The sequence below is a fragment of the Musa acuminata genome, chromosome BXJ1-6, assembly GCF_036884655.1.
Source record: "Musa acuminata AAA Group cultivar baxijiao chromosome BXJ1-6, Cavendish_Baxijiao_AAA, whole genome shotgun sequence".
Lineage (NCBI taxonomy): Eukaryota > Viridiplantae > Streptophyta > Magnoliopsida > Zingiberales > Musaceae > Musa > Musa acuminata.
In genome coordinates this window covers 37583864-37644811 of record NC_088332.1, presented here as the reverse complement: position 1 = coordinate 37644811, position 60948 = coordinate 37583864, and the positions used below count along the sequence as shown (strand labels likewise).

Here is a 60948-nt window from a genome sequence, read left to right as displayed (position 1 = left end):
TTGCTAATACAAAAACATAAACTTAACATACATTTTAAAATCATCACTCATTAACATAAAATACTTGAATACCAAATCTTTCATTATGCTTATATAGCTTACAAAATATCAGTTTCGTATACGCATCAAATTATGGCATGTTAATAGTACTTTTCAAAGTATCATATATAAATATACTTTCATAATAAAATTATATGTATAACTAGTATAACTAAAATGTATATTTCAGAACAAAAATTATAGTAATATCAATGGCTACAAGTACATTATATCCTTGTAAGAAGACATAGAACCATATTTAATCCACATGACGTAGATAACATATATCTCCCTATGTCAAGGCTTAAAAGAAATTAGTTTTTAAAATATATTTCAATATATAATTGCCATTGATTATAATTAGACAATTGACTAAAAATAATATATCTATGACTTTATTACCAAATTAAGTGCTTTAATAATTTTTTGTATATCATTTCAAAATCGATACAATCATATATTATTTAAAACTAATAATAAATAAATAAATAATCTTGATCTTTTCAAATATAATGTTGAATAAATATTTTCATATAAATCAAATAATATAAATTAATAAATCCTCAAAAAAAAATTTAAAATATTTTTTTTTCAAATCATCAATATATAAATTTTTTACAATGTTTTTAAATAATAAAACAACTTCTAAATTATGTAAATCATATGAATTTATAAATATCAAATACATATATTGATATTTTTAAAAGCAGGTCAGACCGAATCATTGGAGATTTATCCTAACTGTGTATCAAAAACAAATATATAATTATGATGCCTTCTTTCTTTTTTATTTTTTCAACATCATCATTTTTCATTATTTTATTCGCTTCACGATATGGACCTTCAATTAATTAAGAACATCAAGATTTTTGAATCTATAATCTAAAACATAAATAAATTAATAAGAATATAAGAAAATTCAAAGTTGTTATACCTCGTATAATTTGATTTGAATCTAACTAATGTCAAACCGAATTCTTTAATTTTTTATTATTTTATTACCTCATCACTCACAGTTGCAGTAGCATCAACGATCTACTCTTGCCTTACTCATGAATGTCAAACCGAATTCTTTAATTTTTTATTATTTTATTATCTCATCACTCACAGTCGTAGTAGCATTAACGATCTGCTTTTGCCTTACTCATGAAGCCTTTCACTAAATTATTTATTTTACATCGTTCCAAGATTGATATCGAGCACTATTTTACGGGGATATGATAGCATATAAGATTTCCTTAACTATATGAGTAAATCTATCACTCTGATAAGATTTTCTCATCAAAAAATTCTCCCTCTCAATCTATATAAATAGGGGGAGAATAGCTTCAATATAAAATAGTTTCTTCAGTAATTTTTCTGTTTTCTATTCTTTTCAACATTTCCTCTCCCTCGTCTTCCCACGCTTGTTTTGCTTTGAGAGAGGTAGCTGAGTGGCGATGAGAAGCGAAGGGTGAAAACCCTTAATTTTTTTAATACTTTTTTTTATATTTTAGTCCCTGTAATTCTTTATATTTGCAATTAAGTTCTCAAATCAAATTAAAACCCTATGGAGGAAGGGTTGAGTTCAATCCTCATAATCAAAGATTTATTTAAACTTATCCTTTGCATGCAAGCCATCACGCAAAAGATTTATTTACTACACTTGCTCACACCACATACACAATTCCCAATGCCACAAGATAAGCCACAGCGCATTTCGGTGAGTGATGCGAAGCTGCCATCCACCTCAGCTTCCTCGCCGGCCGGACTTTATTCACGATCGCAGGGCACTCTTCTCCGGCAACCTAGATGGACACGCTATTGGGGATCCCCTTCCCGGTGATCCCAACCTCACTGCTCGGGAAGAGCAAGGTGAAGGGCATCTTGGCCGGGCCATTGCGGTTCTTCAGACTCGGGTCCGCGTTCTTCTTGTTGATGTCATCCTCGATCGACTTCAACGCCTTCCCGAATCGTTGGAACGCTTCCAGCGCCTTCCGGTCCGTTGTCCACTCCGACGTGTCACGCTGGCCCAAGTACACCTCGTCTGACGCGTGGGTCGACAGGATCTCCAGCAGCGAGACGCCGATGATGGTCTGGTACTGACTGCTTATCGTCCTCAGGAACACCTTGTCCGGGTTCTTCTCCAGCAGGTCGTGCTCCGGCGTGCCTGGTTCCGGCACGAGGCGCCTGCTGATGGTGGGGCGGTTGGGAACGTAGCCTCCGTAGGGGTACTGCCCGAAGTTGATGACGGCGTGGAAGGCCGAGGCCAACCAGATGATGGTGGTGCATGACTGTGTCAGCTCGAAAACGGTCTCCATCTTGGGCCACCATGGCTCATCCTTCTTGTCGCCGTGACCCACGTCGCGAATCTCCTTCCACCAGGCCTGGAGCTCGGAGTCAGCCCTCAGAGCATCGTCGCTCGGGTAATAAATTGCACAGTACTCGGTGACCCACGTCTCGATCGCCTTCCATATCTGTAGGCCGTCCTCCGCATACGGGTAGTCTTTGATCAGCAGGGAAAGCTCACCGTTTTGATCCCTTACTGCTACTCCTCTGTGCAGAGACGGAGCTTCCGGTTAGCCATGAGGTAGAAGTTCAATGTCAAGCAAGGGAAGAACATTACTGCTCAGGTTTTCTACCTCTTGACCAGATCATCGGGGAGAGCTTGGTCGACGAAGTTCCAGTGGTTCTTGTAAACCCAGGAGGAGTACTCCAAGGAGAACTTGCCTTGTACAGATGTCTTCTCGAGGATGCCATCGGCATTGATGAGCGACTGGCGAGCCAAGGCGTTTATGTTCATGGTGTCGCGATAGTGAGGCGTGAGAAGCTTGTTGATCGGGTGAACCACGCTGAGGTGTCGATTCGTCGCGATGATGAACGGCTCCAAGATTGCGTGCGTGCCAAGCCTGCCCTCGTGCATGAGTCAAGAGGAAGATGATCAGAACGGGAACGGTACGGAACAGAGCGTGGTCGGGATTAATTCGATATACGTGCGCACCAGTGGCTGACGAGCTGGTGGACGCCGACGTCCACGACGCCGACGTAGGCCTTCGCCAATTGCCAGAGAGATCCATCCACGCCATTCTCGGCCGCCGAGTACACTTTGCTTACAGCACCGTATTGCTCGCCGTCCGGGTGAGGTAAGCTGAGCTCGATCGCCAGTGGCTTCAGGGTGGAGTCCGCCTTAAGGAACAACAGAGTCCTCGTGGAGTATGCCTTATGTGCGGTAGAGTTTATCCGTGCAATGTAGGGCATGAACACGTCATGGTGGTCCAAGATGAAGAGCCTGTTGCTGCTCAGTGCCTGCGGAATTGAGTAGCCGATAAGCAAAATTAGATCCCCCTTTTCATGGTCACTCTATTAATCGTTGAAGTAATTAGCAGTACCTCATCAACGGTGAGCCCATCGAGGTTGGCCTCGATATGTGCTGCTGTGATGGTGCTGTTTTGGTTGCCGTACCTGTTAGGATCAAGCTCGCTAACAGGAGGGAACACCTTAAGAAGCTTGATCAGCACCGGGTGCACGCCGGCAACCATTTCGCGAGCGAACTCTTCGTCGGTGCGCCACGCAGACTTATCGACTGCAACACGAATCAAGACGACGGTGAGAAATGTGCTCGTTCCTCCTCTGCTGCAGTGACGAGAACACTTACACTTGATGATCTGCGGCTTCGGGAGCTTCAGCAGACGCTGCCCGCCTTGGACGCGGAGCACCTCCTTGACCATCTCGAACGGGATGCTCTGTCTGAGTTCATCAAAGAGGGGGACGTAGGGCACTGGGATGCCTTCCTCGTAGAGCCTCATGATGTCCTCGAACGAGTCGAACTCGAATGGTGTAATGTTGACGATGGCGTCCAGAACGGGGAGCAGTCCGTTGACGATGGCCTTGATCCCGTAAGTGAGGAAGTCGCCCATCTTAACATGTCCGAATCGCTCATCTCGGGGCACGTAAACGTTGAGGGTGTCCAACGTCCCCAGTCTGCTCTCCGTGTTGGGATCTATCACAAACAAGGAGATGGGTAAAGGAAGATAACTGAGTGAAGCCACTTGGATCTCTCATTGGAACAGATCGTAACGCTACCTTTCCTCGTCATCGGACGGTTGGTCTTGCCGCGCCGAGGGTAAGGATACACCGCCGACCCTCCAAGGATTGGCCGAACCAAGTTGGCGTTGTCGGGGGTGCCGAGATCATTGTACACTGCGTAACCATAGACGCGGTCCCATTCTTGCAGCTCCGAGGTCACGTCATCTCCCCTCAAATGTCGGAGCTCGTCCTCTCTGTACGGATTCAGCGGCGCCGGCGTGGCTCCCGGGAGGTACGTCTGCAAGAGTTTGACCTTCATCCAATGCAAAGATGGAGTACGAATGACAAGTGCTTGATTAGTACTCACGGTGTTGGCGAAGAAGATGCGGTCGTATCTGTACTTGTTGGCAGGGTAGACCCAGGAGTTGCAGACGAAGTGGATCCGGCCCTTGCCGGGAAAGTTGTCCAGCGTCAGCGTCTTGAGGAAGAACTGGGTGGCGTGCTTGTTCTTGACGATGACGGCTCCGGGGATCCCCTTGTTCTCCTCCCACTGGAACGTCACGCTGAATCTACTCTCGCCGGCGGCAAGGGAGGGCAGGCGGCCAAGGTACTGCAAGGAGGCCGGCGACCCGACGACCCCCCGGTTCCCATTGTCTGCCATAATTCACGAGATGGTAAAGGGAACTAACAACGCAGCAACCACGTAGGTGTAATCAACAGAGCGAACAACTCACTGGGGTCGCCGACGGTGGCGCTCACGAGCTGGAAGGTGACGTTCTGACCGAGGATGTCGAACAATCCGTCGATGACGTTGCCGGCCAAGTCGTTGAAGTCGAGGACATTCTTCGGCATCAGCACCACCGTTCCCTTCACCTGCACACCCTTCGACCCCCCGAGGATGCCGCCCACCACGTCGCCCACACCGCCCACCACACCTCCCACACCGCCCACCACACCTCCCACCACGCCGCCGACGATGTTTCCGAACATCTTCGGTTCTCTTTTTCCTGTAACACAGTGGATAGCGACGACTAATAGCTAAGAGAGTGAACGTTGCAGTGAGATGGATTGCAGCGGAGGTGGTATTTATTGATGCAGAGCATCCGCCTGTGTCGAACAAGCACGGGTTTCTCGTGTCCACAAATGCTTCCCCAAATAATTTTACGTGGTTGGGTCCACTGAATTAAATAGGTGATTTGTCGGGACCCACTCCCTAATCACTGTTTCAATGTGCGGACAACACAAATAATTGAGCATCCATGCGTTTCACATGGCCGCCAATCGCGGTCCAATGTGAACTCTGATTTATGTGTCATCTGCGCGAGACTTAGTTTTATATCTTTTCCACACAAAATAAATATAACAATGATACAAACAAATACTTAGACTTAGTTTTATAAATGACTAATTGCAGCGATTTTAGTAAGTGTTATGTTAACTTAGACTTTTAACTACATTTCTAAATTAGTAGAAAAATTACTTATCATCGGGATGATTTTTTTGTCTTAATACATTGTGCATTACATTTTTTGTCTGGACTGTCTTAATGCACATATGTTGCATTGAAACCATGCTCTTTTAAGACATAAAAATAATTACATGCTTTAATGGTACAAAATTGTTTGCATATTTAAATTACTTAAATTCTTAGGCTCACATCCGGTCATCATTGATCAGATAATTTAATTCACTATAAAAATATTAAAAAAAATCCTAAAAAATCAAAAAATTTATTTTTCCTTTTATTTCAGTAAAAAAGAAGTTAGCTTACAAGAACAGTATCAACAAAGTCTCAAGGTCTTCAAGAGATCAAAGAATGTATAGTTGCTATGGTTTTATGCTATGTAGATAATTATGCAGCCATCTTGACAAACACAACAATATAGAGCTATAGCCATAGTTGATCAATCAAGTAATCAATATACATGATGAAATTATCTTATACTTAGCCATTCATAAGAAATACATTGAGAGTCTCTATTGAGAAATTCAATCTGGTCAGATGCTTCAAAAGCTCAGAAAAATCATTTTCACAATTTATAAACAAGAAAGATATTGTTTCAGAAAATGGATGTCATGTTTTTGGGTAATCATAATTTCTGTAATTGTACAGAAAAAACACCAATACTGTTTTCTTATGAACACAAATTTCTAGAAAATACTATTCCAGAAAGATGAGTTAGTACAATGTCTTATGAACCATGTGAAGTATATTCCCATACCAAACATGCAGATAGGTAGGACAATCTTATATTATAATTATTTGTCTAAGAACAACTCGCACTGCAAGCTTCTACAATATTGAATGATTCACCCAATCAAAACCAACAATAAACTAATTGCATGTTATATCTCCGACATAGGAGAGAAAAAAATAAAGCTATTCAGATGTGAAACACGGCTGGATATCTTGTCATGCATAGTGAGATGCAAATGCAATTAAAATGGTGTATTCTTGTAATGCATGTAAACTAAGTGAATTATTGGATTGAATCCCCAAGTGGGTCCTTTTTTTTATTTTATAATTCGGTTTGTACATTGTAGTCCTTATCTAATGACATCGATATATGCGCATGTCACATGGAAACACGTTGGAAGTGCATCCTTATCCAAAAGACATCGAGATATGCCCATGCCATATGGAAACACGTAGGAAGTGCATGCTTATCCAAAAGACATCGAGAAATGCCCATGTCACATGAAAACATGTAGCAAGTGCCAGTGAGGTGCAATAGAAGTTGGTACTTATTTTCAATGCAATATAAAGAGGAATATTTGGCTTTTTATTTAACAGCCATTTTTGTACTACAAAGGTATTTTTAAAAAAATTACCTTCTTCTCACTTTGACATATTAATCTTTTCAATTTCATTCTCTCATATGGCTGCCATGTTTTTTTCAGTTTCATAAATACACTCTCCATATTTGAATTTTAGGTTTTATTTTATTGAAAAAATATTTGATTTATATGTTTAATTCTTTTAAAATTGAATTTACCCTATGAAACGTGTATTTCTCTATCTTTTTTAGTTATCTTTGACTTCTAGTTAAAACTATAATATTTTTGCAACATATGACGTGTAGCAAGAGCACCTAAATTTTTTTATATTCTGTTTTTTAATTGATATTAGTTACATTATAATTTAATTTAGTGGGATAAGTGACTTATTAGTTTCATTATACTCGAATTATTGGCTCAACATATTTAGACTAGAGTCAACAATAATATACCTATCTAACTCTTATAAACAAATCTAAGTTTTACCTCAGTATGGACTAAATTGAGGGTGTTATACTCTTCTTCGTTTATAAGCTTAATATCCTAATCAAAACTTGATATAACTTATAACCAAATATTAGTATGGTGTATATGAAATGATATATCCTAATTGTAGGTCGACTCTAATATTAATTATCATTATCTAACGATGAGATAATTAGTTTATTAATTTTATTAAGTTTAAAATATCGACTCAAAATATTTAAATTTAAGTTAATAATAAGAAACATATCAATCTTCTAATAAGTTAATCTAAATCTTAACTCATTTTGTAGGTGAATCTAAATCAAAGACATTATAAATTATTTCTAATTATTATTGTTAATGGTTAATAAGAGTTTTTTTTGGGTGCATGGATATCAGTAGCGGGATATTAGAGGCTGCAACGGTAAATATGGCTCCAAAATCTATTTCTCAGATTTGACATTCTGTATTCTTTATATTGCCTTCAGTTTCAAGTTGGTTTTATATCCAAGTGAGTAGTATTCTTTACATGACATCAAGGTTCATTAATGTCTTCTTTCATAAAGTTAGGAGTTTGAGTGTTGGAAGCTGCCTCGTACGTATTAATTACTAAGACAGGTCATCGAAGCCCACCCACTCTTTCTTCCTTCGAGGAAGAAGATGCCTCCAATAATGAACACCATGTGGTACTACAACTATAGAAAAAAAAATAATACATACATGCATCCCGAGTTGGCATCTTAATACCTTAATTACGTATAAAATTTAATGCATGATCTTTATATAAAGCATTTCAGGGGTAAAGATATCCAAGGGGTCAGAAGATAAGAAAAGAGTAAAGAGATACAGAGGAACTACAGAAATACAAAAAAATATTATATATATATATATATATATATATATAAATTTTTTTACAAGATGCTTTATTTTATAATAATTTGACATCTTGAGGATTAGTATTCTCTTTAGTTTTCGGTTGGTATAGATATCCAAGTGAGTAGTATTTTTTACATGACTACTTTCCCGGACAACGAGATGTTAGATTATGTGGTCCTATTTAATTAGGTAAGATATATTATAGATATTATTTGATTCTGATTATGGTTATTGGCCAATAGAAAAGAAGTCCATATTAAAGTAGGATTCTTTAGGAGATAACCTAGACCCTCTGCTCTCGCCTATAAATAGACAGGACCCCTCTGCTCTCGCCTATAAATAGACAGGACCCCTCTGAGTTAATTGAGAGATTAAGGTTTTTCTCTCAATTTGAGTCAAGTGAGAGATTAAGTTTTTTCTCTCAATCTCCTTCTCCCTTAATCCCCTAATCCATCAATCTAGGTGGTCCTGTGAAAAGATAAGAAGAGAGGAGAAGGATCTAGTTTTTTTGCAGATCCTTGCAGATTGATATTTCAGATCTGACGATGGAGTACTTGTAGATCAGATAAGGTTTATTTCTTCTGAACAACAAGAAAGGTATGCATCATAATATTGTTAGATCCAATTTATTTGATTTCAATCTTGGTATAAAAGTTTTTTCCGTATTATAGATAGCATGATTACAGATTTTATGCTAACAATTGGTATCAGAGCCAGGTTCTTGAGATCAAATATATTAGATCTATTATTGTTATTTACGATGCTTGAATGATTCGTCGGATATTATTAATCTGCTTTCTTTCTATATGATTTGCTCTATTATTGATTATGAGCAATGTATAATTTTATGTTTGATCGATCAATTTACTGTTTACTATCATCGATGTTATTGAGAGTTGATCGTTGTCGACAAAGGGTCGTGTACCACCTCGCAGCCGCGCATCACGATCGTGCGCAGGCAGAGGTTCGCTTGCGAACGGTGGCGGTATCATGGACATCCCGCACCGCATGTGAACGCGGTGATTGCGGAAGGGCGGTGGCCGCAGATGGTGGCAATCGCTGCCAAGCGCGGCAGCCGCGCCAAGCGCCAAGGCGGCGGCCAAGCGCGAGCAGGAACCGCGGCAGCCGCGCGCAGGTAGTGGCAGCGGTCGCGCGTGGGCACAGGCGGCACAGGCAGCACCGCGGCATGGCAACCGCGCACCGGCGGCGGCCGCGCGTGGGTAGGCCGTGCACAGGCGGCGGCCACGCGCGGGCAGGAACCGCCGCAGCGGCCGCTCGTGGGCAGAGGCAGCCTCCCGCGGCGGCAGCGGCCGCGCGCTGGCAACAGCCGCGGCCAGCCGTGCGCGCCGTCCGCAGGCAGGAAAGGCCGCAGCGGCCGCGCGCGAGCAGCGGCAGCGTCGCAACGGCCGCGCGCAAGCGGCGGCAGCGCCGCACGTCGCAACGGCCGCGCCGCACGTCGCGCCGCACGTCGCAACGGGCGTAGGCAGATTAGGGTTTTGGCATAATTACGGTTTTGACCTCGAGGTTAGGTTTCTTTTGCTAATTATATTATCATGATTATCATATGAGTTTTCTTTTGCTAATTAAAGTTCAATAATTATTATGGTTATTCTATTATTGAATTGTTTAGCATTAAAGTTCAATAATTATTATGGTTATTCTATTATTGAACTGCTTAGCATTAATGTTCAATAATTATTATGGTTATTCTATTATTGAACTGCTTATCATTAATGTTCAATAATTATTATGGTTATTCTATTATTGAACTGCTTAGCATTAATGTTCAATAATTATTATGGTTATTTTATTATTGAAACTGCTTAGCATTAATATTCAATAATTATTATGGTTGTTATTCTATTATTGAACTGCTTAGCATAAATTAAAGAAATTTGATGAATATTATTTGTAATTCATTTCCTTAAGTTTTATCTGACTTGTAGCTGCCAAAGTGGCATTGGATGATAAACTTTTGTGATATAAATTACAATAAAGGCCTTATCATTTATAAGACATTTTGGATTGTATTTTATATTTTTGTATTGGTCCTATAGCCACCAAAGTGACCTGGACTGATAATTTATAAAATACATTATGTATTTAGTCTTAAATGATATTAAATAAAATAATATTCATAATGACAGCATGAATCAGGATAAAGAAATTTAGTGAATATTATTTGTAATTTATCTTTCTAAGTTTTATCTGACCGGTAGCTACCAAAGTAGCCTGGGATGATAGGCTTATGGGATATAAATTACAATAAAGTTCATGTCATTCATGGGATATTTTAGACTGTATTTTATATTTTTGTATTGGTCCTGTAGCCACCAAAGTGACCTGGACTAATAATCTATAAAATATATTATGGAATTCATCCTAAATGATATTAAATAAAATAATATTCACGATGGCACATATAATTATGAGATTTAGATAATCCCAAAGGAGAATCTATTTTAAATAATTATGTGATGGGGAAGGATGATACTATTTTGGATATTCTTGCAGTTTAGGGTTGTATACCCAAAGGTAACAACACTATTCCACAAGAATGGTATCAATTCTCCATAAGTGATTTTGAGTGAACACTAGATATGTCAATATTTTACCCAAATGTGAAATATAGATGATATCAATAGTTCATCACATTTTGGAAACTCAAAGCATTAATGTTATATTATTACTGTGGCACTTCCTTTATTGTGTTTCTGTAAATGTCCCTATACTTTCTGAAATAAATGGTTTGAGCATATACAAGTTGTATTGAGTGAGTGAGATCTTGATCAGATTAATTGAACATAACATAATTATTGAAAGTTCTGTGAAATAAATAATTGAGGTGACTGATCAAGAAAGGCATGAAATACTCAATTTTATGATACTTAGACTTCAGTACAGTCTACAACTAGCGCATGAGAATATCTAAGGATAAATTTAAATTATCTGATAAGTCATTAGTTGACACCTTACTATAATAGTATTTGAGGAATTTAAGATTATATCCTCAAAATAAATGATAAAAGCTGTAAGCTCAAGACTCATAATATTTTGAGTACTACTCAAGGAGTAGGTAACACTAAAATAAGGATAAAGCGTAATTCCATCTGAGTTTATAATTATTATATAAACTCATAAAAGAATATCTTCACAATAAAGTGTTACTTTTGTAGCAAATAAAATTATGTGAAGAAGAAATATACTATAAGATTTGATTTGAAATGAAAAAAAAAGGTATAATTATAACCTTTGTATGGTTCAAATCAAATATTACGGATATTATTGATGGATTAATTTGATGCTTCATCATATGTTACCAATAATAGATATTGGGATAAAACCAAAAGAGAATGAGTTATTTATCAATGTAGGGAATCATCTTAAGTGAAAGCGATATTAGTTTGTATTTATCGCTTATATCTAAAGATGATTCAATTTGATAAATCTTGAGAATCCATGTTGTGTTCTTATAATTCTGGGAATTTAAGTTCTTTACCTAGAATTGTTATAATATTATTTCTCTTTTGGTGGTTGTAAACTTATTGTGATTCAATAAAATTAACCTTTGAATTCTGTATAATAGTCTATGCAGAATTAATATGAATCATAAGTTTACAATGATCATATAATTAAATATTGAAGTGAAATTTAGTTTTATAAACTCCTTGAGGTTATGTTTATCACTATATGCTTTTGTCTCATTAAAGAGAGACATTTTATCACCATATAAATAATCAGTTGAGATATGATTATATATATCTAATTCATGTAAAGTCTATGACCATTTACACTCTTGAAGTGTATATAAATGAAGTTGATAGACAATTAGATAGAAAGGTCAATATCATCATATCTGAAAAGGGTGATAAATTTTATGGTATTTATGATGAACCCAATTATAATTCTTTTGCTAGATTCTTGAAAAAATAAGGTATATGATTTACCAGATGTGTTATAGCATAATATGATTGTTGAAAGATATCATCGTACCTTATAGATATGGTTAGGAGAAATAATAAGTTATTCTTTTGTACCCAAATCAATGTGAGATTAAGCTTCAATGACAACTATGTATATCTTGAACGGTGTTCCTAGTAAGTAAATTACATGACTTCTTTTAAGTTATGAAATGATATGAAACATGACTTAAGATATTTACATATTTGAGATTGTCCTATGGAGATAAGGATCTTCAACTCACATAAAAGAAAATTAGATTTAATAATTATTTCTGAATATTTTATTATCTATTCAGAAAAATTTGAAAGGGGTACATATTTTATTGCTCTAATCATAGTATGAAGACAATTAAATCTGGTAACATAAGATTCCTATAAAATAGCAAATCAGTGGGAGTGAAAATTTCGAAATTTAATTTTGATATAAAGGAGATGCAAGTTAATACTCCTTTATTATTCGAGAGATTGTTGTTACTCAAATCATTAACTGATTTGATAAAAGTGAACAACAAAATAACATTACTAAACTCCCACATTATATTGATATCATTATTAATGGTCTTGTAGAACAACCATAATTGATAACTTTGAGAATATCTTAAAGGGGAAGGAATCATGTCATTTATGGTTATTATGTTGCATATCTACAAGAATTATATTATGATATAGGAATCAGAATGGATCCCTTATTGTTGTCATGGGTCATGAAAAGTAATAATTCTGAAAAGTAATATGATGCAATAAAATAAGAGTTAAAATCAATAACCAGAATGGTGTCTGATAAATTTATCGAATTGTCCAATAATTGTAAAAGAGTCTATTATATAAATGTGGCTTAAAGGATAATGTCGATATAATGGTCAAACTTGTGGTTAAAAATTTTACTCGTAAGGAATGTATCGACCATAACGAGATTTTTAATGAACTCGTTAAGAATCATCATGACATTAATGATTCATTATGAGCTTAAGTTATATCATAATGATATGAAAATATTTTTTAAAAGATCTAGCTTTATATGGGTTACTCTACATGATTTACTCTAAAAAAAAATGAAAGAAATATAAAGTTTGGTATGTAAATTCAGGAATCCATTTATGACCTTAAACAAGCTCCAAAATAATGATATATAAAGGTTCTTAATATCATTATTTTTAGATTTAAGGTAAATACTGTTAATTAGTATTTATATCAGTGGGAGCAAGTTTATTATATTGGTCTTATATATGGATAATATTTTGCCTTACCAATAGTGATCTTGATTTATTATACTAAATCAAGAATTTGTCACTAAGTGTTTTAATATGGTTGATATGAATGAGACATCTTATATTATTAACATTGAGTAATTCAATGATAGACCTCAATGATTATGAAGATTGTCTTAGAAAGGATATATCAACCGAGTCTTGAAATGATTTTAATATACAGCTTTGTTCAGTAAATCATAAAAGCAAAATTTTAGTCAATAGTAAATGCTTGAAAATGACTTGAAAAGAATCAGATAAATAAGATATTCTTTGTATATACGCAGTTGGAAGTCTATGCTTAAGTCTCTGTTAGAAAAGATATTAGTTTTTACAGTTAAAATATTGGGTATATATTGGAGTTACCCAGAAGTAAAAACATTAAAGGACTACAGAGAAAGTAATAAGATATCCGGAAGGGACAAAGGATTATATGCTCACATGTATGCAATTATATCAGCTTGAAATAATGGTATTTTTTTCAGATGATGATTATATAAATTACCTCGATAATAGGAAGTCCACCTTATGGTTAATATCTATGTAATTAGAGAGGTAATTTATTATTAATAATAAAAGCTGATTTTATGGCATGCTTTGAGGCCACTAATCAAATTTGTGACTGTAAAATTTTTATCTCAGGGCTTGGTGTAGTCAGACTCAATTACCAAGTCGTTGAAGATATTTTATGACATTGCAGTAGTTTTCTTCTCTAAGAATGACAAGTACTATTGCATATATATGTATTATGGTATAAAGTACTTGATGGTTAGAGAAGATGAGTCCAGAAACATCTAATGTCAATTAATTACTTGAGTTCCACTGTATTGATTGCTGATCCATTCACTTAGGACTTACAGTCTAAAGTATTTTGAAAGAACATGTTCTTATGATTGAGTTTGTGAGCAACCCATAAAGGATATGGTGATGCATGTTTGAGTGGACACTATAATTGACATTTTTACTTACGTACTTAAAGTTATTTGTTTCTGCTATCCTGTTCACAATTATGTATGTACATATTATTGTTGAATGTGATGACAGGATTGTCTTGACAAGACAAATTATAGGGGTCATTTTGGACTGTATTAGGAAAGGCTAACAGTATTGTGGTACATAGAAGGAAGTGTGACACTGATGGCATACAACCGCTATGACTCATATTGTTAGTCAAACTTAATGTAGTATTATTATTATTATTGGACTTATTGGCCTATTTTCTAAAATTCACGCGCGTGTATAAGTTTTTCAAAAATTTCAGAATCCAATTGAGTCAAATTGTTTTTAAATAAATTTTGTTTATTTATTTTTAATTTTTAAGTCTTTTTGTATCTTACCAATTATTGGGCCAAGTGGGAGACTGTTAGATTATGTGGCCCTATTTAATTAGGTAAGATATATTATAGATATTATTGGATTCTGATTATGGTTATTGGCCAATAGAAAAGAAGTCCATATTAAAGTATGATTCTTTAGAAGATAACCTTGATGGAAGGAACTCTCCTAATAACTTATCCTAGACCCTCTGCTCTCGCCTATAAATAGACAGGACCTCTAGAGGCTAAAGATATCATTAGATATCATCTGTGCGCATATGATAGATAGGACCTCTAGGGGTCAAGTGCGCACCTGAGTAGTATCTGAGTCAATTGAGAGATTAAGGTTTTTCTCTCAATTTGAGTCAAGTGAGAGATTAAGTTTTTTCTCTCAATCTCCTTCTCCCTTAATCCCCTAATCCATCAATCTAGGTGGTCCTGTGAAAAGATAGGAAGAGAGGAGAAGGATCTAGTTCTTTTTGCAGATCCTTGCAGATTGATATTTCAGATCTGACGATGGAGTACTTGTAGATCAGATAAGGTTTATTTCTTCTGAACAACAAGAAGGGTATGCATCGTAATATTGTTAGATCCAATTTATTTGATTTCAATCTTGGTATAAAAGTTTTTTCCGCATTATAGATAGCATGATTACAGATTTTATGCTAACACGAGATTGAATCTACACATGCATCAATGTCTTCTTTCATAAAGTTTAAAGTCGTAGTGTTCGAGGCGTCATCGAGTGTATTAATTACAGAGAGAAAGATCAACGAAGCCCACCCGATCTTCTTCGTTCGAGGAAGAAGATGACCATGTGCTACAACTATAGAAAAATAATAAATACATTTCAAAGTTCAACAAGCACACGTACATCCCGAGTTGGTATCTTAATTACGCATAAAAATTTTCCTATGATCCTTCATAAAAGATATCAGGAGGAAAAAAAAGATAAAGGGTAAAGAGATATTTAAGTGAAACAGTAAGAAGAGGAGAAAAGAGTAATTTGATTTATTAATACCTATATGTCTTGCTATATATAGCCTTTATATTTAGACTTTTAATCCATAGAATGCTCAATATGCTCTTATTTATTGTAGGGTGAGATTGTCCCCTTAACATTTGATATAAATATAACCTATTGTACCAAACAAGTGGCTAGATTTATAACATAAATCAATAGTTTTGATATTATTTTCTTTTTATGATAAATTTATGAAGAGAATATTTTTTATTTTATAACAATAATATCTTTATATTTGTTCATATATGTGTTGATTTGTTTTTATGCTGCTTATTGTATTTTTATTGATATGTTTCATACTTTTACAAACACACTTTATGCTATTTACTTGTGCTACTTACTTTGTTGTATTTTATTACATTATGTTAAATAATTTTTATGCATTGATATCATTATATATGTTAACGTTTTATTATTATTGTATATATTTAACATTTTGTAACATTTACTTATAATATTTTAATTTTATAGTATTGATATATAATTAATATGCATATTAACTATTTTATTATGTATATATATTCTATATTATTTCATTATTAATGTCTATTATGTATTCTATTTATTTATCATATTAGCTAATATATAATTTCATGGAGAGGACGAATCGATTACAACCTTAATTGTAATTTCGCTCGATATTTGTGACTGTCTAAAAAGATCATTTGCCTATTATTTCAACTCTCCATGATACAAGTGAGCCAAGAATACTTGGCATTTGTGTCTAGCAGTAAAGGTGTTAAACTCAACTTCTAGTATGTTTCTTGATGATTTGTCTGGTTGTCTCTTGGATGATAAAGCCACCCTATTGGAGCTTAAAGAACTAAATAAGTAACTGCAAGACCTATTGGACAAGAGTTTCATCCGACCTAGTATCTCTTTGTAAGATGCTCCAATATTATTTGTAAAGTAGGATGAGTCTATTAGATTGTGCATCAACTATAGGCAATCTAACTAAGCTATCATCAAGAATAAATATTCCTTGAGTTGGTGATCTTTTTTATCAATTACAAGTACCCAGGTGTATTCTATTATTGATCTTAGATCAGGTTATCAATTGAAGATTAGAGAGGCATATGTTCAAAATATTACTTTTCAGATGCAATACTACCATTATGAGTTTTTGGTTATATCATTCCACTTGACCAATTGAGCGATCGCATTTATAGACTTAATGAATTGAGTTCCACTGATATCTAGATAAATTTATAATTATATTTATCGATAATATATTGATATGTTTTAAAAGTATGGAAGAACATGAGGAGCATCTAAGAACTGTTTTAGGCATTTTTTGAAGGGAGAAATTATATGATAAGTTCAATAAATATATATTTTGGCTTAAAGAAATTATTTTCGTTTGTCATGAAATTTCTAGTGGATTACCAAAAGGTGAAAGTTGTGGTAAATTAAAAGCAACTTTCCAATATTTAGATAAAAAGTATTCTTAGAGTAGTAGGTTATTATCCAAGATAACTACTCCTTAAACTTGTTCACTTGGGACCACAAGTGCGAGTAGAGATAAGAGTTGAAATATAGGCTCACTAGTACACCGGTGATTCCTTCTAGTGGAGATAGATTCATTGTATTTAGTAACACTTATATTATATTTAAGAACTTAGTTGTGTGCTAATACAACATAGTAGGATGGTTATGTATGGCTTCAAACAAATAAAAACATATGAAAGGAACTACTTTGCTGATGATTTGGAACTCGAAATTTATTATAATTATTTTTACTCTAAAGATATGGAGACTTTTGAAATTTTCACTGATCGTAAAGGTCTCAAGTATCTATTCACAATGAAGGAGCTCAACATGAGATAGTGAAGATGAATAGACTTCCTAAGGATTATGATTATATAATCAATCATCATTTAGGAAAGTCTAATTTTGTTATTGATGCCTTAAGCTAGAAGTCTATAGGATTCTTTCTTAGTAGGATATGAAAACAATTGTGGACATGGGATTATTTGTGGGGTAGACAACTTATGATTTCCTTGGTGGTAAAATTTTCACTGATAGAGAAAATCAAGGAGTGTCATAAGGAAGATATTTATTTACAAACCTTAGCTAGAGACTTAGTATAAGGATTGAAATCAGAGTTTGTTCAAGTATAAAATGGCTTGATCATATTTTAGATAACTTTGTGTTCTTGAAAATCTTCCAGTGAAGCAGTAGTTGCTAGATGAGGCATATAAGTCAAGGTTTGCCATCTACCCAAGCGACAGTAATATATATCATAACTTGCACCAAGGATTTTGGCAGCGAGATATGAAGAGAGATATTGTTGATTATATATCCAAGTGTTTAGTGTTTCAATAAGTAAGAGCTCAACATCATAGACTTGTTGAAAAATTATGAAACCTTCCCATACTAGAGTGGAAATTAGATCATATGACTATGGACTTTGTTTTAAAACTAACTAGATTCGAATGAGGATGAGAAACTATTTGGGTGATTATTGTTTATGTGACAAAATTGGCACACTTTCTCTCAATTAAAAAGAATCATTCCTTAGACAAGTTGGCAAAAGTATATATCAAAGAGATTGTCCAACGACATGAGGTATCAGCTAGTAATATTTCAGACCAAGACCCTAGATTTATGTCAAAATTCTAGGATGGTTTACAGAAAGCTTTGGGTGTACAATTCAAATTTAGCATAATTTTTTATCTCAAAATTGATGGATGGTCTGAAAGGACCATTCAGACATTGGTATATATTCAAATTTAGCATAACTTTTTACCTGAAAATTGATGGATGGTATGAAAGGACCATTCGGACATTAGAGGATTTTCTAAGAGCTTATTTGATGGAATATAATGGTCGTTGGGATGAACATTTGCTCTTGATAGAGTTTTCTTATTGTCACATCCTAGATTTTTTTTATAAGATTACAATATCCTTTCATAAGTGAATCAAGAGATAAGTAACTAACCATCATTTTATTAATATACATAAATTATAAATATTTATTATAATTTATTTATTCATCAAATATAAATTGAAAGTAGCCATAGGCTTTATTAAGAAACATAGTGCTGTCCACTCAAAAATAAAGTTCAATTGGATCTATCTAATAGTAGATGAATGTCTACTCTTTGTTAGAATCCAGTTTAGTACTACTAAGAAGCTACTTTAAAAATAAAAATAAAATAAAAAAAATTCAATAATATTGAGTAAGAGCCCTTATACGTCAATTGTAAATTAAATACACGTATAAAAGTCAATCATCCCACTAACGTAAATCAAATATCCGAATGAGTACTCCTCTAACAACAAATGGAGACAAACCCATATATCACTCTTAATAGCAGATAAAGTAGTGTCTCTCACCCACTAAAGTGAGGACATATTCCTCCCAACAATAGATAAAGGAACTGTCTAACCGACACATCTCATGACTCACTAATCTTCGAATAGAATCACCCTACCTACCGAAATAAAATTATAATATACTAGTCATATTTATATCGAGATAAAATAATATATTAAAACATCTTAATTTATCTTTCAAACATAATTAATATTGAATAATATCAATTAGCTCGACTTAAAACTTAATTCAATTGATCAAATTAAATTTGATTTAACTAGATCCTAGCTGAACTGATCTCTAATCTTCATTTAACCAATCTAGAATCATTGTAGACTAGTATAATTTAGATCAGATTGAGTTCAATTCAAGTTAAAAAGACTTGAATAAGTTAAACTGGTTTGGAATCATCATAAATTGATCGAAACTGATCAGATCTAATTCTGTTCAATCAATATTTGTGCCTAAATTAAACAAAGACAATAAGCTAGACTATAAAATATTGGACTAAGTTGGGCCAACCCATGTACTGGTCATGTGCACTACACATGACTATTTATGCATCATCCTAGGCTGGGTCAACCCATAGCCCATGGATTAATCATGTGCACTATATATGATTGCCCATGTTGGGCTTGGTTGAGCTAGTCTACAAGTTGGGGCCTGACTTACGAGTTGAGTCTAGCATTTTGACTGAACTTAGCTTAATGGCTAGGCCTTGTCAACAGGCTGGGCCTAGCTTGATGGCTGATTTCAACCTAAATTTTAACTGATTCCCTCAACTCTAAAATATTATATCAAGAAATTATAATCAAAATATTTATTCATTAGCATTGAATCATTAAAACATAATAAACAATAGTCGATAAAATTGTATAAGGAGAAAATAACATTTCTAATCAAGTATTATATAAATCAAATATTATGCATCCAAGATAAAAAATTTATATGACATGAATAATTACAATATGTTTTAATCCCAAAATAAAATTCTAAACTTTTAAAGGGATAAATAAAAATTTTAGAAACTTAATATAATATAAATAATTATAATATATTTTAATCTAATAATAAAATTTTAGACATTAAAGGAATAAAAGAATATTTTAGAACTACATATAATATGAATAATTATAATATATTTTAATCAAAAAAATACAATTTTAAATATTTAAAGGAATCAAAGAAAAAATTTTATTTTTTAAGAAATGTAAGGGAATTTATCTATGTTGAATTACTTTTATAGATTCCCTCATTTCACCAATTCGTACTAAAAAACGATCTTATAGGATTCCCAAGAAATTCTTCGATTTCTTCCGGAAGCAGATAATTATTCATCTGCTATGAAACTTTTTGACCCTCGAATTTGGAGTACTAGAGATAAGCAGACTCGAACCACTGAAATCCACCACAGGGTAAACTACCACATGCTTACATATCCATCATTTGAGTCTCCAACAATTATTCCAACAATTACATATCGAAATCCTTAAAAGAAGTATATGGACTCATATGAACCTTTGTAGCCATTTTGACAATTATATTGGGAATTAAGGAGCTCTAGGAACTCTAAATAGTTGCTTGAATAGCGAGTTACATTATAGAGTTTTGAAAATATTAGGATCGAGTCGGCACTAAGACATAATTCTACCTTTTCAGTTGGATTATCCTTAGGAATTTGATCCCCAAATTATGCTTTAAGACTATTCATATTGTAACTTATGATTGTGACAACTCATCGTTATAACTTACATTCTATGATAATTCAAATTGTAAATTCATACGAAACAAATTTTGAATTATTATTTCATATTTCAATTGTCTTACATGTCAAGGATTCGAATCTAATATGAGTCCAATGTTTGAGCTCGTTATAAATTTAGTTTTAAGATTATAGGATTTCTGATAGGTGATCCTACAAAAGCTATGTTAAAAGGTGTCGTCGACAAAAACCCCATCGACACTTAGGTTAGTAAAAATTTGGGGGATTCAAAAGTAGAGACATTAATTAATGTTCTTAGATAGATTAAAGGATGTACCTATAGGCCTTAGTGAGCCTAGATAATCATCAAATTGAAGTGGAAAATTAATATGTGAGATCATTATATGGAATTATCAATCAATACATGGCTACAAAGACACACGTCAAACCATCAAATGTTGTGGTTATAAATGATGATTCATGTTGATGTTAGTAGTTCTTGAATGATATGTTATGATGAACTAACATCCTAGTTGGGTTGAGTTGGTGATGGGTTCACAATATTATGTGTCATTAGGTTGCCCATATATTGCTCTCTCTTATCAAGAAGTTAAGATATAATCATGTTTAGTATTTCTTGGATTAGTTCATATTAATTTATAATTAGAATTATCCCATATGGAAGTGATCAGCCTGTTTGGAGCAAGTATTTGCTTGATATGATTTCTACTAAGTTCATTTTTATTTATGATTTTGTATGTACACACATACTCTCACAGACAAGTGGATTAGTTTAAAAAACTACAGGTATTTTGTGTTTATTTGTTTTTGTAACATGCACGAGAATGTTCAATTTGGAGCTAAATCTAAGAAGATTAAGGTACCCTTATAATGGCTCAAGTAAATGAAATTTAAGAATTTATTTGTTTAGTATCTCTTATTATAAATGTAATTATTTTTATGATATCGTTATTATTGATAGGTCAGATTTTGATCAAAGATCTTTCATACAGGAATATTAAGAGAATATTTATATATGTGTAAGAGATTGAAAAAGGACAGAATAGTTCATGGATCGTATATACTAGTTTATTATATAATTTGATAAATTTAAAATTTTTAATTGAATTAATATCCAATGTAATATATTTGAGTTTATTCATTAACATTTATTAAATTTGTTAATAATATTTTGAATAGTTATTGAGTCCATCGGTGAAAGAGAGAAGAGAGTGAAAGAAAAAAAATGGTAAAAAATATTAAAATAAAATGAAAAAAAAACAGAAGTTCTATCTTAAGCTATATAGTATGCCATCCTTGTATTATCATATATGTATGTATATTTTTTTCTTCAGAGACAAAAAAGCTCAAGTAATAACGACAGCATCAATGGATTAAAAATATTGTACAACTTGTAAGAAGCTGAGGCTTCATCAGCCATGCATGCCCATCCATTCTAGCCTTGTACTAATTAAGCGTGGCATTGATGATGATGATGAATGGAAGAGCATAAGTAGAGAGAGACTGTCGATCGCAGACGAGGTTTTTACAGCAAAACATATATATAGGCTCGCTTGCTTTGTTACATAATGTGCGTGAAGAAAGGATACGTCCCTCACAGCACACGCGACTCACCGATGGATGCCAAAGGTATACGTGAGCTGCTTTATTTACTCCCTTACTGCAGCATTAATTAACGACATGGACCCATTCTAAATGGATATGCTGTTGGGGATTCCCTTCGCGGTGATCCCAGTCTCGCCGCTGGGGAAGAGCAAGTAGTACGGCACCTTGGCGGGGCCATTTCGGTTCTTCAAGGACGAGTCGCCGTTCCTGCTCACGATCTCCTTCTCGATCGACCTCAGCGCCGCCCCGAAGCGCTGGAACGCCGCGAGCGCTTTCTCGTCGGTGGTCCACTCCGGCGTGTCTCGCTGGCCGAGGTATACCTCGTCCGACGCGTGGGTCGACAGGATCTCTATCAGCGACACCCCCAGAATGGTCTGCATCTGGTTGGTGATGGTCCGCAGGAAGACCTTGTCCGGGTTCTTCTCCAGTTCTTGGTACTCCGGCGTGCCCGGCTCCGGCATCAAGCGACGGCTTATGGTGGGCCGGTTCGGGAGGTACCCGGCGTAGGGGTACTGTCCGAAGTTGACGGCGGCGTGGAGCGCCGAGGCGATCCAGATGATGATGGTGCACGAATCGGTCAACTCCAATACCGTCTGCATCGTGGGCCACCACGGCTCGTCCTTCTTATCGCCGTGCCCCACCTCGCGGACCTCCTTCCACCAGGCCTGCAGCTCGGTGTCGGCCTTCACGGCCTCGTCGCTCGGGTAGTAGATCGAGCAGTACTCGGTCACCCATGTCTGGATCGCGTTCCATATTGCTAGCCCATCCACCGCGTAGGGGTAGTCCTTGATCAGTAGTCGAAGCCCGTCGCCCTCCTGCACCGCAACTCCTCTGAGCAGAAATAGAGCTTTGAATCAGTCCAGGCATACTCTCGTGACGATGCCTAATTAGATCTTCCGAGGATTTTGTTACCTCTTTATCAGCTCGGTAGGGAGAGCTTGCTCGACGAAGTTCCAGTTTCTGTAGATGACGGCAGACATCTCCATGGCGTACTTCCCTGGGAAGACGGTCGTCTCCAGGATCCCGCCAGCATTGATGAGCGTCTGGCGAGCCAACGCGTTGATGTTCATCGTGTCGCGATAGTGCGGCGTCAGAAGCTTGCTGATCGGATGGACGACGCTCAGGTGTCGATTCGTGGCGATCACGAACGGCTCCAGAACCGCGTGCGTATTGAGCCTGCGCATGTGCACGCACCATGAGAAGGTGAACAGGTTCTGCACAACTAAGAACTGAGCTATGTTGGGATTTTGATTCGCACCAGTGGCTGATGAGCTGGTGGACGCCGGAGTCGTTGACGCCGACGTAGGCCTTCGCCAACTGCCAGATGGAGCCCTCGACGCCGGTTTCAGCCGGTGTGTACACTTTGCTGACGGCGCCAAATTGTTCTCCATCAGGGTGTGGTAAGCTGAGTTCGATGGCCAGTGGCTTCAGAGTAGAATCCTCCTTCAGGAATAGCAGAGTCCTCGTGGCGTATATCTTATTCGAACCGGAGTTTATGCGAGCTAGATATGGCATCAAAGCATCATGATGGTCCAAGATGAAGAGCCTGTAGCTCCTCAGTGCCTGAAGAATAGCAACAGAATCAAGCAAACCGTGCCTATGATCCCTGAGTACGTTCTAAGGCACAGAAGTCATATACCTCGTCAACAGTCAGGCCTTCAAGGTTGTGCTCGATGTGGGCTGCTGTGATCGTGCTGTGTTGGTTGCCATACTTGTTAGAATCGAGCTGGCTGATGGGAGGGAAATTGTCAAGGCGGCTGACGATGAGAGGGTCCACGCCGGCAAGCATTTCGCGGCCAAACTCTTCGTCCGTTCGCCAAGCATTCTTATCGACTGCAACAAGAACCGGATGGTGAGATGAGCGTGCTTGTTCGACTGCTACAAGCTTTGCTATTGGACTTACCTTGAATCACGTGGGGCTTCGGGAGCTTGAGGAAGTTCTGGCCCTTCTCAGTGCGTAGCAGTTCTCTTATCATCTCGAAAGGGATCCTCTGTCTCAGCTCGTCCAGCAGAGGAATCTGAGGCACCGGAAGGCCGCTCTCATAGAGTCTCAGTACTTCCTCGAACGAGTCGAACTCGTTCGGGGTTATATCGAATATGGCTTGCAGCGTTGGGAGCAGCCCGGTGGAGATGGCTTTGATTGCGTAGGTGAGGAAGTCACCCATTTTAAGGTGCCCGAATCGCTCATCTCGGGGCACATAGATGTTCAAGTTCAGCAGTGGCAGTCTGCTCTCGGTCTTGGGATCTGCAGTAAGCAAATAGGCGATCGAGGCAACGTTAGAAATGGAGTCAGGCGCTAATGCGACACGATCTCGTCGGAACTGAGATTACCGGTCTTCGTCGGTGCGCGGGCGGTCTTCCCACGACGAGGGTAAGGGTACTCCGCCGACCCTCCGAGGATTGGCCGGACGAGGTTCGCGCCCTGATCGGGACTTCCGAGATCGTTGTAGTACGCATAGTCGTATACACGGTCCCATTCTTTCAGCTCCCCGGTGACGTCTTGCCCCCTCAAGTTTAGCAGCTCATCTTGTCTGTATGGTTTCAGCGGTGCCGGTGTGTCTCCTGGGAGGTACGTCTGCACACACACACATTAGTCATGGTTAATCCAACCGCACGTTAAGTTCAGCATCACACAGCAAGAACTTGAGTATCGTACTCACGGTGTTGGCGAAGAAGACACGGTCATATTTGTACTTGCTTGCAGGGTAGACCCAGGAGTTGCAGACGAAGTGGATCCGGCCCTTGCCGGGGAAGTTGTCCAGCGTCAGCGTCTTGAGGAAGAACTGAGTGGCGTGCTTGTTCTTGACGATCACAGCGCCGGGAATCCCGTGATTCTCCTGCCACCGGAACGTCACGCTGTATTTGCTTTCACCGGCTGCAAGGGAGGGCAGATGGCCGAGATACTGCAACGAGGCGGCCTCCCCGACGACTCCTCGGTTCCCATTGTCTGCCATCAGAACATTTGCATCAACATAAGACAGCAGAAGAAAAGCTACCGACGTTGCAAGCAACATCAACGCAACCAGCCACTCACTGGGGTCGCCGACGGTGTCGCTCACGAGCTGGAAGGTGACGTTCTGACCGAGGAGCTCGAAAAGGCCATTGATGACGTTGCCGGCCAAGTCGTTGAAGTCGAGCACGTTCTTCTGCATAAGCACCACCGTGCCCTTCACCTGCACTCCCTTCGACCCCCCGAGGATGCCGCCCACCACACCGCCCACACCGCCCACCACACCGCCCACCACGCCGCCGACGATGTTTCCGATCATCTTCGTTTCTCTTTTTCCTGGAACACAGTGGATAGCGACTACCAATAGCTTGGAGAGTGAACTTTGCAGTGAGATCGATTGCAGCGGAGGTGGTATTTATTGATGCAGAGCATCCGCCTGCGTCGAACAAGCACGGATTTCACGTGTCCACAAATGGTTCCCCAAATAATTTTACGGACATGGGTTTCACGTGGTTGGGTCCACTGAATTAAATACATGAAATCTACCATATCCAAAATAAAAGCAGGCTTTAGCCATTTGCGATCATATTGGACGACTGTTTCTGCGTGAAGAAGCTGTCAGCATCAACTTACCCACCATGAGAGAGACTTGGAAAATATAAGAAGCGTCTGTGTATAAAAGATTTGGATAAGAACGAGGAGAAGCTACGTTGATTTAATGAAATGTGGATGTAGCCAAGACCTGAACGGATTTATAGGAGTGTATGATTTAATCAAGGTGAAAGCACGGATTGCTACGCACTTTTAGAATTCAATGAGGACAAGTAAATGAAGTTTGAAGATAGATCAGATCTGAGGATGCACTTTTGGTTTTTTGTTTTTTGTTTTTTATCAGCTATCACCTTTGTTATCATCTGACTATGTATCAATTATTTGGCACATTAAGCTAATGTGATGAGGAACATTTTCTTTTTTTATTTCTGCTTGTTTGGCTGTGATAGTTGACAAAGTTTAAGTTAATATTTTTATCTATCTATTATAGTAATCATATCACTTAAAAAAAACCTAGAGTGATCGAGTTGAGAAGAACACATGCGATGTTATTGGCATATACTCGAGTAGTCACTACAACAAAACTCATCTTAGGCAAGATAAGGGATTGTCGCTTTATATAACTGTTATTATAAATGACTAATTGCAGCGATTTTAGTAAGTGTTATGTTAACTTAGACTTTTAACCACATTTCTAAATTGGTAGAAAAATTACTTATCATCGGGATGATTTTTTTGTCTTAATACATTGTGCATTGCATTTTTTGTCTGGACTGTCTTAATGCACATATGTTGCATTGAAACCATGCTCTTTTAAGACATAAAAATAATCTACATGCTTTAATGGTACAAAATTGTTTGCATATTTAAATTACTTAAATTCTTAGGCTCACATCTGGTCATCATTGATCAGATAATTTAATTCACTATAAAAATATAAAAAATCCTAAAAAATAAAAAAATTTATTTTTCCTTTTATTTCAGTAAAAACGAAGTTAGCTTACAAGAATAGTATCAACAAAGTCTCAAGGTCTTCAAGAGATCAAAGAATGTATAGTTGCTATGGTTTTAAGCTATGTGGATAATTATGCAGCCATCTTGACAAACACAACAATATAGAGCTATAGCCATAGTTGATCAATCAAGTAATCAATATACATGATGAAATTAACTTATACTTAGCCATTCATAAGAAATACATTGAGAGTCTCTATTGAGAAATTCAATCTGGTCAGATGCTTCAAAAGCTCAGAAAAATCATTTTCACAATTTATAAACAAGAAAGATATTGTTTCAGAAAATGGATGTCATGTTTTTGGGTAATCATAATTTCTGTAATTGTACAGAAAAAACACCAATACTGTTTTCTTATGAACACAAATTTCTAGAAAATACTATTCCAGAAAGATGAGTTAGTACAATGTCTTATGAACCATGTGAAGTATATTCCCATACCAAACATGCAGATAGGTAGGACAATCTTATATTATAATTATTTGTCTAAGAACAACTCGCACTGCAAGCTTCTACAATATTGAATGATTCACCCAATCAAAACCAACAATAAACTAATTGCATGTTATATCTCCGACATAGGAGAGAAAAAAATAAAGCTATTCAGATGTGAAACACGGCTGGATATCTTGTCATGCATAGTGAGATGCAAATGCAATTAAAATGGTGTATTCTTGTAATGCATGTAAACTAAGTGAATTATTGGATTGAATCCCCAAGTGGGTCCTTTTTTTTATTTTATAATTCGGTTTGTACATTGTAGTCCTTATCTAATGACATCGATATATGCGCATGTCACATGGAAACACGTTGGAAGTGCATCCTTATCCAAAAGACATCGAGATATGCCCATGCCATATGGAAACATGTAGCAAGTGCCATGTGGTGCAATAGAAGTTGTTCTTATTTTCAAAGCAATGTAAAGAGGAATATTTGGTTTTTTATCTAAGTCATTTTGCACCACAAAGGTATTTAAAAAATTATACTCTGTCTGCCAACGCAGAGGACGATATATAAATATTTTTTATATATAAATTTTAGATATATTATATTTGTGTTTTTCTCATATTAGATGGTATGGTATAGGTGTTAAAAACCTTATAATTTTATTTAATAAGTTAGCATATTTTAATTTTAAGATTACTTACTTTTTATTGTACTCTTATCGATGGTAATAATAAAAATTGAAATATGATATCCTATACTTTTTAATTATACAAGTAGGATATAGATGAAATTAGGAGTTAGGTATTATAAAATTATCCTAAGAAAAAAAAAATAAAAAAAAAGAGATCGATAAGTGCTCTTTTGTGATGGAGATATCATTACAATATCTGAAGATAATGATACATCTTTTCAAAAGAGTTAATTTCTATCTTCCGCTTATATTGAATGACAATATGACTAATAAGTTGAGTTTGGATGATGACTCTATAGTGGAGGTCGTGGATGTCAGGAAAGTAAATATTAAAATGATTAATGGAGTGATGCATTGGAGGACGTAGCTTATGTTCTAAAGATGTAGAAGAATCTTTTTTTGTTAAGATTTTTAGATTCTCGAGGTTATGACAACAAGGCTGAGGTTCTAAAAGTTATTCAGAGTTGCATGGTTACGATGAAAGGAAGATTATATCAAGGGTTGTATCATATAGAAGGAAGTACAATAAATACCTTCAAAATGTAGATGATTGTAAAAGAAAAAAATCGATTGATAGTAAGATGGTGATGTAGAGGTCTCTCCAGAATTAAACAACATAATTGATTTTATTCTATTAACATAGGATGCATTAGCAGGCTTGCTAGAATCTTGTAATGGACCATGAACTAATTTGGCTTTTGTGGCTACGGTGAATTCTTCAAGCCAATACTTTAACTTTTACGAGAGGTACAAAATAAGAAAATACTCATAAATATGGTGATTGTCAGGATTGAAAAGTATTTTTAGGAGTCCTAGTTGTATTCAAATTAGTTATCAAACTTCTAATTAAATTAAAACTCTTTAGTAAATTAAGATTTGTTCCTATAAATACATCTTGTGTCTCAAGGTTTTAGTAAGAAAGAGATGAGGTGCTCTTAAGAGTGATCTCTAGGGGGTTTTAGAGAGGATTGAGAGAAAACTTCTTCAGATTTATATGAAAGGGTGTATAAGGGTAAGTGTGCTTGAGTGATGATAACTTAAGAATCTTATAATTGATATCATATATTGAAGAATTTGATTTTCTTCATGCATGTAGGCAGGAGTTGTAGATCACAGTAAATCTTGTGTCGATTTCTATTATATTTTAGATTGCCAATCTCTAATATATTTTTCTTTTAGTTTTTAATTTTTTTCTTCTCTCTCCTTAGTAGTACCACAACTGAGGATTTTGATCGCTAGGCGTGAAGAGAGATATTATTGATTATATTGTTAATTGTTTAGTGTGCCAACAAGTAAATGCTAAACAGTAGCGATTTGTTGAAAAATGATAAAACTTACCTATATTAGAGTGAAAGTGGGATCATATGACTATTGACTTTTGCTTTAGGATTATTTAGAAACTAACAAGGATGTGACACTATTTGAGTGATTATTGATCGTCTAACGAAATTGGCACATTTTGTCCCGATTAAGAAGATACATTTCTTAAAGAAGATGAAAAAAGTATATATTTGACAAAATGTGGTAGAATAATATTTAAGATCAAGACCCTAGATTTAAATCAAAGTTCTAGGGTGGTTTATAGAAAGTTTTGGTTACATAGCTCAAATTTAGCATAACTTTTCACCTTCAGATTAGATTCAGTTTGAAAGGACCATTCATACATTAGAGATCTTTTAAGAGCTTATTCGATGGATTATGATGATTTGTGGGATGAATATTTGCACTTGGTGGAGTTCTCTTATAATAATAGCTATCTCTTTGGATTCAAATGGCACCTTTTGAAGTTTTATCTAAAAGAAGATATAGATCTCTACTTTATTCAGATAATTTAGGAGAAAACAAAAATTATTTGGGCCTTAGATGATTCAAAGGGATATAGACATTATTCAATTGATTCATAAGAGGAGGTTGATAGCATCTCATAGTTAATAAAAAAACTATGTTGACCGAGAAAGATGATATTTGAAGCTTGAAGTTGGTGATCTTATTTTTCCCAAAGTATCACTGAGAAAAGATATAATAAGATTTGGACAAAAGAGAGGAAAAACTAGCTCCTCGTTTCATTACACCTTTCGAAGTTCTACAAAGGATTGGTCAAATCATTTATAGAGTCATCCTATAGCCAACACTTTCATAGATGCATAACATATTTCATGTATTGATGCTCCAAAAATACATTGTCAACTCTATGTCTTAGATTACCAACTACTTTAATCATGAGAAGATACTCCTTACATGAAGCAATCAATACAAATTCTAGAGTGAAAAATGCATAGTTTGAGAAGGAAAAACGTACCCTTGTTAAAGGTTCATTGGTAACAACATTCTATTGATGAGGTGACTTAGGAATACGAGGAAGAAGTCGAAATATCTCCATCTATTTATTGATTGAAAATTTTTAAAATTAAAGATTAAATTGCTAAATAGGGGAGGATGTTATAATTGTGACTTCTTATCTATTATTAAGAATCCAATTTGAAGGGTAGAATTTTCTTTTTTAGTATGATTCTATCTTTTATTAGGATTGCAACAACTTGATATGCTGGAAATAGTTAAAAATTGGATCAAATAAATTTGACATCACATATGTGGTATCATTACTTTAATTGAATTCTTTAGTCCTATCTATTAACAATGGAGGGAAAATCAAGGAGTCCATAGAAATAGATAAGAATATTAGTATATATATATATATATATATATATATATTTCAATGACTTTCTTGATATTCAAAATTTAACTTAGTGGCAGATAAGACATCTTAAAACATTCTAAATATATATATACATATATATACATATATATATATATACATATATATGTATATATACATATACATATATATATATATATATACATATATTTCAATGACTTTCTTAATATTCAAAATTTAACTTAGTGGCAGATAAGACATCATAAAACATTCTAAATTTTTTTTTTTTTCACATTATTCTATTTGGGTGCATTATATAACAGATAACATGATATCCTACATGAATCCTTTTTTGAACTATCAATCATTAGCAACACATTTTCTTATAAAATCTTAAGGAACCATACTTATGAATCCTAAATTCTGATTTAGATCTAACCGCTACATTACCTCAATTTTCTTTAATCAATCATTGACTTAGTCACTTTTTATTTTTTAATCAGAGTAATCTCGATGAAAGTATAAACATGAATATCTAGTTCATACCAATATATTTTGATCCTTAATTTTCTCAATTCTTAACAGTCACATTTCTCAATGGTGATCATAACTATGAACTCTTTCTACTAAAGATATCAATAACAATATTTCTTATTTCATAGTCATGATCTATACTCAAATCATAATCTTTCAATAATCCTTGCCTCAAATATTAGCTCTTCTAAGTATAGATACGCTTCAAATATATTTTTCTTTTTGTCAATACATACCTCACATTTCAATCATGCTAATTTAAGTCATTATCCTTGCCTCAAATACCACTAGAATTTTAATAAGAAAAATTACTACTTGTTATTTTCAGATCATGCAAAGAATGTTTCTCATCGTATGATTTTAATCACCTTAAAGTATAACTCACATCTTGACCATATAGCAACAAAATAAATTTCAATACTAGCATTGTAGTTGTTATATGTTTTTTCTTTAAGGATCTAGTCATGAATAGAAATTTTAGGAAGGAATAAATTACAAACGTACAATTTTATCCTCTTTCACATCGACCGTAGCAAACAAAAAAAAAAAGAAAGAAAAGAAAGAAAGCAAAACAATGGAAACTAAACAGAAGAGGAAGAAACGGAAAGGGAGAAAGAGAAAACGAGAAGGGATGCTTCGGATTTGGCAGTAGAGAATTCGGATTAGAGGTCAGAAAACTTATTTAGGTATGGTTTCAAATTCTTAAGCTTTATAGCTAATTAGATTCTAAATAGGATAACCAATTAGTTATTATTAACTTCCTAAGTTAATAGGATCCTTAATGATATTAATTCTTAATTATCATTAGTTTATTGTCAAAGAATTGTATTTTAAGCTAATCTGATGGAAAAAAAAGGTTAAGTTATGATTGTGTTTTAAGCCATAATTGGAAGGTGTAGTAGTATTGATGATGCATTTAGGAATTAATAAAATTCTTAGAATAATTAGAACTATTAACACTGGAAAATAAAGAAGAAAAATGAAATAAAATCAAAATAATTTACATATGATATTTGTTTATATTTTATGGATGATTAGTGAATAATATTTTATGTATAATTAGGAGAAGGAATGTCTTGATTATTAAATGAGCTTAGGATCCACGGTTGGAGCCCTAGTAGGCATCCGATAACTCCATCTTGCCTATTTTAAAAGTAATATATATGCATTATATGTTTGAAACTTATGAAAATCATTGTAATATATATGCATTATATCTTAACTGTTTGATAGAGGATCAAATCCAATGTTGACTACAAATCATTGTAAAATATTATATTATATTATATATAAATTCTAATTAAGAGTCTTTAAATTGATTCCAGAGATTGAGGTTTTCCCTCAGAATATACAAATGCAGGTTTTTTTCCCTCAGAATCAAATATTTATTTAAACTTATCCTTTGCGTCCAAGCCACCACGCAAAAGATTTATTTACTACACTTGCTCACGCCACATACACAATTCCCAATACCATAGGATAAGCCACAACGCATTTCCGTGAGTGATGCGAAGCTTCCATCCAACTCAGCTTCGACGCTGGCCGGACTTTATTCAGTATCGTAGGCACTCCTCTCCGGCCACCTAGATGGACACGCTGTTGGGGATCCCCTTCCCGGTGATCCCAACCTCACTGCTCGGGAAGAGCAAGGTGAAGGGCATCTTGGCCGGGCCATTGCGGTTCTTCAGACTCGGGTCCGCGTTCTTCTTGTTGATCTCCTCCTCGATCGACTTCAACGCCTTCCCGAATCGTTGGAACGCCTCCAGCGCCTTCTGGTCCGTTGTCCACTCTGGCGTGTCACGCTGGCCCAAGTACACCTCGTCCGACGAGTGGGTCGAGAGGATCTCCAGCAGCGAGACGCCGATGATGGTCTGGTACTGACTGCTTATCGTCCTCAGGAACACCTTGTCCGGGTTCGTTTCCAGCAGGTCGTGCTCCGGCGTGCCTGGTTCCGGCACGAGGCGCCTGCTGATAGTGGGGCGGTTAGGGACGTACCCCCCGTAGGGGTACTGCCCGAAGTTGATGACGGCGTGGAAGGCCGAGGCCAACCAGATGATGATGGTGCATGACTGCGTCAGCTCGAACACGGTCTCCATCTTGGGCCACCATGGCTCATCCTTCTTGTCGCCGTGACCCACGTCGCGCATCTCCTTCCACCAGGCCTGGAGCTCGGCGTCAGCTCTCAGAGCATCGTCGCTCGGGTAGTAAATTGTACAGTACTCGGTGACCCACGTCTCGATCGCCTTCCATATCTGTAGGCCGTCCTCCGCATACGGGTAGTCTTTGATCAGCAGGGAAAGCTCACCGTTTTGATCCCTCACTGCAACTCCTCTGTGCAGAGATGGAGCTTCCGGTTAGCCATGAGGTAGAAGTTCAATGTCAAGCAAGGGAAGAACATTACTGCTGACGTTTTCTACCTCTTGACCAGATCATCGGGGAGAGCTTGGTCGACGAAGTTCCAGTGGTTCTTGTAAACCCAGGAGGAGTACTCCAAGGAGAACTTGCCTTGTACCGATGTCTTCTCGAGGATGCCATCGGCACTGATGAGCGACTGGCGAGCCAAGGCGTTTATGTTCATGGTGTCGCGATAGTGAGGCGTGAGAAGCTTGTTGATCGGGTGAACCACGCTAAGGTGTCGATTCGTCGCGATGATGAACGGCTCCAAGATTGCGTGCGTGCCAAGCCTGCACTCGTGCATGAGTCAAGAAGAAGATGATCAGAACGAGAACGGTAAGGAACAGAGCGTGGTCGGGATTAATTCGATATGCGTGCGCACCAATGGCTGACGAGCTGGTGGACACCGACGTCCATGACGCCGACGTAGGCCTTCGCCAATTGCCAGAGAGATCCATCCACGCCATTCTCGGATGCCGAGTACACTTTGCTTACAGCACCGTTTTGCTCGCCGTCCGGGTGAGGTAAGCTGAGCTCGATCGCCAGTGGCTTCAGGGTGGAGTCCGCCTTAAGGAACAACAGAGTCCTCGTGGCGTATGCCTTATGTGCGGTGGAGTTTATCCGTGCAATGTAGGGCATGAACACGTCATGGTGGTCCAAGATGAAGAGCCTGTTGCTGCCTAGTGCCTGCGGAATTGCGTAGCCGATAAGCAAAATTAGATCCCCCTTTTCATGAACAATCTATTAATCGTTGAAGTAATTAGCAGAACCTCATCAACCGTGAGCCCATCGAGGTTGGCCTCGATATGTGCTGCCGTGATGGTGCTGTTTTGGTTGCCGTACTTGTTAGGATCAAGCTCGCTAACAGGAGGGAACACCTTAAGAAGCTTGATCAGCACAGGGTGCACGCCGGCAACCATTTCGCGAGCGAACTCTTCGTCGGTGCGCCACGCAGACTTATCGACTGCAACACGAATCAAGACGACGGTGAAAAATGTGATCGTTCCTCCTCTGCTGCAGTGATGAGAACACTTACACTTGATGATCTGCGGCTTCGGGAGCTTCAGCAGACGCTGCCCGCCTTGGACGCGGAGCACCTCCTTGACCATCTCGAACGGGATGCTCTGTCTGAGTTCATCAAAGAGGGGGACGTAGGGCACTGGGATGCCTCCCTCGTAGAGCCTCATGATGTCCTCGAACGAGTCGAACTCGAATGGTGTAATGTTGACGATGGCGTCCAGAACGGGGAGCAGTCCGTTGACGACGGCCTTGATCCCGTAAGTGAGGAAGTCGCCCATCTTAACATGTCCGAATCGCTCATCTCGAGGAACGTAAATATTGAGGGTGTTCAACGTCCCCAGTCTGCTCTCCGTGTTGGGATCTATCACAAACAAGGAGATGGGTAAAGGAAGATAACTGAGGGAAGCCACTTGGATCTCTTATTGGAACAGATCGTAACGCTACCTTTCCTCGTCATCGGACGGTTGGTCTTGCCACGCCGAGGGTAAGGATACACCGCTGACCCTCCAAGGATTGGCCGAACCAAGTTGGCGTCGTCGGGGGTGCCGAGATCATTGTACACTGCGTAACCATAGACGCGGTCCCATTCTTGCAGCTCCGAGGTCACGTCATCTCCCCTCAAGTGTCGGAGCTCGTCCTCTCTGTACGGCTTCAGCGGCGCCGGTGTGGCTCCCGGGAGGTACGTCTGCAAGAGTTTGATCTTCATCGCATGCAAAGATGGAGTACGCAGGGCAAGTGCTTGATTAGTACTCACGGTGTTGGCGAAGAAGATGCGGTCGTATCTGTAGTTGTTGGCAGGGTAGACCCAGGAGTTGCAGACGAAGTGGATCCGGCCCTTGCCGGGAAAGTTGTCCAGCGCCAGCGTCTTGAGGAAGAACTGGGTGGCGTGCTTGTTCTTGACGATGACGGCTCCGGGGATCCCCTTGTTCTCCTCCCACTGGAACGTCACGCTGAATCTACTCTCGCCGGCGGCAAGGGAGGGCAGGCGGCCAAGGTACTGCAAGGAGGCCGGCGACCCGACGACCCCCCGGTTCCCATTGTCTGCCATAATTCACGAGATGGTAAAGGGAACTAACAACGCAGCAACCACGTAGGTGTAATCAACAGAGCGAACAACTCACTGGGGTCGCCGACGGTGGCGCTCACGAGCTGGAAGGTGACGTTCTGACCGAGGATGTCGAACAATCCGTCGATGACGTTGCCGGCCAAGTCGTTGAAGTCGAGGACATTCTTCGGCATCAGCACCACCGTGCCCTTCACCTGCACACCCTTCGACCCCCCGAGGATGCCGCCCACCACATCGCCCACACCGCCCGCCACACCTCCCACCACGCCGCCGACGATGTTTCCGAACATCTTCGGTTCTCTTTTTCCTGTAACACAGTGGATAGCGACGACTAATAGCTTAGAGAGTGAACGTTGCAGTGAGATCGATTGCAGCGGAGGTGGTATTTATTGATGCAGAGCATCCGCCTGTGTCGAACAAGCACGGGTTTCTCGTGTCCACAAATGCTTCCCCAAATAATTTTACGTGGTTGGGTCCACTGAATTAAATAGGTGTTTTGTCGGGACCCACTCCCTAATCACTGCTTCAATGTGCGGATAACACAAATAATTGAGCATCCATGCGTTTCACATGGCCGCCAATCGCGGTCCAATGTGAACTCTGATTTATGTGTCATCTGCGCGAGACTTAGTTTTATATCTTTTCCACACAAAATAAATATAACAATGATACAAACAAATAGTGATATTTGAACGAACCGGTGAAAATTAGAACGAAAACGATCAATGATTTCATAGATCTGAATCGAATCGGAATCGGATTGGGGGGGGGGGGGGGGGGGGGGGGTTGGGGGGTTTCAATTTCACGTTGAAATCAAAATCAGAACCATATGAAAATAAAAAGAAATAAACATTAAACACTATAATAAAAATAAAATTAAAAAAATGATGGTTCTGATTCCATCTTGTGTGGAGGTTGAACTGTCGATTCCAAACTCGAACGTAAGTAATAATACCAATAATAAAGATATTATTATTACAATATAAATACTAATATTTATCCATCTCCCTCCTTAGTATCATTATCATATGGACTATATTATGATTATTATTATGATTATTATTATTATTATCATTATTATTATTATTATTATTATTATTATTATTATTATTATCCCCTAGGCTATCTTTATTGTCTTGATTGATTCAGATGGCACACAAATTATTATGGACCATATTATTATTATTATTATGGTCCCATAGGCTATCTTTATTGTCTTTATTATTATTATGATCAATTATTGGTCATATTTGTTATAAAAAATGACAAATATCACTGTCTTATTCTCATGTTATTAAAAAAGGTGTTAAATGAGGGTTCAGTTGGTAGATCGATCACACAAAAATGAAGTGCCAAGGATAGGCTTCACAACAGTGATGTGTATACAACTCATGCTTTCCAAGTGCACAATTCATCCTGGTCCCAATTGGGAATAGTTCAGAAGGTACGAACTCTCGGTCATAATTCATCCTGGTCCCAATTGGGTACAATGATCGTTGTGTTCTTTTTATCATTATATACAATATTAAATGATCTACCTGATATGATTTGTTTTCTTAGCAGTCATTAGATGTGGATAAGTACACTACTTCAAAATCCAATGCATGAAACTTGAATGGCATGATATGAATATAGGACATTTCATTTTCTGATACTGTCAATATATATAGGTTCCATTCTTAATATTGTTTTTCATCTCTTTCATAAATTTTGCTATTATAAATTGTCTTTACCACTAGATATTGTTAGAGACCGGTCATGGCATCACCAAAATCTACAAAAATATCAATTTACGACGAGATATACGAGTACACAACCAAGATAATGAAAGAAAAAGAAAAACAATTGAAAGAAAAGATTTCATGTTGAAAATTTTGCTCGGATGAATGCTGAACTTCAATCATTTGTGAGTCAATTATATAAATGTCACTTTTATTCATCATTATTCTCCTTTTAATCTCGTTTAATCTCAATCCCACTCTCAACCAAAACATGTTAATCTCTCATACATATATACATATATAAAAGATACCCAAATCAATACTCTCCGATTGGCAAAAACTTCACGTGATGATAAACATAATGAGGTCATATCGACAATTGGTCCCACAAGTGACAAAGGATAAATAACAAAAAAAACAAAAAAGATAAGAGCTCACAACCAGTTGTCAACGAAGTGCCCATTTGACAAGCTGAATAGAAGCTTCAGATATTTTGATAATAGTTAGAGATTTGGTAATAAGGCCCTAAATTGTTTTTAATCTTGCATATTGAGTCTTTTTTTCTATGGTTTTAAAAATTTTTAAATAAAAAATAATGGTAAAGACATCGTGAATAAAGTAAAAGGATCATTAATATCGTTATTCCCTAAAGATATCTACTATGACTATTAATAATAATTTACTTTAACTACAAACAACCTTCTTATTGTTTTCATCACGTTTCCTTACGCTTCCAAGTTAATATCTTTTTGATCAGTTTTCAACGTACGAAAGATTTTCAGAACCGACATAATTTTATCCGTTGAACTTCAAAATTTTGTGACTCAATTATATAAAAGTCACAAATAGAACTTTTATTCATCATTGTTCTCAATCTTCTAAAAATCTCAATCCCACTCTCAACCAAAACATATTAATCTCTCTTGAACTCATAGGCCTTTAATCTCATCTATTACAAAGTTATGGATCATACATACATACATATATATATATATATATATATATATATATATATATATATAAAAGATACCTAAACCAATACTCTCCTATCAACAAAAACTTCACGTGATGATAAAGATAATGAGTTCATATTGCAAGTGATGATAAAGATAATGAGTTCATATTGACAATTGGTCCCACAAGTGACAAATGATAAATAACAAAAAAACAAAGAAGATAAGAGTTCACAATCATCCTTTATTATAGTCCCAATTGGCAACTAAGTGCCCATTTGACAAGCTGAATAGAAGCTTCAGATATTTTGATAATAGTTGGAGATTTGGGTAATAAGGCCCTAAATTGTTTTTAATCTATGCATATTGAGTTTTTTTTTCTATGGTTCTTATGACCTTATTAAAATTTTTAAAATAAAAAATAATGATCAAGACAGTTGTGAATAAAGTAAAAGGATCAATAATATCGTTATTTCATGAAGATATCTACTAGCATGACTATTGATAAAATGGTTTCTTCGTTTAGAGTCACAGCAAGGAAAACAATGTATCACATATGTTTTTATTTTTCTTTTCTTTTTTATGTGACTGCGATAAATTTTGTTTATTTTATTAGATTACTTTTTTACTTCTAAGAAATACCCCTCATCATCGAATTAGTAGTCTGTCAATGAAATTACATTTTATTTTCGGTCTATCTTGGAAAACAAAATATTTTATTTTTATTTTTTCTACTTAACGTAATTAAATCCTTTTGGTGCACTTTTTTCTTGGACAGTTTTACATCTTATAGTTTCTATGGGAACAGAGATAACTAATATTTTATGGGATTTAAAAAATAAAAGATCGGTTATAATATTTGTTAAAAATGACTTTAGAAAAATAGAAAATATTTTATAATGTATATATAATGCATGGTATGCAAATGTTAAATTATCTGTGTTCTTTTCATCATGAGTCATTTATAAGATCTTTTGACAAAAATTATGGTGTCGCACTTATGAATGAATTTTTAGTTTTACATAAATTGTAGAATCAACCTTAAATATATCAAATTTGACTTGCAAACTCACCTAAAAATAGAAGAAAAACAGCAGAATTGCTATGTACATCATATTCATGTGCTACCTTGTAAAATTGATATGAATAAAACAAACTTTATGAAACTTTATGGTGTCACACTCGTAAATAAACTTTGTTTTATTCCGCTGCAAAATCAAGATGAAAATGAACTATGTTATACTTGATTTTACAATCGAGTATAACATAGTATTTTACAAGCATAACACCATAAAATTTATTTAATTTTCATCCAAAATATAATAATAAAAATTTGATATAAATAGTTCAGCACCTTACAATAATTTGTCAAAATCTTTAGCTAAGCAACACCTTCACGTTAATTTGACACATTGCCATTTTGATTCTATAAGTAACTATAACATAATTCATTTATGAATATAACATTATAAAGTTTATCCAATATGATACAAATAGTTATTCTATTTTTTATTATTTTTATAATTTTTAAGTCCAACTTAATGATTCATGTAACTTTTTCAGTATTTGACTTCTAGATAACTTTTATAAAATGACATCCTCATATAAAACAAGGATCAATGTTAAGAAAAAGTGTCTCTTTTTGAGTTTCTCCCATGCTATTATTTATATTTATCAAATAAAGTTTTATATTTATCATAATCCCTAAAATGCTCCCATGTGAAGACAACTTGATCAGTACCCAATTATACCCTATGGATCGTTCCATATGGTGAATTGGTTCAATTCCTCAGTTATAATTTTTTTAAAAATTTAGTTTATAGTATTTTCCAAAACACTTGGGACTATTATAGAAATATCCCCACTTGATTGTTATTGTTCCTAAACTAATAAGGTTATATATTCGAAATCCTATTCTTTCATATGAGTTGACTTCTACTAGTTTTGAATTCATTTAGTTACATGCTTTTGAATATGTTTTTAATGTTTTGAGAAAGGTGTCTAGGACACTGTAACTAATATTGCAAATCTTATGCATGGGGATTTGACTGAATCATAATATACCGATAACTAGTACATCCTATAAACTGATACATAAGATGTAATATTGCACCAATTATCTTATCGAGAAATAATTCAAGGATTATGATAAATAAATGATCTTGTGAAAATAAGAAAGGGAACACCTCTCAGAAAGCCTTGAAAAATATAATAAAGAGATTTTACCGTGAATTCGCCCCGGTAGAAGTCCATTACGTGAAGTTTTTCGTAGTGAATTGACCAACATTCAACGTGCATGAAAGCTTACACGTCTCCGCGCAAGCACACGCTGTTCTCGCAGTGAGAGAGAGAGAGAGAGCCGCGTTGGACAGAGAGGGTGGGCTGTGTCGGCCACGACGATGCCGACAGCGCAATGCATGGGCATGCAACTGGATATAAGCATGTGGCAAATTTTTGTCCGTTCACCGAGGAGATGGTTCTCCATCGTCCGTCTGACAACATCTTTGCATTCTGATCTCATCGCCTTATTCCCATACAATAAAAACGTGATTGCGATGCTTTGGCTTCGTCTTCCTCTTCGATTCCTCATGTAGGGTTTGTGAAGCAGCTCGGTCTGACAATTCTGTCCTTTCGTATTGGCTGTGGTGTGAATATGAAATTGTCATAATCTTTTCTATCACTAGGGAAAACAAAAAGATATTTGTTCATATACAGATAAAAATTATTGTGAAACACGTCTAGTTTGTTTTAAAGAATAAGTGGTGAAAATAATATTTGATCCCTCTTTATTGACTAAGCAAGTTCAAAATATTGCTAAAGATCATATAATAAGCCTGTCTAATATATCATCACTATCAATGCTTTAAATATAACATATTATTCCCCTTTCAACTATTATTTTAAATATAACATATTATTCCACTTTCGTATTGTTGTTCTATGTTTGATGTTGATGTTTGTGAGCTACCTTGAAGCAAGATTGCAGCACGCGGTGTTTCAATTAATTTAATTAGGTAAAAACATCAAGTATTTATGATCTAACTGAATTTATTATAATTATTTTTTATTTTATTAAATTGTACACAGACACATTAGGATTTTATGGTATATCCAAAATATTATCATTACCTATTCTTTTATGTTTATGTTCTTACCTTAGAATCCCAAACCATCATTATTCTCATCATCTTAAATATTTTTTCTCATAATTTAGTTTTCTCAAGTGATAATTAACTAACCCCTTTCTAAGCTATTCCTTTTTTTTTTTTTTGTTATTGTAGGGTGAAACAAGTATAGAACACTTGATTCTTATACCATCCATAATTAATTTTTGATCATTTTTGGAAGACCAGGCGTATTTATTTTGATGTATATATGTATTCTGGTTAACAAAGAACCATGTTCAAAATTACAAAAAAAATCAAATCGAAGTTTAATTCAAAATTATAAAGAAAGTTCAAACTCAATTCGATTCCAAAGACATCGAACCTGGTAAAGGAAGATAAAAACAATCAAATAATAATCGAAGACAGCGACCTTTTGTACAACGCCACGAAGCTCACATCGGCTTCACCCTTAGCCATCAATCTTGTTACCTTGATCTTAATAAGCACAAGGTATCTTGAAGTCCAAATACTTATCTGAGGAAGCAAATTCTTTGATAACTTCCAAAGTTAATATAGTTATTAGAATTGTGGAGTCACTGGTCAAACCGACGAATCTATTCGGCAAATAATATATTGAAAAAAGCATGTAATGATATTGACCCAAAATATAAAAACATGTCAAGAATTTAGAAGCAAGCACCGTGTAGCAACCTTTTCGAATCTCATGAGATTTGAAATTTCTGTTCTTTATTTATAATATCCAAATTACATTTCTTTATCTATATCAAATTAATGAAAATTTTAAAATAGTATCATCCATTACCTTATGTAAAATCTATTTAACTTAGAAGCGTGGAGATAGTAAAGTAATATGTCTAAATAAAAATTTAATATAAGATTAAGTATACATTCAAATTTTTAATATTTCGAATTGTTTCATTATCCGCTCCGTTCTCTCCTTCAGTAATACAGTGATCTAGATAAGAAATCCAATCTCAATTTACTAATATTATAGTGTCGACTGTAACTAGGACCTTCATTACTAAGAAATATAAATTTAGATTTTGGTTCTTCAGCTTTGAAAGTATGAACGAAAACTATAGAGCGAGCATATCATAATGGACTCACGGGAGTGATTTAGGATACTTTTTCCCTCCAACCGATAAAAATATATGTGGCAAAATTTTCCCCAAAAAATTTGCTTATCAATGTTTAACATCATCACCACTTTAACTATAAACCTTAACATTGGTTTCCTCAATATATATATATATATATATATATATATATATATATATATATATATATATATATATATATATATATATATATATATATAGTTTACGAATCATACACATATTGTTATATATAATGGTAAATACTGGTTAGTTAAGTCTTCATTTGAGTATTAATTAAACTTTTAAATAACATTAGCAACCTTTAGAAATTAGTTGTTTGAAGGTACGATGGTAAGATTATTATGGCCATTTTAAGTACTTTATCTATTTATATAGTTTTTAAAAGATTCAAACTAGAAATAATTAACCAGATCTTCTTAATGGATATTAAAAGGATGGGCAAAGGAAAAGCATCTTAATCTTTGGATAGGAACATATAAGTCAATTTTTGAGTAAATCTCTAATTTTTTCAAAACCGTGATTTGTAAGATATGTATAGAGAGCCCTATTTTTTCAAAATGATAAAAATATCTTCACTTAATATAATATTTTTTTAATAAAAAGATAATATCTTAATTCATTTGAATCAATTAAAAGAACTAGATAAAATATGAGAGAAGATATGTAATTTCTCTGATTGACTAAGAGGAGATGAGAGAAGATTTATAATCTCTCAATTATGTTACATATCCATAAATCTGTATATCCATATATTTAATTATTATATATTATATTATGTTAAATCCTTAGAAGGTCCTATGTAAAAGCATAGGGTTAGAATAAGTAATTATGAGAGTTCCTCCCATCAAGGTCATCTCTTAAAAAATCTTACTATAATTGGACTTCCTTTTATTGATCAATAATCATCATCAAAATATAATCATATCTATAATATATCTTACTTAATTAGATAGACTATACAATCTAATATGAATGAGTAGATTGTTACGACCGAAATTCACACTAAGAGCGGGAGTGAATTAGTGCTTACGAAAAATTATGTCGGTTCCAAAATTTCGTTTGATGAAAATCGATATTGGAAAGATGAGTTTAATTTGAAAGCTCATTCGTAAGCATAGTAAAAGTAGTAAGCAAATAAATTAGTTTGCAATATGAGAATGAAAAGCAAAATAAAAATGCAAACCGAGTACGCTAGATTTATAATGGTTCGGTCGTCGTGACCTACGTCCACTCTCGATTCCTCTTCACTCAAGGCCACCGGCTTTCACTATCGATCTTTTTTCCAATGAGCAAAGATCAACTATCCTTACAACTCTTTCTCCTTTTTTCACAGGTTCAGGAGAGAACCTTTACACTAGTCTTTTATAAGTGTTCCCTCACACACTTGCCTTAAGACTATCACTAAGTTTTTGGATGAGGGACTATATACTTAAAAGAGCTTACAACCTTGGAATCACAGAGTTTTTGCTCTATTTTCGTGTGTATTCTAAGTAAAAATTTGTGGGGTATTTATAAACCCTAACTGGCTTCAAAAATTAGAGTCAAAATTCAAATTCTTGGGTTTTCAAGGTACTAACGGTACCACCGCTAGTGCTGGGCGGTACCACCACCTAATACAGTTTGGGAGACTATGTTTGGATAGTACCACCGCCTAGTCTGGCGATACCACCACTTAGGCTAACTATGGGTTACTAAATGAGTCTTTTACTAAGCCCAAACTAGTCCCAATTCAGGCCATGTTGGCTCCTAATTGAGTTGGCATTGTTTTATCCCAAAACCAACTCAATTTATCCTAAACTAACTCGATCTAGATACATGATTACAAGCATGAATCCTATGTTGTCTGGCATGTCATTGGTTCATCCGATGCTTCGTCTAATCATTCGATGCATCGTCCTCTCCTTCAGCGTATTACCCAATCGGCATATTGACTCCTGCAACTTCCGATCACCTTGACATAATGTTCGATCCTTCAGCCCAATGCTCGAATTCATGACATGAAGCCTTCTTCCAACACATCGATAGATCCTCTGGCCCAACATCCAATCTTCTAATATGTTCACTCCATCCCAACGTCTGATTCCTCCTGCTTTAATCGACTTGCCTTTTCTGATCGAAGTTAGTCCTACATTACTCAAAATGCATATTAGATCGTAAACTCATCAATTGATTTTATCATTAAAATTCGAGATTCAACAAATTTTCTCTTTTTTATGATGTCAACTAATTGATAACGTAGTTTAAACTAAACTCCCCTTATCAATATGTTATAATTTCAATCATGAATTATATACAATACATCATATTATTACTTACATAATAAGTTTAAGTATTGCATCCAAACCATCATACATAATAAAATTTCATTTTATCATACATGATCATCATCATACCTTCTCCCCTTTTGTCATCAACAAAAAGGAGATAAGTGCAACTAGTAAATTTTTAATTATACAAACTTGTAAGATAGTAAGTTTTGCATTATTTTAAAATAAGCAAGCTAGTAAGTTTTTTGATATGTGCAAGTTAGAACATGCATCATGAGTATTGCCTCTATTAAGATGTGCTAAGTTTTGCTTCACTTGAGATGTGCAAGATAGCACTTCTTGCTTCTCTTTTGAGATATACATGTTTCAAGTTTTGCCTCTCTTTGTGATATATAAGTTTGCAATCTTTGCTTCCTATTTTAGATAAGCAAGCTAGCAAGTTTTACTCCACTTTGTCATTGTCAAATAGAAGAAAAGAAAACAATAATATAATTTTTTTCCTTTTTTACATCAATGATTTAATAATATCATGAGATATATAAATCATAAATATAAGACAATTGTACATAATAAAATTTAAGTTATAAACATCAAGAAGTCAAGTGACATATCATGGTTTATTTGTATAAATCATTTCCTTAGTAAATACCAAGAAGAATCATAGGAGAACAAATAATGTAAAATCTTGATTAATAAAGAAGTCAAGTGACATATCATGGTTTATTTGCATAAATCTTTTCCTTAGTAGATACCAAGAAGAATCATAGGAGAACAAATAATGTTAAATCTTGATTTGATCTCAATTCATAATTCCAAGAATTCAAAATCACGATTTAGATAAAACTTCTCTTTAATAAATAGTAAAAAGAAACATAGGATATCAAATTATAAAATATCTTGATTCATGCATATAAAATCTTCAATCATTAAGATCATGATTTGGATAAAACTCATTCAAATTCAAATTCTTAAATCATCAAAATCATTTTCAAGAGATTCAAAATGACATAAATAGATTTATCAATCTCTTATTGAAATATTGATAGAAATAGAGAAATTTTCAAAAAAAATATATTCCTTTTTATGTATTTCAATTTATGTGATTTATTTCATACATGCCCAAGTTTTTTTTTAATGTCAAAACCATGCATCATTGATTAAAATCGAAAAATAGTAAATTTCATCATAAAAATCATCAAAATTAATAAACCATAAATCACAAAAATCATCATTACTTCAAATCATTATATATAATTAAATTATTAAATCATCAAGCATGATTTTATTAAACATAAAATATTTTTAATAATCATTTTATTTCGGCTAGTGAGCTTTGTGAAGTATGTTAGATCTCCAGTTATAAGCCTTGAGCATCCATTATCAAAATTTTATTTTTTCTCCTAGTTTTCGATTATAGATATTTCTACAAGAATGATGTGTTTGTTCTAGGTACCCATTTAGCTTTGGTCCCTCATGTTTTGATATATCATTCTTAGCTTTTGGTATTAAGTCATTTATGATTCCTTTATGAACCCAAATCAATTTATCTGAGCCGTACTTTTTAAATAAATATTTATATGTAAAATTATCTTGTCTACCACAAAAATTATATTTGTAATGTGGGTCCTTTAACAAAAGTAGTTAGCTTTTATTAAGTGTTACTCACAAAGTTAATTCCTTTCTTACTTTGAACATGACTCTTATTAACAAGAATCATATTTTAAGATTTACTATCAATTTTAAATTTTTTTAAAGTTTGTTATAATAGCAAATTTTCCTTCTTATATGAATCTAACTTTTCACATTTAGTGCAAGAGCTTAACATATAATTATTATGCTTATTTTTTAATTTTTAAAATTTATTAGAAAGAGAAGCATAGTCCTTTTTTTAACAATTTATAATTTTTATTAACTAATTTAAATTTATCAAATAAATTATGAAAAGCATCAAGAAATTTATTATAAGGTAAAGGAGTTTCTGTCGAGTCTTTTACCTCATCATCGAAAGCTATTAAGGTGTAGTTTGTCATCTTGCCTTTGATAGTTTGCTCCTCATCTTCGGATGTACTTGATTCGTCTCATATCGCCTTGAATGCTTTCTTCTTATTTGGCAGCTTCTTATGTTGTATCATTTTTAAGTTTGTTTTTAGAATTTGATTATTTTTTTAAGAACTTTTTAAGATTTATTGTTAAGAGTTCAAAGTTATCATTACTTGAACTTTCACTCGAGTGGTCTTCTATTATTCGTAGTGTCAAATCCTTCATGTTCTTTGGAAGGTAGTTCTCATAGTCATCATATTCAATACAAGTTATTTTATAGGTCATCAAAGACCCAATATGTTCTTCAAGTGAAAACTTGTTTAAGTTCTTTTGCCTCTTGTATTGTAATTATTTTTAAATCCTAATTTTTAGAAAGAGATCGTAATACTTTATTAATAAGTTCAAGATTCAAAAAATATTTGCTAAGAGCTTTTAAATGATTGACGTCATTCGTAAAATTGGTGTAAATGTCAATAATGATTTTGCTTGGATTCATTCAAAATAATTCAAAATCATATATCAAAAGATTAATTTTAGAATCTTTAACTCTACTCGTGCCTACATGTGAGATTTTGAGTGTGTGCCAAATGTCATGTGCAATTTCATAAATAGAAACATGATTAAATTTATTTTTATCTAAAGCACAAAATAAAGCGTTCATCGCTGTAATATTCAAAGAAAAAGTTTTCTTCTCTAAATCATTCCATTCGTTCATTGAATTAGAAGACTTTTGAAAATCACTTTTAATAATATTCCATAAATTCAAATCCATACAAAGTAAAAAAACTCTAATTCAAGTTTTCCAATATGTGTAGTCTGTCTCATTGAACATAGAAGGACGAATGATAGAAAAATCCTCTTGAAAGCAAAAAAAAATCATCTCTCTTATGTGTTAAACTAAATAGAGAAAAACATGGTTCTAATACCAATTGTTATGACCAAAATCGACACTAAGAGGAGGATGAGGAGGGGGGGTGGGTGGTGGGGGTGAATTAGTGCTTATGAATAATTACGTCGATTCCAAAATATCATTCGATGAAAATTGATATCAGAAAGATGAGTTTAACTTGAAAGCTCATTTGTAAGCATAGTGAAGTAGTAAGCAAGCAAATCAGTTTGTAATATGAGAATGAAAAGCAGAACAAAAATACAAACTGAGTACACCGGATTTATAGTGGTTCGGTCGTCACGACCTACGTCCACTATCGATTCCTCTTCACTCGAGGCCACCGGCTTCTACTACCGATCTTCTTTTCAATGGGTGAAGATAAACTACCCTTACAACTCTTTATCCTTTTCACAAGTTTAGGAGAAAACCTTTACACCATTCTTTTGTAAGTGTTTCCTCACATACCTTCCTTAGGACTATCACTAAGCTATTGAAGGAATGACTCTATACTTAAAAGAGCTTACAACATTGTGATTGCTATATTTTCATGTGTATTCCAAGTAGAAATTTGTGGGGTATTTATAGACCCCAAATAACTTCAAAATTTTGAGCCAAAATTTAAATCTCTAGGTTTTTTTTGGATACTGGTAGTACCATCGCCAGTACTAGGCGATAACACCGCATGACACACTAACACTGAATGGTACCACCACCCGACACAATATGGGAGATTGTGTCTAGGCGATACCACCGCCTAGTTTGGTGGTGCTACCGCTTGGGCCAGCTATGAGTTGTTGAATGAGCCTTTCACTTAGCCCAAACCAATCCAATTTGGGCCCAATTGGCCCCTAATTTGGTTGGCATTATTTCATTCCAAAACCAACTCAATTAGTCATAAACTAACTCAATCTAGATATACGATTACAAGTATGAATCATATATTATCCGGTATATCATTGGTTTATCCGATGCTTCGTTCGATCCTTCGACGCATTATCCTTTCTTTCAGTGTATTTCCCAATTAGTATATTAACTCTCATAACTTTCAATCATCTTGGTGCAATATCCGATCCTTTGGCTCGATGCTTGAATTCATAACATGAAGCTTTTTGCCGACACGTCGACTGATCCTCCAATTCAACATCCAATCTTTTGACATATTCGCTTCGGCCCAACGTATGATTTCTCTTATTTTAATTGACTTATATTTGATCGAAGTTAGTCATATATTACTCAAAACATAGAGTAAATCATAAACTTATTAATTAATTTTATCATTAAAATATGAGATTCAACATAATTTGTAGATAGGAGCTGTGAGCTTGCAACCCGACCACCAACTTTGACCATCGCCTCATAGGCACCGTGAGGTGGCTCTCCACCATCATCACCTTGATGTTTGCTATAGCTGCTTCATCTTCAATCTCCTTAGTGTTTCGAAAGATACTAATCAATTATGCCACTATCATTTTTGACGGACGGATACGAACATAGTAGTACCTATGGCAACACCCTTATCAGAGTGTGGTGGACATGGGAGGTGGAGGCATTGCAGCCAGACCTAGCAAGGCGAGGTATGTCAGGGTTGACATATACAAGAGTGTGTCTCAAGCCCTCATTTACAAGCTTAGATGTCACAATGGTCGCAGCGATCATCACCATAGAAGCAATCATACAAGAGTGTGACGCCGACGAGGCAATCATCACCGTAGAAGCAATCATACATTACTATTGAAATTATTTTTATACCCATTAGTTTCATACCAATCTAGTCGGTGTCTTTCGTTAACACAGTCGATATTAGAAAAAATTGAATGAATTATTTTATTTTTATAATTATAAAAATTTTAATATATAATTTTAAAGTATAAAGTCAATGATGTTAAGAGAATCCAAGTAGGAGATTAATATATAATTAGCTCAAGCTGCGTTAATTTAATGAATGTGGACATAGACAAGACCTGAACAAATTTATGCATGATTTAATTAAGGTGAAAGCACGGATCGCTATGTACTTTTATACTTCAATGAGAACAAGCAATTTAATTTTGAAGATGCATCAGATCTGACGATGCTTATTTGTTTTTTTGGATTTGGTCAGCTATCACTTTTGTTATCATCTGACTATGTGTTCATTATTTGGCACATGAAGCCAAGGTGATGAAGAACATTTTCTTTTTCGTTTTTGTTTGTTTGGCTGTGATAGTAGACAAGACCTGAACAGATTTACAGGAGCGCATGATTTAATTAAGGTGAAAGCACGGATCGCGTGGCACTTTTATAATTCAACAAGGACAAGTAATGTAAGTTTGAAGATAGATTAGATCTGACGATGCACTTTTGTTTTTTTTGGTTTTGGTCAGCTATCACTTTTGTTATCATCCGAAAATGTATTCATTATTTGGCACATGAAGCCAAGGCGATGAAGAACCTTCTCTCTTTTGTTTTTGTTTGTTTGGCTGTGATATTTTACAAAGTTTAAGTTTATATTTTCATTTATCATAGTAATCATATCACTTAAAAGAAATATAGAGCGATCTGGTTGAGGAGAATAGCATGTGAGAGTGATAATTACATATTATCTTATAGTTAATTACTCTTAGTATTTCGTCCTTATATTTTTAAAAATTATATTGAGATTCTTGTAATTACGAAAGTGAAATATTTAGATTCATTTCTCCTCATGCAATCAACTCTATTGATGAAAATATCACGTATGCTATCAGAGTTAAATTACGTTAAAACAAGGCTAAAAAAATAGTTTGCAATAATATTTTCACCGATATTAATTTTCTCTTTAGTCACTTATGTAAAAGTAGCTGTAAAATTAGTAATCAAGAAATCGACAGTTTTGTAACAATCAACAAATGAGGAAGGATCACAAAGAGAGAGATCCTTTCTCCTAAGTCCTTCACTTCCAACAAAATCTTTGAAAATGGAGAGAAAATTGAAGCAATTGAATAATACTATATCACTTTGTTTTGCAACAAAACCCTTCTCTTTCTTCTGATTTTTTTCCTTTGAAGGGTAAGAATAGTACTACAAAATTATTTTTTTAATCTTGTTTTAGTGTCATTTTTCGGATGTAACAGCATATGCAAAATTTCCATCACAAGAGTTAGTAACGTGAGGAGAAATATAATTAAATATTTTAATTTAATAAATATAAGGATCTTAATATAATTTTTAAAAATATAAAAATTAACATACTAAAAATAACTAATTACAGGAAATTAATTTATAATTAACCTCATACGAGAACTTGTGATGCTATTGGCATATACTTGGCGGTCACTACAACAAAACTCATCATATACAACATAAGGGATTCTCGCTTTATATAACTGTTATTATACATGACTAATTGCAGCGGTTTTAGTAAGTGTTACGTTAACTTAGACTTTTAACAACATTTGTAAATTAGCAGAAAAATTACTTATCAAATTATCGGGATGATTTTTTTGTCTTAATACATTGTGCATTACATTTTTTGTCTTAAGTGTCTTAATACACATATGTTGCATTGAAAACACGCTTTTCTATGACATAAAAATAATCTACATGCTTTAATGGTACAAAATTGTTTATATATTTAAATTACTAAAGTTCTTAGGATCACATCCTGTCACCATTGACCAGATAATTTAATTCACATTTTTCGTCATATGGACAACTTACTAATAATAAATAAATAAATTATAAAATATATAAATCATACAAAACAAAAATTATTATTTCCTTTTATTTTAGTGAAAAAGAATTTAGCTTATAAGAACAGTCTCAACAAAGTCTCAAGACGGTTTATAAGAGATCAAGAATGCATACTTGCTATGGTTTTAGGCTATATAGATAATTAAGTAGCCATCATGACAAACACACAATATTTGTATATGAACAAATACTAGAAGACCATAATATGCAGTGGAATTAAATGGAACCACAATCAAATAGAACACCAAGATATACGTGGAAAACCCCTTCAATGTGAAGGGTAAAAACCACGGGACAAACTAGAGATAATCCACTATGAGAATAATGAATATACAAATCTCAATCTCTTGCCCTAAACCCTAGCAACAATCACAAGAGAATAACTGAGATACAAGGATAATGTCATTGTCTACAATATCAAAAACCTCCCCAAATAATCACAGCAAGAGTCTACTGTAGATTTGATCTAACCTGATATGAGAACACTGCTAGATGATTGAGAACAGCCTCTCTGCGTTGTCCTTGTCTTCTTCCATTTTTTTCTCTTCCTTTTCTGCCTTGTTTTTCTCCTTTTCTTTGGAATCTCATGGCTATTTTTTTCTCCCACGTTGTTGCCCTATTTATGCCTTTCTCTACCTCTAAAATGCAACCACCACACCCCCCCTAATGTTAATTAGGGTTAGGTTAAGAGGGGGTGAGTTGTGGGCTGCCTAAGCCCACTATGGGCTGAATTTGTGGGCTGCTAGCCCAACAACCTCCCCCTTCAGCTCATAAGGAAGGCTATCCCATGACTCGTCAATGTGAAGTCATGCCGACCAACTGTCGGCATATCTCCTGTCTTTCGTTTGGTAAAGTTTTTGTCAACATGTCTGCTCTGTTATCATCTGTGTGAATTTTCTAAAGCTGCAATTGCTTCTCTTCAAATACATTTCGAATCCAGTGGTATCTGACATCTATATGCTTTGACTTGGAATGAAACATTGGGTTCTTACACAAATGGATGGCACTCTAGTTATCACAATGCACCACATAATTTTTCTGTTTCAGTCGCAATTCTTGTAAGAATTCTTTCATCCATAACATTTCTTTGCATACCTCTGTAGCAGCAATATATTCTGCTTCTGTGGTGGAAAGAGCAATACACCTTTGCAACATGTATTGCCATGACACAGCTCCCCTTGCAAAAGTAAGTACATAACCTGAAGTAGACTTTCTTGTATCTATATCTCTTGCCATATTTACATCTGTGTAACCTATCAACACATGTGGTCCACCTCCAAAGCTTAAACAAACCTTAGAGCTCCCTCTGAGATATCTAAAAATCCACTTCACTACTGCCTAGTGCTCTTTGCCTGGATTTGCAAGAAATCTGCTAGTAACACTAATTGCATATGCGATGTTTGGCCTCGTACATACTATTGCATACATTAAACTTCCAACTGCTGAAGCATAATGAACCTTTTGCATTTTCTCATTCTCATCACTTAACGGACTCTGTTCTGAGCACAACTTGAAGTGACATGCAAGAGGAGAACCAATTGGCTTTGCATTGCTCATACTAAATTTTTCCAATATCTTCTCGATGTATTTCTCCTGTGACAACTAAATCTTCTTATTTTTCCTATCACGGGAAATCTGCATACCTAGTATTTACTTTGCTGACCCCATGTCCTTCATTGCAAAAGACTCACTCAGTTCCTTCTTCAATCTGTCAATTTTAGACATATCTTTTCCAAGAATAAGCATGTCATCAACATAAAGTAAGAGAATAATAAAATCCTCACCAAACCATTTGATATACACACAATGATCTGAAGCCATTCTTTTATATCCATTTTCTATCATAAATGAATCAAACTTTCTGTACTACTATCTTGGAGCTTGCTTTAGCCCATACAAGCTCTTCTTCAATTTGCAGACAAAGTTCTCTTTACCTTTAACTTTGAAGCATTCTGGTTGCTCCATATAAATTTCCTCCTCCAAATCCCCATGAAGGAAAGCTGTCTTCACATCTAACTGCTCAACCTCCAAGTCCTAGCTAGCAGCAATATCAAGAGCAACACGAATAGAAGACATTTTAACAATAGGAGAAAAAATATCTTCAAAGTCAATACCTTTCTTTCGACCAAAGCCTTTCACAACCAATCTAGCTTTGTACTTTGGTTGAGAACAATATTCTTGAGTCTTCAACCTGAAAATCCACTTGTTCTTCAAAGCCTTCATTCCATTTGGTAGTAGCACTAAATCATAAGTGTGGTTCTTTTGAAGAGCATCCATCTTTTCCTGTATAGCAACTAATCACTTCTCTTTCTGCTCACTTTCAACTGCTTCCTGGTAACTCTCTAGTTCACCTGCATCAGTAAGCATCACATACTCATATGTAGAGTATCTTCTGGAAGGTTGATGTTGTCTAGAAAATCTTCTCAACTGAGGTTCTGCGGGAAGTTGCTCTCCAACTTCTTTTTACTCAATATGTCCTGCAGGTAGATCAACATCAGGCTCTACACTATCTTCCTGCACATCTCTCCCATCACCCTGATATACTGGAAGAGTAATTGGGTCACAATCTGCTAATCCTTCTGCAAAAGTATTGGTTGGTGCCTTCTTCTTCAAATCTTCAAAAGTTTGATCCTCAAAGAAGACTACATCTCTACTTCTAAACACCTTTTGCTTTTCTAGATCCCAAAGCCTGTAACAAAAATGATTATGTGAGTAACCAAGAAAAATACATTCTTTAGTCTTACCATCCAGCTTGGACCTCTCATTATCTGGAATATGTGCAAATGCACGACAACCAAACACTCTCAAATGCTTGTAGGAAACATCTTTCCTTGACCATACATGCTCTGCAACATCACCATCTAGGGTTGTACATAATGATAAGTTGATCACATCAAGTGTAGTCCTCAAAGCCTCATCCCAAAACCTTTTGGGTAGCTTGGCTTGTGAAAACATACATCTGATTTTTTCCATGATGGTGCGGTTCATTCTCTTTGCAATTGCATTATGCTGAGGTGTACCAGGAACTGTCATCTTATGTTGGATCTTATGTGACCTGCAATGGTCATTAAACAATCATATATACTTACCACCATTATCTGATTTTATGCATTTCAATTTTCTTTCTATCTCCCTTTCAACCCTAGCATGAAACTCTTTGAAGACATTAATCACCTGATCTTTAGTCTTCAAAGCATAGGCCCAAACTTTCCTGGAAAAATCATCTGTAAAAGTGACAAAATAAAGTGCACAACTTATACCAAGAACATCAACAGATCCACCATGAGTTTTTGTCCTCAAAGGACTACATACATCTGTATAAACACGGTCTAAGACATGTATTTTTCTAGACAAAGCAGGACTAGCAAATGAAACTCTATCTTGTTTACCTGTCAAACAATCAATACAAGGGTTCAGATGTATACCTCTGAGGTCTGGTAATACCTCTCTCTTGGAAAGAGCTTGTAGCCCCTTCTCGCTCATATGTCCCAGTCGCCTATGCCACAACTCTATGCTGAAGACTTCTTCTGTAGCATTTAATTGCTCACCATAAGCTTTAGCCTGCAACCTATATAAAGTATGACATTTCTTTCCATTAGCTATAACAAGAGAATCCTTACTGAGCTTCTATTTCCCTTTGTGAAATCTGCTATCATAGTCTTCATCATCTAGCATTCCAACTGAAATTAAATTCAGCCTCAAGTCAATCATATGTCTCACATCCTTAAGCACCAACTTGCAGCCAAGGTTGGTCTTTAAATGGATATCACCCATGCCTATAATGTCTATTGTGCTATAGTTGTCCATCTTAACAACACTAAAATTTCCAGACCTGTATGTAGCAAAAAACTCTCTCCGTGGTGTAGCATGATAAGAAGCACCTGTGTTAATCACCCATTCAAGATCCTGACACACACAAGAAAAAATATCATTAAAAGAAGATAAAATCAAATAATCACCATCCTGCATTGTAGCTGTGATATTATCTTTTGACTCTATAGACTCCACTTCTTTTCCCTTTTTCTTACTCTTCTTCGGTTGCTTACATTAGTTCTTGTAATGTCCTTTCTCACCACAATTATAGCAAATAATATCTTTTCTTGATCTTGAATTGCTTCTACCCATACGTGCTTCTAGACTTTGACCTTCCTTTGTTCTCTGAGATAAGTGCTTGTGAATCATTCTAAGATGTTGCCGAACTCTTTCTTCTCAACTCCTCATTCAACAAACTGCTTGTTACTTGACTTATAGTGACAACACTATCTGACGCAGAATTACTAAGGGAAACCACTAGTGTCTCCTAACTTTCTGGTAATGAACTGAGAAGTAATAATGCTTGTAATTCATCATCAAGAGACATATTTTTATAGAGGATAACTGGTTAGTAATACTTTGCATTTCATTCAAATGTTCGGCAATAGAAGCACCCTCTCTATATTTTAGGTTCACAAGTTTTCTGATCAAAAAAGCTTTGTTACAAATTGTTTTTCCTTCATAAAGACTTTCCAACTTTTTCCAAAAAGAATATGCAGAAATTTCAGTAGAAACATGGTGAAAGACACTATCATCAAGCCACTATCGAATAAATCCAATTGTTTTTCGATCTAACCTCTTCCACTCATCATCTGTCATAGTTATGAGTTTTGCACTATCCCCTTGTAAAGGTTCATACAAATCTTTATAATATAAGAGATCTTCCATTCTTAGTTTCCATATCATCCAATTGTTTCCATTTAAACTAATCATGTGAGAAACATTACTGGCCTCCATATTCAAATACAAAATTTAAATCACCAAAACCCCTTATACATGTGAGATACCAATTAATGGGGATATAAACAGGAATAATCTTTATATATGAACAAATACTAGAAGACCATAATACACAGCGGAATTAAATGGAACCACAATCAAATAGAACACCTAGATATACATGGAAAGCCCCTTCAATGTGAAGGGTAAAAACCATGGGGCAAACTAGAGATAATCCATTATGAGAATAATGAATATACAAATCTCAATCTCTTGTCCTAAACCCTAGCAACAATCACAAGAGAATAACTGGGATATAAGGATCACGTCACTGCCTACAATATCAAAAACCTCCTCAAGTAATCACAGCAAGAGTTTACTGTAGATTTGATCTAACTTGATATGAGAATACTAGATGATTGAGAATAGCCTCTCTATGTTGTCATTGTCTTCTTCCCTTTCTTTCTCTTCCCTTTTCTGTCTTGTTTTCCTCCTTTTCTTTGGAATCCCATGACTGTTTTTTTCTCCCACGTTATTGCCCTACTTATACCTTTTTTGCCTCCAAAACATTGCCACCATACCCTCTAATGTTAATTAGGATTAGATTAAGAGGGGATGAGCTATGGACTGCCCAAGCCCACTATAGGCTGAATTTGTGGGCTGCTAGCCCAACATATAAATGATGAAATTAACTTACAGTCAGTCATCCATGAAAAAATACATTGAAAATCTCTATTAAGACATCCAGATTGGTTTATAAATTGTTATATAAGTATGGTCTCAGAATTTGATCATCATATGCTCTATTTGATGTAATTAAAATTATTTGTAATTTTTTAAAAAATATATCCAGATGTAAACATAATTAAAGTGCAAAATTATATCTTTCATGCAACTAATGCTTCATTTGCAAAACTTAAAAGAGAAGGCAAGTTTCATTCCAAGAATCCAACACTACTGAGCCAAAGTTATGAATGCAGTAATGATCAAAACTCCCGTAAATTATTAGCCCGACATATTTTAGAATTTCAGAAAAAAAAGTTTATTATATTTATTCAGATGCTTCAAAAGTTCAGAAAATTTATTTTCATAATTTATAAACAAGAAAGATATTGTTTTAGAAAATGGATGTCTTGCTTTTGGGTAATCATAATCTCTGTAATTGTACAGAAAAATACCAAAACTGTGTTTTTATGAACACAAATTTCCAGAAAATACTATTCCCGAAAGATGAGTTAGTACAATGTCATGTGAACCATGTGAAGTTTATTCCCATACAAAACATGCAGATAGGTATTATAATTATTTGTCTAAGAACAACTCGCACTGCAAGCTTCTACATTATTGAATGATTCACCCAATCAAACCAATAATAAACTAATTGCATTTGACATTCCGACATAGGAGAGAAAAAAATAGAGCTATTCAGATGTCGAACACAGCTTGATATCTTGTCATGCAAAGTGAGATGCAAATGCAATTAAAATGGTGTATTCTTGTGATGCATGTAAACTAAGTGAATTATTGGATTGAGTCCTGAAGTGGGTGCTTTTTTTTTTCTTTTTTATATCCTATAATTAAAATGGTGTATTCTTCTCACCTTCTCTCATATATCTGCCATGTTTTTTTTAATTTCATAAATACACTCTCCACATTTGAATGATAGGTTTTATTTCATTGAAAAACTAATTGATTTATGTGTTTATTTTTTAAAATTAATTTACCATATGTATCTTTGCAAAGTCTAAAAACGTGTATTTTTCATCCTTTTAGTTACCTTTGACTTCTACTTTAAATTGTAATATTTTTACAACCTATGACTTGTAGTAAGAGTATCTAAAATTTTTTATTTTCTATATTGTTTACCATATATTAATTATATCATAATTTGATTTAATGGAATAAGAGACTTATTAATCTCGTTGAACCTAAACTATTCGCTCAAAATATTTACATTAAAGTTATTAATAGTACATCTATCTAATTTTTATAAATTAATCTAAGTCATATAAGACAAAATGGAGGGCTTTATACTCTACCTCACTTAAAGACTTAGATATAGTCGATAGGCCCAGTATAGAATTAAACATTAGTGTGATGCATATGAGGTATATCTATGCAAAATAATACCTTTATATTATGATGTACCTCTTATCTCATTCATGGATAATAATTCCTTACTTGAACTTTTTATCATGCCCTAATACTAGATTGGTTCTAACACTAATTATCATGATCCAATCTAATGGAATAACAAATATATTAATTTTATTCTAAATACTTAAATTAAAGTTAATAAAATATATTTATCATACTCTTATAAGTTAATAGAACACATGTATCATACTCTTATAATTTAATCTAAATCCTAACTCACTTTATATATGTAACAAAATCAATACATTATAAATTATTTCTGATTACCGGGAAAAAGATGATTGAAGTTATAACTTTGTAGCTTTCTCCTCTGCTATAGCATCGCTGTAGCTACCTTCTCTATTGTCGTGGTCGCAGCAGCAACAACGATCTGCTTTTGTCTTACTTACGAAACCTCTCGCTCGTAAACTTTTTATATTACATCGATCCAAGATTGATGTCCTTGATAGGAGCAACATCGATCCAAGATTGATGTCCTTGATAGGAGCACCATCTTGTGGGTGCATGATAGTAGATAAGATTTTCTTAACTATATGAGAAATCTCTCTACTCTGTTGAAGAAAATCCTTTACTCTATTCAGGAAAATCCTCCCTCCTAACCTATATAAATAGGAGAGAGACATGTGAATGTAAAACATCTTCTTTAATAATTCTTCATATAAAGACTCTTAATCCTTCAATCTTTAACTTATATAAACCATGCAGGCAACAGAAAATGCTCAATATGCTCTTATTTATTATATGGTGAGATTGTCCCTTTAACACGATATAAATATAACTTATTTTATAACATAATTAATACTTTCGATTAATTATTTTGATATTATTTTATTTTTATAATAAATTTATGAAGAAAATATTTTTATTTTATAACAATAATATCTTTCTATGTGTTCAAATATGTTTTGATTTGTTTTCATACTGGTTATTGTATTTGAATGATATGTTTTATACTTTTACAAATACACTTTTATGTTATTTACTTGTGTTACTTACTATCCTGTATGTAACTACATTATGTTATATTATATTTTATACATTGATATTATTATATATGTTAATGTTTAATTATTATTGTATATCTTAAACATTTTGTAGCATTTACTTATAATATTTTAATTTTACAGTATTAATATTTAATTGATATGCATTTTAATTATTTTATTATGCATATATTCTATATTATTTCATTATTAATATATATTATGTATTCTATTTATTTATCATATTAGCTAATTTATACTTTTATGGAGAGGGCAATTCAATTACAGCCATAATTGCAATTTGGCTTTATATTCGTGGTTGTTTTGAAGATCACTTGTCTATAGTTTTGACTCTCCATGCTACAATTGCTAAAGCAGGGTGGATGCCAATGATACCGAGCGTTTGTGTCTAACAACATAAAGGTGTTGAACTCAGCTTGTGCACTATATATCCATCATTAAGGTGTTTTCTAATGTATTTTTTTTATGATTGTTTTTCTTTTTTGTCGTGTTATCGACAAATTAAATTTTGTATTGACCTTCAAACTAGCACAATACAAATTTCAAAGCCAACCAATCAGATTGCACCATTAAAGAATGAAGAACTAAATAGGTAAATATAAAAGGTTCATCATATCCAATGTCTCTTCATGGGTGCTCCTATCTTATTTGTAAAGAATAATAATGATTTGATGACGTTATACATCAATTATAAATAATTAAACTAAACAACCATCAAGAATAAGTACCCATTTCCTTGAATTGATGATTTTTTTATTAATTACAAGTACCAAAGTGTATTCTAGAATTAATCTCAGATCCGCTTATCATCAACTACAGATTAGAGAGGGAGATATTTAAAGATTACTTTTCGGATATGATACGATCGTTAAGTTTTTTATTATATCATTCAACTTAACAAATTGAGCTGTTGTATTTATGGACTTAATGAACATAATGAGAATTTTAAAAGCCCAGAAGAACATAATGAGAATTTGAGAACTATTTTAGGCATTCAACGAAGGGATAAATTATATGTCAAGCTTAATAAATATGGATTTTGGCTTAATAAAATTATATTCCTTGGCCACTTATTTTTTATTAATTTTGATGGATCCCCAAAAGGAGAAAATTATGGTAAATTGAAAATTACTTTCCAATATTTTTAGATAAAAATATTTCTTAGATTAGTAGGTTATTATCAAAGATTTGTGGAAGGTTTCTCCAACATAGCTACTCCTTAAACTCAGCTCATTTGGGACGACAAGTGCAACTAGAGTTCTTAGGAGTTGAAATATGGGGGATGGATTTGTTGTATTCAATGACACTTTCATTCCATTTAAGGACTTTGTTGATATAACATGGTTGTATGGTTGCTTATGGCTTCAAAGAACAAAAAAACATATGAAAGGAATTATCTTGTCCATGATTTAGAACTCAAAACTTACTATAATTGTTTTTACTGAAACACTATCTTTATGGTCAAAACTTTGAGATTTTTTCTCATTATAAAGCCTCAAATATCTATTCACACAAAAGAAGCTCA

At 34.8% G+C, this 60948-nt stretch overlaps 3 protein-coding genes across 3 annotated transcripts; all 3 read right to left on the bottom strand.

Moving 5' to 3' along the window:
• Window positions 1–1600: 1600 nt before the first annotated feature.
• On the bottom strand, window positions 1601–5049 carry LOC135676816 (linoleate 9S-lipoxygenase 6-like). Its single transcript, XM_065188413.1, has 8 exons — window positions 4779–5049; window positions 4412–4698; window positions 4102–4342; window positions 3674–4018; window positions 3408–3601; window positions 3020–3324; window positions 2661–2927; window positions 1601–2574 (listed from the first exon to the last, which is right to left on the bottom strand). Exons 1-8 carry the CDS (start codon window positions 5032–5034, stop codon window positions 1827–1829), a joined length of 2643 nt encoding a protein of 880 aa, XP_065044485.1. The 5' UTR covers window positions 5035–5049; the 3' UTR covers window positions 1601–1826.
• A 17055-nt stretch (window positions 5050–22104) lies between these two features.
• Window positions 22105–25643, bottom strand: LOC135676815 (linoleate 9S-lipoxygenase 6-like). Its single transcript, XM_065188412.1, has 8 exons — window positions 25394–25643; window positions 25020–25306; window positions 24691–24934; window positions 24263–24604; window positions 23999–24192; window positions 23618–23922; window positions 23272–23535; window positions 22105–23190 (listed from the first exon to the last, which is right to left on the bottom strand). Exons 1-8 carry the CDS (start codon window positions 25626–25628, stop codon window positions 22446–22448), a joined length of 2616 nt encoding a protein of 871 aa, XP_065044484.1. The 5' UTR covers window positions 25629–25643; the 3' UTR covers window positions 22105–22445.
• Window positions 25644–32466: 6823 nt separating this feature from the next.
• Window positions 32467–36036, bottom strand: LOC135676814 (linoleate 9S-lipoxygenase 6-like). The gene is made up of 8 exons (XM_065188411.1): window positions 35739–36036; window positions 35372–35658; window positions 35062–35302; window positions 34634–34978; window positions 34368–34561; window positions 33980–34284; window positions 33621–33887; window positions 32467–33534 (listed from the first exon to the last, which is right to left on the bottom strand). Exons 1-8 carry the CDS (start codon window positions 35971–35973, stop codon window positions 32787–32789), a joined length of 2622 nt encoding a protein of 873 aa, XP_065044483.1. The 5' UTR covers window positions 35974–36036; the 3' UTR covers window positions 32467–32786.
• Between the last annotated feature and the right edge of the window lie 24912 nt (window positions 36037–60948).

Bases quoted from the DNA above. Each gene is read 5' to 3' on its own strand.
- LOC135676815 (XM_065188412.1), bottom strand. From the start codon at position 25,628: ATGATCGGAAACATCGTCGGCGGCGTGGTGGGCGGTGTGGTGGGCGGT. The intron at 24,935-25,019 runs GTGAGTACGATA...GTGTGTGTGCAG, and splicing joins GTGTCTTCTTCGCCAACACC to ACGTACCTCCCAGGAGACAC. The intron at 23,923-23,998 runs GTATATGACTTC...GCTATTCTTCAG, and splicing joins AAGGCCTGACTGTTGACGAG to GCACTGAGGAGCTACAGGCT.
- LOC135676816 (XM_065188413.1), bottom strand. From the start codon at position 5,034: ATGTTCGGAAACATCGTCGGCGGCGTGGTGGGAGGTGTGGTGGGCGGT. The intron at 4,343-4,411 runs GTGAGTACTAAT...AAACTCTTGCAG, and splicing joins GCATCTTCTTCGCCAACACC to ACGTACCTCCCGGGAGCCAC. The intron at 2,575-2,660 runs GTAGAAAACCTG...GTCTCTGCACAG, and splicing joins CCCGATGATCTGGTCAAGAG to AGGAGTAGCAGTAAGGGATC.
- LOC135676814 (XM_065188411.1), bottom strand. From the start codon at position 35,973: ATGTTCGGAAACATCGTCGGCGGCGTGGTGGGAGGTGTGGCGGGCGGT. The intron at 34,979-35,061 runs GTAGCGTTACGA...TGTTTGTGATAG, and splicing joins CCGTCCGATGACGAGGAAAG to ATCCCAACACGGAGAGCAGA. The intron at 33,535-33,620 runs GTAGAAAACGTC...ATCTCTGCACAG, and splicing joins CCCGATGATCTGGTCAAGAG to AGGAGTTGCAGTGAGGGATC.